This window comes from Brienomyrus brachyistius, chromosome 5 (assembly GCF_023856365.1).
Source record: "Brienomyrus brachyistius isolate T26 chromosome 5, BBRACH_0.4, whole genome shotgun sequence".
NCBI lineage: Eukaryota > Metazoa > Chordata > Actinopteri > Osteoglossiformes > Mormyridae > Brienomyrus > Brienomyrus brachyistius.
The window spans coordinates 10323805-10395134 of NC_064537.1; the positions used below are offsets into that span (position 1 = coordinate 10323805).

The 71330-nt window shown below is 44.6% G+C and overlaps 3 protein-coding genes across 10 annotated transcripts; all 3 read right to left on the reverse strand.

Moving 5' to 3' along the window:
* Positions 1-21388: 21388 nt before the first annotated feature.
* On the reverse strand, positions 21389-27965 carry acp5a (acid phosphatase 5a, tartrate resistant). 3 transcript variants are annotated; one of them, XR_007397983.1, is made up of 7 exons: positions 26197-27379; positions 25784-25877; positions 25021-25220; positions 24494-24618; positions 23532-23877; positions 21705-22384; positions 21389-21535 (listed from the first exon to the last, which is right to left on the reverse strand). XR_007397983.1 is itself a non-coding variant. In XM_049013611.1 (6 exons), exons 2-6 carry the CDS (start codon positions 25875-25877, stop codon positions 22127-22129), a joined length of 1023 nt encoding a protein of 340 aa, XP_048869568.1. In that variant the 5' UTR covers positions 27447-27965; the 3' UTR covers positions 21389-22126. The 3 variants fall into 3 exon arrangements, 2 of the variants coding, with proteins under 2 accessions (XP_048869568.1, XP_048869567.1); XM_049013611.1 differs by lacking the exon at positions 26197-27379 and adding an exon at positions 27447-27965 and having other exon boundaries at positions 21389-22384; XM_049013610.1 differs by having other exon boundaries at positions 21389-22384.
* A 1327-nt stretch (positions 27966-29292) lies between these two features.
* Positions 29293-48187, reverse strand: ilf3a (interleukin enhancer binding factor 3a). Of its 5 annotated transcripts, XM_049013604.1 has the most exons (20): positions 48054-48120; positions 47724-47776; positions 42627-42747; positions 41931-42151; positions 41615-41795; positions 41155-41302; positions 39725-39816; positions 38655-38750; positions 38135-38246; positions 37952-38049; positions 36446-36557; positions 36242-36355; positions 35903-36108; positions 35205-35366; positions 34796-34933; positions 33408-33545; positions 33104-33233; positions 32901-32948; positions 31068-31478; positions 29293-30200 (listed from the first exon to the last, which is right to left on the reverse strand). In XM_049013604.1, the coding sequence occupies exons 3-20, from the start codon at positions 42627-42629 to the stop codon at positions 30070-30072; spliced, it is 2541 nt and encodes an 846-aa protein (XP_048869561.1). In that variant the 5' UTR covers positions 42630-42747; positions 47724-47776; positions 48054-48120; the 3' UTR covers positions 29293-30069. The 5 variants fall into 5 exon arrangements, with proteins under 5 accessions (XP_048869561.1, XP_048869562.1, XP_048869560.1 ...); XM_049013605.1 differs by lacking the exon at positions 47724-47776 and having other exon boundaries at positions 29294-30200; positions 33104-33230; positions 48054-48187; XM_049013603.1 differs by lacking the exon at positions 47724-47776 and having other exon boundaries at positions 29294-30200; positions 48054-48187.
* A 3422-nt stretch (positions 48188-51609) lies between these two features.
* ptger1a (prostaglandin E receptor 1a (subtype EP1)) lies at positions 51610-59338 on the reverse strand. 2 transcript variants are annotated; one of them, XM_049013609.1, is made up of 4 exons: positions 59157-59338; positions 55076-55980; positions 52411-52653; positions 51610-52289 (listed from the first exon to the last, which is right to left on the reverse strand). In XM_049013609.1, the coding sequence occupies exons 2-4, from the start codon at positions 55934-55936 to the stop codon at positions 52173-52175; spliced, it is 1221 nt and encodes a 406-aa protein (XP_048869566.1). In that variant the 5' UTR covers positions 55937-55980; positions 59157-59338; the 3' UTR covers positions 51610-52172. The 2 variants fall into 2 exon arrangements, with proteins under 2 accessions (XP_048869566.1, XP_048869565.1); XM_049013608.1 differs by lacking the exon at positions 59157-59338 and adding an exon at positions 57716-59142.
* Between the last annotated feature and the right edge of the window lie 11992 nt (positions 59339-71330).

The following is a 71330-nucleotide window of genomic DNA, read 5'->3' on the forward strand; positions in this document are numbered from 1 at the left end:
ATGTTTTTTGTTGAAACTCTGTTGTAAATGAACACCCTAATTTACTTACAATGAGTTTTTAGATCATCCTACCACACAATGAAAGAGTTATTAGGACCCTAATAGAACTGATTTTTTTACTACATACTACATAAACTTACCGTGAACTCACATTTATATCTGTCAACAATTACATAATAGCCAGTTGCTATGATAGACTATCTGTAAGAGTAAGTGAGATATGTCACATAATGAGAGGATATCTGAGAACTCCAGCAGAGTTCAGTTCCTGCAAACCACAAACACGGTACACGAAACAGTGAGGCGTATACTCTGTACGTGGTTCATTGTTATGTTTTCTAAATAAAGGTATAAAGGACTGAAACCATTTATAACCTTGTACTACCTTGTAGCGGCACTGTGAAGCCAAATACCATAAATGCCGCATTCGTGTTTCACATCAGCGAGAGTCAGGAGTGTTAGATGTACAACTGCAGTGAGTCAGATCTTACTGGTGACTGGAGAGGGATCATGTTTGGAGCACGTGTAGCAGCTGATGTGCCCACAGTACACAGCCAGTAGAGCTGTTAGACGACGTGTGAAGAAAACTGATCCGGTCATAGAGTCAAGTTGCTGTCAGTGATTGTAAATTATGAATGCAGTGTAATGGTGGGCTAGTGGAGTAGATTGTGTATTTGTGTGCTTGTCTACTAGATGATCTTAATAGCTCATTTTATCCAGGTTCCACCGTGTGTCTAAGGCTGTAGCACTAGTCATGCAAAAATAAAGCTGAAGTAGGCCTAATCAGTCAGTATTTATTTGCTTTTTGAGTATAACCAGGAAATTTGGCATGGATGCATAGTTTAAAAAGCAATGTCACACGGCCAGTTTAACCGGAAATGGTTAGTTCTGAATCTCGCAGTTTAGTAACCAAGAACCACCAAATAAAAACTATAAGAAAAACAAGGATGAGGTCACGTGACGCTCGTCGCTAATGGCTGCCTAACTCTGCTCGTCCGCGCGTCCCATCCACCTATTTGCCCTTTAGTCAGTCCCCTTGCCACTTACCCGTTCGCAATTCTATACGAATTCGGCGCTCATTCTTTTATTTTTCCTGATGGCTGCTAATCAGCGCAGACCTCGCCCAGTTCTTTCCAGTCCGGAGAAGAAAGTGCCCCGCTCTGATGGCGGCGCTTCTGAAGAGGCCCTTTCCCCTCTCCTGGCACCTTTTCTTGAGGAAATGAAGAACTTCGTTTCCGAACAGGTGAACTCCTTAAATGGCACGCTCCAGCAACACCATTCGGAGCTCCGCGCTGACCTGAACTCGCTGAGGGCGGACTTTAAATCTATTCAAAAAGAAGTCGCCTCTGTGAAGTCTGTGACCGATCGACACTCCAGGGAGCTGGCTGATTTTAATAAGGGCCTACTTTCCCTGGATGTTAAAATCACTGAGATTGAGGACCGCAGCCGTCGCCTTAATCTTAAAGTAGTTGGGATTAAACTAGGGCGCGAAGGGGGCGATATGCGGTCTTTTCTTAACAGCCTCTGGCCAGCTATTTTCCCCCATCTCCCTAATTTCCAGCCAGCCATTGACCATGCCCACAGGCTGCATGGCCGGTCCGATACCTCTTCTCGTCCGCCTCCCATCCTCATGCACTTCATGGTCTTCCGTGACCGGCAGGCTGTGGTACGTGAAGCCCGCAAAGTCCAGGACCTCAGTTTTGAAGGTGGGAGAATTTTCTTCTTTCAAGACTTTAGCGCCAAGACGGCTGCAGCCAGGAAGGCGATGAACGCGCCGATCCGGAGAGCGAAGGAGTTGGGTCTTTCTCCTTTCCTGATTTTCCCTGCACGCCTGAAGCTGTCTTTTGGAAGCCAGCAGGTCATGTCCGCTACTCCGGAGGACGCGAATACCGCCATGGATCATTTTCAGTCTCTTGGGACTCTTCCCGTATAATTATTTCGCTCCCCTTTGGGTTTGCCGTTTTCTTTTTTATATATTATTATTCATTTATTTTTACATTTACTATAATTTTTCTGCGATCGCTGTGGGTCCTGTATATTGTTTTGTTATGGGATGTTTTTGTTTTTGTTTTACTCTGCACTTTTCGCCTGCTTCTATTAGTTTATTAATTGGATGTCTGCTTTAGTGCTATTGCCTGACTACTCCCATTTGCCGTTTTTCCTGTTCGGTACACGGGGCAGCAGCAGTGGCACGGGGTCTGTTTTATCTGTGTCTCTGTTACTCAGAATGGGCTGGGGGACGTGTGCGCGGAGTTAGTCTGTTTTGCGGCTTAGCTTCGGGCGCCACGTGCGCGCAGTTTCTGACTTCGGTCGGAGGGGGCGGGAGGGGGTTGTTCTGGACCTGGCCGCAGTCCCGATTTAGTTTTTTAATGTCTTCTATGTTACTGCTGCGTTGCCTGTCCGGAGCATGGGTCTGGGGGATTTTTGTGTCTGCTTGGGGGGGTGGGAAGGGGTTTTTCCCTGAGACTTACTTCTTGAAGTCACGGTTCATCGACCGGCACATTCAGCTTCTGGTTCATGTCTGGCATATTGAGATTTTGTTAACTTGTTTTTTTTTCCTTGTTTACATCTTACTGTCTGTTTTGTTTTGATCATGGCCAATATAAATATAGCTTCCTGGAATGTTAGGGCTCTGAATACTCCCAAAAAACGGTCCAGTGTGACAGATTTTTTGAAGAGGCAGCACGTCGACCTTGCCTTTTTAATTGAGACCCACCTTCTCCAGCGAGATGCACTGCGGGCGGCCTCCAGGTTCTACAGGGTTATCTCCACTTCATCAGCTTCCTCACGTAGATGTGGAGTAGCCATATTAGTCAAGCGGTCCCTTCAGATTCATATTCTTAACTCTGGGGGGGATGCTGACGGCAGGTACTGTTACGCCCTCTCTGACCTGGGGGGTAGGAAGGTCTGCTTTGTTGCCGCATACGCTCCCACTCCCCCACGCGCCTCATTCTTTCGGGATCTCTCTGACCACCTTCTTAAATTTCAGGAATTTGACCTTGTTATTGGAACTGATGCTAACGCTGTCCACAACCCTGTCCTTGATAAATCTCCCTCTCTCGTGGGTAGCCGGGTGCCTCCCTCCACACGTTCCCTGTGTAAATTCGTGGAGGACTTGAATTTGGTCGATTCATTCCGCCTAATTAACCCCTCCGCCAGAGAATTTTCCTTCTTCTCATCTCGCTTCAAATCCCAGTCTCGCATAGACTATATCTTTGTCTCTCGCTCTCTTGCCTCTGCTGTTTCTAATGCTTCTCTGATTTCTTCCTCTTTGTCTGACCACAAGTGTGCTCTCCTCCACTTAGCTGTACCTACTCTTTCTCCTCGGGCCCCAAGATGGAGGCTCAACACTTCTTTGCTTCAAAACTCTAAATATATAGCCTATCTGACTCCTAGACTTGAAGAATTTATTTCAATTAATACAGGCTCAACTGATGACCCAGTCTACTGCTGGATGGCAATAAAGGGCTTTCTCCGCGATGCCACGGTTGCTTTTGCCAGTGGCCTGGCTCGCGAACGTCACCGGAAGATCTGTGATCTCGAAAGGCGGCTAGCTCACTTAGAGAGTGCTCGTCCTGTAGTGGTTGATCCGGATCATGAGACCCTCATTTTAAACACCAGGGCGGAGCTAAATGTCCTTCTGTCACACCGCGCTGAGTTTATGGTTCATCGCACTAGGTCACGATATTATGTCTCAGGTGCTAGGCCCAGTAAGTTGTTGGCTCTCAGGCTCCGGCAATGTGACTCTTTCTCCTCAATTTCTTCTGTTAGAACCAAGGACGGAGCTCTCACCACTGACCCACAGGAAATTAACAGTAGCTTTTTTCAATTTTACTCAGATCTATTCTCCTCTCCCACTGTCTTTCCACCCTCTGACCCTGATTCGTTTCTTGACTCTGTACCACTTCCTTGTCTCTCAGGCCCAGAAGCCTCTATGCTCGAGGCTCCCCTTTCAATGTCAGAACTTAAAGAGGCTCTGGACTCCATGAGCCCTGGGAAGTCTCCAGGGCCCGATGGCCTCCCTCCGGAACTCCTTTCTGCCTTCTGGAAGCAGCTCTCTACTCCGCTCTTCCACATGCTGAATTCTGCCATTTCTGCCTCCCATCTCCATCCTTCTCTTAATCAGTCCTTGATGACTTTGTTGCTCAAACAAGGTAAGGACCCTACAGATTGCTCCAGCTATCGCCCGTTGTCCCTTATGAATTCAGACATCAAACTGCTTGCCAAGGTGCTTGCCCGTCGACTGCAGGCGGTGATTTCCAAATTGATTCACCCAGACCAAACTGGTTTTATTAAATCCCGTCACGCGGCCGACAACATCCGTCGCCTCCTCCATGTACTTCACACTGCTCCTTCCTTTCCCTTCCCTGCCGCCCTTCTCTCTTTAGACGCAGAGAAGGCTTTCGATAGGATGAATTGGTCTTTTTTGTGGAGGGTCCTGCATAGAATGGGTTTTGGCTCTTATTTTACCAACCTAGTCCAGACCCTTTACTCCTCCCCCTCTTCTGTCCTTTTGACTAATGCCAACATTTCTCCTCCTTTTCGGCTTCTTCAGGGGGCCAGGCAGGGCTGTCCCCTCTCCCCCCTACTCTTTAACCTGTCGTTGGAGCCTCTGGCTGCCGCTCTCCGTCACTCAGATGTTATTTCCCCCATCCTAGTGAAAGGTGTCCCTCAGACAGTTTCTTTATATGCTGATGATCTGCTTCTTTACCTCGGCAATGCTCCTGTGGATCTCCCTCATGTCCTTAGCCTGTTTCAGTCATACGAATCCCTGTCTGGCTATAGGATTAACTGGGCAAAATCCTCTCTCCTTCCGTTGAATCCTGCCTGCCGCTCCTCTTCACTTCCTCCTTCTATTCCTCAGGCAGGGTCTTTCAGATACCTGGGGTTGGACATTTACCCATCAGTTGCAGAGCTCACAGCTGCTGGCTTCCGCCGCACTCTCGAGGGCATTAAAGCCTCGATCTCCTCGTGGTCTTCTCTTCCCCTCTCATTTCGGGCTAGGCTGGCTGTTATTAAGATGAACGTGCTCCCTAGAATTAATTTTATGAGTTCCATGCTTCCCCTCTCCCCTCCACCTGGGTACTGGGCTTCGGTTAAGTCTACTATTTCTACTTTTCTTTGGGATGGCAAGAGACCCTCCGTCAGACACTCTACCCTAATCCGTGACCGGTTGGATGGAGGCGTCTCTCTACCGGACTTCGAAATTTACCACCTTGCTTTTACTCTAAGGCCAGTTTGGAGCTGGATCAGTCCTCCCCAGCATCCCCCTGCCTGGCTTCCTATCGAAGCAGAATATGTTCTCCCCCATCGTCTAGCCTCGCTCCCTTTCCTCCCTGTTAAATTCAAATCCATCTCTGCCTCAGTCGGTCCGATTATCTGTCAGGCCCTTCGCACATGGAGAAGGGTTGAGAAATTGTTGGGCCCCTTCCCAAAATGGCACCCCAGTGTTCCGTTGCTCCATAATCCTGTCCTGAACATTGGAGGCCGCCCCATCTCTTCCTCGCCCTGGTCTCAGTCAGGTATCTCCACCCTGGGTGATATTTTTGATAGCTCGGGTCTCAAATTGTTCCAGTCTCTTAAGGTCACATTTAATCTTCCCTCTTCTTCATATTTTTTCTACCTCCAGCTGAGGTCCATGCTTAGGGCCTGTAATATCTCCTTTTCCTCACCTCTTCCGTTTCACCCGCTGTGCAGATTTGCTCTGTCCCTTTCTCCTGTTTCTAGGCCCGTGTCCAGTCTCTATTCCCTCCTCCGCAAATCCTCTCATAAACCTCTCCCCATAATTTCTGTCTGGCAGGGGGAGCTCTCTCCCACCCCCGTCTTATCTTGGAGTGTTATTTTTCATAATATTAAAAATTGTTCTAAAAATCCCAATCACCAGCAAACACAATTTAAGTTTGTTCACAGATTATACCCCACTCCCAGGAAACGCCATCTCATGGGCTTAGAGCCTGACCCCTTGTGTCATCTTTGTCCCCTCCAGGTCCCTGGTACCTTTCTCCATATGTTCTGGGACTGTCCTCCAGTGGCTGCTCTTTGGGATTATGTGGCCAGATCTCTCTCTTCAGTTCTTTCCTCTCCCATCCCCCTGTCTCCCATGGTCCTTCTTCTCCTGGACTTCTCTTCTCTCTCTCTCTCTCGCTTCCAGCAGAGGCTTCTGATGTCTGCCTCCTTAGCGGCCAAGTTGTTATTAGCCTCTCGTTGGAAGTCTCCTGATCGTGCCATTCCTTCTGTCTGGAAGTCCACCTTTCTTGATCTGCTTCTGCTGGAACTCTCTGCAGCCCGGATTAACAACTCGTCTGGTTCTACAATCCAGAGCTGGGTCCATGACGTGCAGCTGGTCAAAGATTGGTTGCAGGTCATGTCCTGAGGCCATATTCCTTGTTTTTTGTTTTGATTTTACTTTCCTAATTCTAACATTTTTCAGTGGTATAAGTGTGTTATTTCTTTTATCCTCAATTTTTATCTGTGCTCTCCGTGGCTGAGTGTGCCGGTGACCTTTATTGGTTTTTTGTTTCTCTATATTTGAACTGCTGTCTCAGGGTGTATTGGGGGTGGGGTGGGGGTGGAGTATGTTCTGTTTTGTTCCATTTTGTTCTTTGTTATAAAAATCTCAAATAAAAATTTGGTCACAAAAAAAAAAAAAAAAAAGAAAAACAAGGAAATGCAAAGAACACCAGCTGTATTTACAAATAGTCGTAATCCAAAGATGGGCTGACCAGCATGCTCTCTGGGATTAAATGGTCAAACAGTGACATATAAAACCGTAAACTCCAAACCTAAAGACTGTTATTTTGCTTTATAAACAGCTTAATGCCTGAAACCTACACCGTGGTGTAGATTTAATTTACAACCTTAATAAGATAATAGATCCTGTATGTGTGCTCTGGGATGGACTGGTGTCCTGTCCAGGATGGACCCCAGCCTACTGCCCTGGGCTGCCTAGGATAAGCCTGAATGTCCCCCTGTGACAATGTCCAGGAAAACTGGGCAAAAGATGGATGAAAGTGACATTTTGGTTGAAATACATCTTCAACCGGTACTCATCCATTATTCATGTTGTTATGACTGCAGAATGTTGTAAAACACCTACACCGACTTTCCTTTCTCTAAATTCTCCTTAACACCAGGCATGGAGTAAATTTACCGATATAACTTGAGTAAGATAAAATTTCTTTTATAATGGTAGAGCCCCCTGTAGTCGACAGCAAAGAAACAGAGTATCCCCATTACATTTCTGCAACTCCCCTTAAAAGGCAATCTTCTACCCCATTGGTTAAGACAGGGGCTCTTGTCTGTGTGCAGAATGTGTGGTGACCCCAAAGGTCACGACCTTCTGTACCTCTGCATCCCTTTAGGCTCTTGGCCAGTCAACCTGTCTCCGCTAGTTGCATCCCATCCTTGTAAACTCCTATCCCCAGGTTAAACAATACTATGCAATTAAGCAAATCACACCATTCCCCATTTCGTCATATATTTGGTCCATTAATCTATTTCTTTACAACACATTCATTATACCGTATGATCCTTGAAATCGATAAATGCAGCAAACACATAAAAACACAAGCCTCTTCGTCTCCATTCGATATTTCTGACTTTGCTGTTATCTTCCTCTGTAGCACTGAGCTGCCTGCGTAGTTTGAGCCATTCGTTCAGCAAAGGAGCTTCAAGTTATCTTCACGGTTTCAGCTCCTGGTTTCTGGGTTATAGCACAAGACACACACACAAACGTTCCTCTTGCCTCAGGCCCAAGACACTGACAACAATCGCACTATGCACTTCTCCCAGGTCCTACTGGAACATTTCTTCCACAAGATATATATATATATACTACAAAAGTAATCCCAGAATTTTGTAATAATTTGTTGGTTAGTTTTTTCTTTTTGGGGGTGGCAGGGTGGATAACATTCTTATCTCACACCACCAATTCTGTTTTGAACCTGGAAGCAGCCTGCCGTGCAGTGTAGCCTTCTGCCAGCGGAACCAGGATTAAACCAGGATTTAAAAAATACAGTCTCTTATTTTTTTCCAGAGATGTATATATACACACGCACACACACATGTTTGTAATTATATCATTGTGGGGACTCTCCATTCATTTATATGGGCAAAACCCTCATCCCAACATAACAACCTTAACCCCTACCCAGCCCAAAACTTAATTATAAGTAAAGAAAGTTCAAGACGGGGGCGGCATGGTGGTGCAGTGGTTGGCACTGCTGCCTCACACCTCTGGGACCCGGGTTCGAGTCTCCGCCTGGGTCACATGTGTGTGGAGTTTGCATGTTCTCCCCATGTTGTCGTGGGGTTTCCTCCGGGTACTCCGGTTTCCCCCCACAGTCCAAAAACATGCTGAGGCTAATTGGCGTCGCTGAATTGCCCATAGGTGTGCATGTGTGACTGGTGTGTGAGTGCGCCCTGCGATGGGCTGGGTTGTTCCCTGCCTCGTGCCCATTGCTTCCGGGATAGGCTCCGGACCCCCCGCGACCCAATAGGATAAGCGGTTTGGGAAATGGATGGAAAGTTCAAGACTTTTGGCATTTTTAGTTCTCTGATTGCATTCACAGATCTTTGTGGGGACCTGAAAAATGGTCCCCACAACGTCAAAATAGCAGGTTTTTATTACATTGTGGGAAACATTTGGTCCCCAAAATGTAATATAAACGTAATCCACACACACACACACTCAACCAGACCAAAGTGTTTCTTATGATCAAAGTCTGGATGCGTAAAACCTGGAGAAATGGTACATTGGGAGTACAGCGGGAGGGGGGCTGGATCAGATTAATCGGATTTGCTGGCAGGTATGTATCCCGGCTGGGGTTATGGATATACATGCACACATATCTGCACCATATGCTTGGAATCACTTGTGTCTCCGGCTGGCTATACAAAAAACCACCAGCAGAGGTCACTTCGGACTCACAAAAATAGTGGTGACCACCCACTACGATTTTTACGGTACCGTATACCACTTATATACACATCTGAATTTACACCAGACGGCGCTGGACTGGGATTAAAAATTGTCCCTGGACTTTTTTTCCGACAGGCCCGCCACACATGCATACCCACGATAGATTCTGTCAGCCGATAAACCTACTGGCCTTTTTGGGAAATTCTCAGTATAGCAGATGGCTAGTCCAGGCATCCGGCCAGAGTGTTCGCCTATAGCGGATGAGTGGCTGGTTATTATTATCATTATTATTATTTCTGTTGTGGTTTTGTTGTTGTTGTTTTTTTAAGAACGATCATTTATTTTAAGAACAACCGTAAATGTTTCCGTTTGCTACACAGTGTTCTTTTGTTAGTGAAAGTTAATTTCCCCACTGTTTTTATTATGCGCTCGTGTCACCCTTATATTCTAAACCGGGCGGTTAGTGGACTGTGTGATATATTTGATGTATATATTTGATGTATTGTGTTTTGTGGTTTAAATGTGAACGAGATCTCAAAAGTTTGAAGCTTGAAATAATGACCAATGGAGAAATATTTATAATCAAGATTTATAATGCTGATTTTAATGGGACTCATAATTCTTAAATATATATTATTTTTGTAGGTGGCATGTGTAATACTGTCCATGCTGAAATGCGGCTATTATTTCAGCTGTAGCTAATTTTTGTAATATGTAAATAAACCTGCTTGCGCCGTGATCTTTTGCCTTCCAGGTGGCACGTTGGCCCTGTCGGTAGGACTCTTGCTTCGTACCTCCATGCCTGTTGATTTAAAGCTCACTCTTGGCCCATGTGTGAAGTTTCCTGGGTTCCCAGGTCCCCATGAAGATCTGTGAATGCAATCAAAAACCTAAAAATGCCAAAAGTCTGTGTTTGGTTACTTATGGCGAAGGTGAGGGCTGGGTAGGGGTTAAAGTCGTTATGCTGGGATGAGGGTTCTGCCCATAGAAATGAAAGGAGAGTCCCCACAAAGATGTAATTACAAACCTGTGTGGGTGTGTGTGAGTGTGTGTGTGTGTTTGTCCATCTGTGCCCTGCAATGGACTGGAGTCCTGCCCAGTCTGTCCCCAGCTTTGTGCCCTGTGCCTCTGGTGTACTGATGCTTTGGTGGCCCCCTCCATGACCTGTGTGCCACACGGCTGTTTTGCAGCAGAATATACTAACCGCCATTTCAGAAGAAAAAAATGGCTTTATTGGTCATTTTCATTGAGCTGGGTTGCAGAATTGTGCATCAAACCCGCTTCGGATGGCAGCACATGAAATCATGTGCGACATAGTGATGCATATGAACATTAAACTTAAAATCTTAATTTTATTTCCCAACAGCCAAAGCATCCATCCATCCATCCATCCATCCATCCATCCATCCATCCATTGTCCTCCGCTCATCCGAGGTCGGGTCGCGGGAGCAGCAGTCCCAGCAGGGAAACCCAGACTTCCCTCTCCCCTGCCACTTCATCCAGCTCCACCGGGGGAATCCCGAGGCGTTCCCAGGCCAGCCGAGAGACAGTGCCTCCAGCGTGCCCTGCGTCTTCCCCAGGGCCTCCCCCCAGCCAAAGCATGTAACATAAAAAAGGAGAATTACACACCTACCCTTTGAGAAGTACGTTGAAATCTAGAAACTCTGATCATCGCCTTTCTGCTGACCTCACCTTAGCAGTAACTCTTTCAATACCCTGTTCTCACTGCCCTTTCAGTAACACAGAATATGTCTATAGATTTACATAATTGTGTAAAAAATGTTATTAGATTCTTGAAGAATGAATAGAATCTGGATACTTCGCTCATACACAGGGGGAAATTCTCATTTCATTGATCCCATCATATTTTCCATGAGAGGCACATATACAGATGAGAGCATGCCTGGGGGTCACAGGGCAGGGCCAGCCAGTGTGCAGCATCTCTGGGACTGGGAGTCAAGGTCCTTTCTCAGTATGTTGGCCCTGGGATTTGAACCAACAACCTTCCGATCAAAGCCCTAACCTGCTGAGCCACACATTACCTCAGGAGGTCTGTCTCTGTTTTGGTGAGTATATGTGATTATGGTTTTGTATTACGGTACATGTGTTGGTTACAAAAAAATAAGGTGACGTTTACCCTGGGTTTGTTTGCACCTCTCACCTGTTTCCAGTCTAAACGTTACATGTGTTGTTTAAACACTGCATGAATAACATGCAGATAACATGATGCCTCAGCCGGTTAGCAGTGTAGCCTCGCACTTGCTTGCTGGGGTAGCCTCCTGGCTAGTCCTGATTCCGCCTTGGATAAATGGTAATGGAAGACGGATACAGGAATGGAGGGTATGTGGGGGGGGGGGGGGGAGCAGTATGATATCAATATTAACCTTGGTGGGGACACAGTTTAAATGTGAAATGGGAAAGATGTAATTTCGTCCTGTGCCATCACACAACCGCAGGAATGCTGACCTGGGAAGAAACCCATGCAGATTCCCGAGATCTCATGATCCTGACCTCATTACACGAAAACAGAAGGAGCAAAGCAGAAATGCGTAAATTCATCCTTATCTGATTTGCTTTTATGAAATTGAGTATTAAATGGAGAACTTAGGTCTAGAGTACTCAGCATATTATTAAGGGAGAAATTATATTGCAAAGGAAGGGATTTGTCAGAGGTTACATGGGGTTCGGCGTGTGGAAGCCTGGACAAGCAGGACCAGCTGGGGAAACTGAGGAGGAGAGGAATACAGGCAGACTGGTTGGCTTATATAATATCCTATGCGTTTAAGCTGAAGGAGGGGGCTTATCAAGAGGACCGCTGTTAATGCCAGATAAAGGCCTTGGGTGGGGACTTGTAACTTTAGTATATTGTGTTAATTTAAAATGGAACTTCGTTTTCCATTTGTACAAACTTGTTTTTCCGAGGTTTTTGTCTCTAGTGCCCATCCCCCCCACCACCATAGAGGACAATTTTATTTTCAATTTCCATTACAATTTCATTAGGTGGTGTTGTGTATTTCTGTTCTAGTTCAAAAATCCTTCTCGAAACCACTGCATAATCTTGCATACGCTCGGCAAGGCTTAAAAATTTTGAGGGAGTATTTAGGTTTTAAATTCATTTTCTCTTAATGGGTTTGAAATCACGCCTGATTAGAGTACATACAGCATCTGGGGCATTCTGGCATTGCAAACAGGGTGTTTTATCCTAATGCATTTCCAGACTCCAAAAGACAGACTGAGCATTTCTCACACATCCTAAAATGCAAGCATTTTATTTCATAACACCGCGAATGAGTGGGGGGGGCTCTGAAATATTTTTCAGTATTTATTTATAAATTTATAACCATTTATACCAGTTATAAATTTATTTATAAATATTTTATATATCGGACACATTGTTAACGTGTAACTTTTGAGGAGATCCGATACTGAGCATATTGCAGGCGGATTTTCTGTATTCTGTGTATTCTGCATGTTACAGTAGTTATCCTCTCTTTAGGCTGGTTATAAGTTCTGTATGTACCGGGCTTAACCAGTAGATGGCAGTACTGTCACATGACGGATGGTTAGAGATTGGATAGAGAAGTTGTATTTGTATTATTTTATCTGAATGCGTTTCCATGTTCTCACTGTTTGAGTCTATCCATCCATTTTCCAAACCGCTTATCCTACTGGGTCGCGGGGGGTCCGGAGCCTATCCCGGAAGCAATGGGCACAAGGCAGGGAACAACCCAGCCCATCGCAGGGCACACTCACACACCATTCACTCACACATGCATTCCTACGGGCAATTTAGTAACTCCAATCAGCCTCAGCATGTTTTTGGACTGTGGGGGGAAACCGGAGTACCTGGAGGAAACCCCACGACGACATGGGGAGAACATGCAAACTCCACACACATGTGACCCAGGCGGAGACTCGAACCCGGGTCCCAGAGGTGCTAACCACTGCACCACCATGCCACCCCCACTGCTTGAGTCATACAATTATATTTCCCTCCTTAGACCACATACACAGCCCCGTCTACAGCTAAAGCATTGCAGCTGTAACAGCCAGTGGTCAGTCTGTGTCAAATTGCTGTGCATTACTGTACCGCTTAATTAACTGCAGTAAAGTCCGTAATTTTATCTGCATCCCAGAGGAAACTCCATGACAATCCAGGGAAAAAATACAAACCCGACACACATGGAGCCATGATGGAGACTTAAACGCTGGTCCCAGACGTGTGAGGCACCACTGCTAACCACTGTGCCACCATGCCACCCAGTGCTAGCATTTCCCTGTTTTTGGATCAAATTGCTAGAACTTGCAGACTGAAACTCAGGTATGAAACACTCAATTAACATACACCATAAAACCCATTTGCTTATAACGAGACACAAATCAGAACATTAACCGTTTTTTACCATTTATTGAGAAAAGATTTTAACATTGATACAACCAATGAAATATTTTAATATTGCACACATTCTCAAGCCAATCAATTCATTTCGATTTATTTTTACATAGCACCTTTCACAAGTCGTCTCAAGGCCTTTTACATGGATGTGTTGGGATACATTAAACATCATTAGAGAGAGTAATAAACAATGGGGGAAAGGAAGGCAAGAAATTAAAGAAAGAAAGCTAGATGACAATGAAGGAGAGGAACCAAAAACTCCCAGGGCCAACTGGAGTCCATCAATGAGTCCGTTACCCACGTTGGCCTGTGTAGGGTGGCACTGAAGGCTGCACCATCCATACAAGTGGGAAGGCAGAGAGCATGGAACATGCATTGACACATAAATGGACAAGATTAGTAGATAAAAAATAACATGTACAGCAGCACCAGCAGCCATAGTTGGCAGCAACACATTTATAAAAATTTGGACAGAGGTGACAGGCCTTTCTGGACAGGATTTCTCACCCCTGGTTTACAGAACGTTGTTGAAAGAAGTGGTGATGCAACACAGTGGTAAACATAACCCCTTTCGCAACTTTTTTAAAATCTATTGCTGGCATCAGCCCCAGGGACAATTTGATCATTTTTCTTCCAATCTGAAGCAATATGGAACTTCCCTCACCATGTAATAAATATCGAACATACCTGGGGAGGGGGGGGGGGGGGGGGTTCTAATCGCGAATATGAGACAATTTTCGTCCTGTATGGATTCAAAACGGGACACAGCATTTCACTTTTCAGTAGGCTGCAGGACGGATGGCAACTCTATCCCAACCTTAAAAGTAAACCTTAATTAAGCCACCTCTCCATCTCTGTCCATACCAGCAGATGCACATGTCTAGATGGCCTACACAATAACATGTGCCCGCATTTTAATATATTGTGGGAACGAATTAATAAACCTGGTTACAATTTAACTAAAACGAGGGAACAAATTTGTAAAACATGCCCCCGATATGTTTCATTTTTATCTCTTCAGCTGGGAGCCGCAGTTACGTGTATGCGTATGTTATACCGTTTAATAAAGAAGTATAATGCTGAATTTTGCAACAGGTAGTTCATACTACTAGTCGCGTGTGGAGGGAGATACCATTTCTGAACAAATTCTGAAAACTTCGAAGACTCGCAACTAGGCTGCAAATAGAAAAAAGACGGTACAACAAGATAGAGGAGTTGGTTATATGCCTGGGAGGGAGGGCTGACCCGGGATCGCCAAGCCTGTCACTCTCCGGTAACCTACAGCAGCCGCTCGGCTGCTGCCTGCGCTTCGTGTACTTCAGAACCACGAAGAGCAACACGGGCACAGAGGAGCTTCCAAACAGCCCCAGGGCAATGAAGGAAATCGGCTGCGGTTGACCATTCAGTCAGCCTCCTGACGAACATGACGGACGCCTTTGATTCTGGTTAAATATATTGATCTTGCATCGATTGTGCATTGGTCTTTTTAAGGGAATGGGATTGATTTCTCGGCCAAAACATCACAAAAGGAAACGATCATCATTTTTTGCGACATTAATTATTCCGTTTACACTGAAGGTACGTTTGTCTTTCTTTTGATTTGTTTTCCTTATGAACTATATCCGGCTCACGAGGGTTATTGCGCGCGCTCAAGAAATTATTAAAAAAGTGTCATAACTAAGCAACAACTTTTCTGTTCTGCGCTTCGTTGTTTGTTTTCTCTCATTTAAAGCGTCAGAGCCAAAAAACACTTTGTGTATGTTTTTTTGTCAAAGAATGAATACGTAGGATGTAGGCATAGGCCTGTGCATGCTTTACTTAAAATCCAATGTGCGTCAAGGCGAGTGAACAGTTTTAATAATCTCAAGAAATGTAATATTTGAGAGCAACATTGCATGCAGCCATGAAAACAGAGGGGTTGCCGTAAAGTTGGGATTTCACGGATATTATAACAACTCCAACGCCTGACTGAAGGTCTCCCGTCTCTAACGGCCGCCTGTATGAGGAGAATGGAGTCCGTTAATGAGACTAGTTTTAATTTCACTGACGGAGCGGGACATGCTTACCAATATTCCTTTCCCGACGTGGACACGCTCTACAAGGACTACAAACCTCCACCCAGGGATCTAATTCAGCTGCCCAAAGCTGTACTTTACTTACTGATGGCCGCCTTGGTCGTGGTGGTGGTCGCCTACGCCATCGTTGGCCACCTGATCAAAGACCTCGCGCATGACGTCGCAGGTATTTCTACACAAACACCGAGTATCGATATTGACGTCAGACGTCACCAAGAGCTGTATTAGAACCATATTCTCAATACTACTTATATTAACTCCTGCTATTTTCGACAAATCGGATGTATTGTTTTCACCACAAATGGCCCCCGTTTTGCAAATCCATCCATCCATCCATTTTCTGTGCGCTAAGAAAACAAATCGTGCCTTTTTGTTCTAAATTATAATCAATCAAAACCCTAATAATATATGATTATTTCGTAAAACCCAGCAGTAGCACAATATTCTTTTGTAATTAACTGAAAAATTGTTTATAACTGATAACAGGTGTGACATACTGTAGTAAAAACTACTGCTAACAAACTGCAAATCGGCCTAAATATTAAGTAAAGGAAATAATGAATGAATACAATAAAAGTTGCATAGTATGAGTAAGGCCATAGTAAAAACTACAATACAATAGTGCTTTAGATAAAGGATACTGTGGCGCTGGCGTTAATTGCGTATTCTGGGCAAAGTGCTGCGAAATCAGTTGCTTTCGTAAGATCTGTTTCTTCACAGACTGTGTTCTAGGCCCCCAGGAGGAGGAATCGAAGGAGCAGAGTGATACGAGCCTGGTGAGCCCTAAGCACAAGCTCATGGCTATCCCGCCTTCGCACCCCAACGCTTTCCACGTGTGGGATCAGGATGACGTCGTGATCCCGCTGTCTCCGGAGGAGAGCCCCCCGACGAGCCCCTCGCTGCTGGCCGCCATCCCCTACATCCCCTCGTTTTTCCCCACGCATGTGACCAGCAGCCCGGCGCTCAGCCACTCGCTCCCCGTCGACAGCTAAGGATCCAGGAAGCCAGAGGAGCTACCAAAGGACAGCTAATGCAGCCCAGTTTTTAGTATTAATATGTAATTATCTGTAATTTATGATAGCGGAGGCATATCACAAGGAATCCTGCATATTTTACTGTTTTAGCATATTATCTCGTGTCAGTAGATACTTTACGACGTCTCAGCAAGGCTATAAACTTTGCCGAGTTTCCTGAATTTCAAGTAGGGTTTGAATTTTCAGAACATAAATCATTTTCTTAAGTCGCCACGGTTAGGCTGTCATTCACATCAGTATAGCTACCAGTGGTAAAAATGGCTCTAAAACGTATTATTTAGCACAAGGAGTCCTGTCTGAAACGTTGTGACTACCTGCTATGCAAGTTCCACTTACTGTGTACGATGGGAACGACGGCCGTCACTTCTCCGTTTTTCCTTGATATGTGCCAAATAGTACGCTGAAATGTACCCTGAAATGTAGCGCGATGATTACTAAGCATGTGTACTTTGCATGCGAAACTCGCTGAACGTAATGGTCAGAGTTTGGAGGATTTTTATGCTCTGCAATAAAGTGGAATCGTTAACAGATGTGTCAAATGTTCACTATAAATCAGTGTATGATTTATTTGATCATGTTTAACTATTTAAAAACTTCGTGGACAATCAGCTACTTCATATAGGTGGCTTTGATGAGAGTGGAGGCTGTACAGTGCAAGCTATTGTCTTGCCTTATATGTCGTCATTACTGTGCGGTCTTTGTATGAATACAAACACAAAAACAGACCATGTGTATGTGACAGTTTCACTCCCAGGTCACTGTCTAAATTCTTGAATATACACACACATACACAAACTGCCTTCATATGCATGCATGGTTTCCATATATATTCTTGTTATGAAACTAGGATTTCAGCATGAAACAGATTGGACTGAATAGGATATTATTTGACATGCTCTGGATTTTGAGCAGCATATCTGATTCGGTTGTTTTTTTATGCTGCATCAGTCAATAAGCTAAAACGCTTAGAGGAACTTATTTGTGAAATAAAGTATTTGCTTTGAGCAGAAAGATAGTGATGAAGGATTACACCGGCAAGCAAATTCATGCAGACTGTTTGTATATCCGAGAGACTTTCACTGAGCATCGTAAATGTTCTATGCCTCGCATTTACCTAAATTTGAGACAAAATATACAGTAATGTATAAGATCGAGTCCCAGTAAGTGTAGTCATGATGAATACCAAGCATTCTACGCTGCAACATCTCGGCATGAATACTGACTTGACCTGAGTGCCAGTTGTGCAACGGTGACAAAAAGGAAGGAGAAAAGATTATCACTGTTAGGGAGTTTTTGAGTGAGCCTGATAGATTCCCCAATAAACACATGTTATCATTTCTGCTTTAAAAAGCTATTTAAAGAAGATTTTAATGGAGGTTACAGCTTGGGGATGAATAGAGATGTTGGGGGTGATTTATTTGTTCTAACCCTCTTAACTTTGAAAGCTGGCTGTTCACAATCCTGCCCCCCCCCCCCCCCCCCACACACACACACACACACACACACCCCACCTGTTCTCTGGACTTAAGAGCAATTAACAAATGGTAATCCCTCTACCAGCATGGGCTACACTACACACCACAGTTTGCGTCCTTCATATATCTATTAGCCAAACAGGAAGCGCTCCAATTACTGCTGTGGTAAGAATGCCTTTGGATACATTGATACACCTACAGCACCCAGCTGGCTTTCAGATGGAGTGATTTTATTTTTCTACTCAAGTATATATTTAGTAAGCATACATAAACAGAAATAATATTGCACATTAATGCATTTGCAATTTCTTAACATGAAACATTGAACGTATGTTTCTGCAAAGTATTGGTAGCAATCCACCGGTGGAAGGGCATCACCATCTGGGATGGAACTAAACGGGACAGGAAACATGCATACGTGACCAGCGGATTACAGCTACTTTGCGATTGGCTGCTTTGGTTTTAACTCCCTGTACCAATGGGATTATCCTACAAGTGTCTCTCAGTGATAACTTGGCCGTGGTCACTGAGGCTGCCACGGGGCACTAGAACGACTGGGGAGCAGGACACAGCGAAAAGCAATGTGTTAAAAGTGACATGGGGGGGGGGGGGGGGGCATGGACATGGGGGGGGGCGGGGGGGGGGCATGGACAAAGGAGACTCCATTCCTTTATAGCCTTTAATGCCTGGGATGGCTGAAAGCCTGAGGAGAAGTAGACCAGCCCACAGTGCAGAGAATGGCAGGTGGGTGGTAGGTTAGGTGAGATCCAATCAGCTCCACATGGTTTGGACTGACAGTGGCTTTGCAGGCCTCAGACACAGGAGCACATGCAGGGGTGAGTGACATGTGACTGTCTGCCAAGAACAAAGTCAACACAAACTCCCACTACTGCACCAGAGCAGATCATATACAGCTTTTGGTCTCTTCTCAACATTTTTACCTCATTTTGTTTAAAATTGTCTACTTTCTGTATAGTGCAATACAAATGATTTATTTTATAGGTTGGAAAAATTGTAATAGTTTAATTGTAATAGTCTTTCCTGTCCTCTCATTTAATTAAAGATAAGTAGCAAATGAAACACATGTCACACCCCTGACCAAGAAAGAGTGATCATACTGGCATTATTTTGCTAGCAGATCCCATCGGTGGGTCTTGATGGTGACAATCCCTAACAGAGCAGGATTCCTGTGCCTCGCCCCCCACCACCACCACTTCTCCACCCCATATTTGGTTGCGGAGATTTTCATGTCCATCCTGCCAATCCAGACCAGCCAATCAACTCGTTATAGCACACAGAAGCACACGCTTCTCCGTCTCATTGGTCAGTTCAGTCCTCGTATCGTGATGGTGCTGCTGCATCACATTCACCACGGTTACCCTTTTCCATCAGATCCCAGCTTCCTCCATCATGCCACATTGCTGATGTCACCGACCTGCAGCAGCCCCCAGACAGACACAACTGCAGTTTCCAGTTTCCATGGCAACATTAAAGCTTAATTGGAATGAACCATCTTGTAGAGCATATTCTTCAAAACAGGAGTCAGCCCTTTGGGAGAGGAGGCTCGCGAAACCTTTAAACGTAGGTCTTTAAGTGCCTGTTGTCAGAGGTGCTGTGTGAAATAATGATTTAAAATGATCTGCCAAAGCCCATCCTCTGCAATTCCATCCTTAACTTGCTTGGATGTGCATTAAATGGATGTTAAAATGCGGTCAAAGTCCGCTGTCTGTTGGCAACCTTCCACTTGAGAAGCAGGCACACTCTGCCTTGCCATGACGTCACTGCTGCATCAGGTCATGAACAAATCAGAATGATGCTTCCTGACATTTTCATTACCTAGATTCCTGTCAATTACTGATGGGAGAAATTATCCATTGAAGCTCATTGTGACTGACATCACACAACAATCTCACCCACTGTGGACTTCGCTGCTATTATTGTCTAATATGGTGTCTGTGTCACATGGATCTTCATCCACCAACTAATTCATGTCAGTCATACTGGGGATTAGAAATAACTGAAAGACGAACTGGATTCATTCAGTAACGGAGCTTTCAGCTCTGAAACGACAATGTGCGTAAAAACTAATTCACCTGTTTTTTCATTAATGCAGTGCCTCCTGACGAGTTGTCATGGTTCCTTGGTGTAATTAGGAATTGTTGGTAAATCACCAAAACTGAATTAGATACTAAAAACATATGTGAAGTACAGCAGAAATCTATTGTAACCAGTTTTAATTATCTAACACAGGGGTCTCCAACTCTGGTCCTGGGGAGCTACTATCCAGTTGGTTTTTTATCGTACCTGCCTTCTGATGAACCTCAGATAAATACCAGGAAGATATGAGGCTCATCAGAAGACAGGTGGGATAAAAAATCAACTGGATAGTATCTCCCCAGGACTTGGGACCTTTGCCATAATAAAGAGATTATAAAGTCAACTAGTGCCCTCTGCTGGTTTCAAAGCTACAGTACTGCAGAAAATAGAAATATAGTTAGGGAATGGAATGTTTGCGTCGCGTTTTTTGATTTATGCTATATTTTATTTATGTAAATCAGCACACACTTTTATCCAAAGTGATGAATAATTGAGCCCTATCCATGAGCCAGTTCCTGCACTAAATGGCATTAAGCGCCGCTGCTAAGGGGTTCCCAGGTGAAATCGCTCTGCTCACACTGGATTAGCACCAGCGATGCCTGATTACAGGAGCAGTATCCTAACCCACTGAGCCACATGCCCCCCCCCCCCCCCAGGTATCAAAACCTCACATCATTCCAGTTATCGGCACCCATAACACTAACCCTCCGCGCCATTTTAGGCTGCAAGCAGTTAATTGATTTTAATCTACTTCTCTCAATATTATATAAAACTCCTAGGTACACATTCGTCAGCCTGATGCCAAGCGTAACTGTAGATAAATACAGTGCCGTGTCCTTGTGGCCAACGAGGAAAAAGCTTCTCTTAGCGAGGGTGAAGTGATTCGGAAGCTGCAGTGCGGCACCTGAACATCCGTTACAGATCAGAGCTTCGGTTCCAGTGTCACACTTCTTGGTAGCAAAATAATTTAGTCGCCGTTTTGTAAAAAACTGAGTCTGAGTTCCAGCTTCCCCTCGCATGTTGGTCACAGAGCTTCCTCTTACCTCGGTCTTGTAATCACCACAAATGTTCAGAAAGATCCCATTGTACTATAAGGCAACAATGAGCAAGACAAAAGACCGATGTGGGGTATTGTTACATTATTGTTACATTACAAAGGATAAATGTCACAGGGAGGCTAGACCAGCTTAAATCTTTGTGTTAAGGAATGATTTTTTATTGTAATATAAACTGTCCCCCACACAACCTCGCAAGATTAAGGGTCTTAATATAAGTCAGTGAGCATACAGTTCAGCTCAAAGCAAGCTTCATACAAGACAATAAGACCATCTACACCGTGGGATATTCTGCTTAAGGTGCGATACCAAAGATGAGTATCAGACAATTCAAAATACAGTTTAAAACAATGCCTGAGGCATTTTATTCAGACAAAGGTTCACATTGTTTGTGGTTCATTACAAAACACTTGTCATTACAGAGGTAATGCCATATCCAGATTGAACGGATAGGGCTTAAGGCAGGGGTGTCAAACTGCAGTCCTGGGGGGCCGGAGTCCTGTGTAGCTTTAGTTCTTTCCCTGTTCCACCATAAATGATTCAGCTCAAGAGCTGTGTGGGAATTAGCACTAGGAGTTGAATCAGGTGTGTGAAATGAGGGTGAACCAAAACCCGTGCAGGGCTGCGGCCCCCCAGGACTGCAGTTTGACACCTGAGGCTTAAGGCATCAGTTTGCGTCACCTTGGAAAAATTACTTTCATTAGAGCGAAGATTAGCTAAAGGAAAGTCCTGTTGGATCCCCAACTGCGCTTGGTTTCATGCTCTAACTAAGCTTTCATCAGCAGTTTGGTCCTGTCTTTTTTAAATCACTTGGATGAAAAGAAACAAATTTTAAAAACGTCAAATTTAAAAATGTAGAAAGAAATCCATTTAAAACGTGTTCATTTATGAAATGCCGCATGTTCAGGGAACCTCCCCCTTGTGTTGAATTTAATTAATTGGGTTTATTGTAAAACAAAGCAGTAAATTGGCCACTAACCAGACTCCTACGGAAATACAAGCATCTCCTATATTAGCTACATATGAGGCGGGGAAATGTGTGCAAAGCAGGACTTTAAAGTGGGATCTTCTGAGTTAGGGGGTGGTGAAGGAGGCGTCGAGGTCCCGCCGAGGAAGAGTGGTGCGGAACAAGGAGGTCCCCCTGGCCTGGATGAAGGTGACGTCCATCTGCTTTTTGGTGACCTCCACGTGCACAAAGCCTCCAAGGGTGGACTCCTGGCCAGTGAAGAACTTCAGGGAGCCGGAGGGCACGTGGTTCCGGTGACGGGTGTCGGCCTCCATGAAGTTCCCCGCCCCGCTGACGACGTAGCCCACATCAGACTCCTTCAGGTACTGCGAAGAGAAGAGGAGGAGGTGGTGGAGGAGGAGGAGGAAGAGGAGATGCTCAGAGGCAGGACCAAGAAGGACTCACAGAAGAGGAGGAATATTCACATTCGAGCCAGAAAGTTACACAAGGACTTCGAAATTGGGAAAAAAATTCCAACCCTTCTGAACTCCACAAAAAGAGTCAAACGATTTCTGATAATTTAACGTTTGGCGTTTGTCCTCCTCGGAGCAGCGGCGCTTTAGGTTTCGCAATCAGACATCTTCCCGTTATCGTCTTGTCAGCACTGTCAGTGACCAAGTTGGTTATTTGGCAAAAATGTGTTGCAATCGTGATCAAGGAAGAAGCGGTTAGGAGGCCTGTTAAGGAAGAACGAATGTGAAATACGGTCTTATCAGCGTCAGCATTAAACCCTGGTCAGATAGTGGGAAACACTGAAGAAAGCCTGTTTTATCTGCAACACCCATGATGTTACGCATAAAACTGTCTCACGTCTGCAATATCATTTTAATTTGCCAAACCCCTTTCCCCACAAGTGCCACTGGTGAATATAGAGAGAAATTAAGAAGTTAAGAGCTATTAAAACAACCCACCATAACACACACATATATACTGGAAGGTCTCAAAATACAGGCAGTTGCACTATGCAGCTTCAACTCAAAAAGTTTAAATGCAGTACAAGGCAAAATACGGCACAGAGCAGACGTGCGTCAAAAACGAAAATGCTGACAGCATGATCACACTGTAAGGCAGACGAAACTGCAGTAAATTTCCAGCAAGTAACACAAGTGAAGCCATCTTTAGGGGGACGATTATAATCCACACATTGACCTGGAAACTAAAGATGTCCAGATCGATAAATTCTTTCGATACCAAAAGTTTCATTTTGGAGAACAACACCTGACATAAAAAATACTTAACCTAACCTAAATGTTTATGTTATTATAGGGAACAGGAAAGAAATTATCTTCAGACGGGGCCACTTATAATGGGGGGGGGGAAGGAGAAGAATTTGGCGACACCAACCTCGGCATCGGATAAAGTCAGACTGAAAAGAAAAACGAACAGTGTGGGCCATCCCGCCTGAATGTGCACATGTGCCAAGCAGCAGTGAAGCTGAATCGAGGATCTTTTTCCAAAAACAGCGCAACAAACCTGCAGGTTGTGGTCGTGACCGCAGAAGTAAGCCGTGGCCTTGTACTTGGTCAGCAGGGGGCGCAGTTTCTTCAGCAGGCACTCGGTGGGGCCGTGTTCGGAGATGGACCACACTGGGTAGTGTCCCGCCACCAGCAGGAAGTCAGCCTTGGATGCCGCCATCCTCTTCTGAAGCCACTGGAGCTGTCGGTTGGCGTCCACAGCGCTCACGGGGCCCCGGGGTTTCTGGTCCTCAAAGTCGTCCGAGTTCCCACACAGGAGCACGGTGTCCACCATCAGGATGGTGAGCGTCCGGTCGGAGCGCGGCACACGGAAGTTCAGCTCGTAGTAGTAGTACGGGAAGCGCCTGGATGGAGAGACGGAAGGAAGGCAACAGGAAACGGACAGGATGAAACACAGTGCCGAGCTGCACAAGCTCCATCCATCCATCCATCCATCCATCCATGAAGACAATTTATCCAGCACAGGGTCTAGTCAAGTAGGTCTTCAGTGTCATGTAACCATACATGGCTGAGTAGAGTACTCAGCTAAATGAAAAAGTGCTTCTCTTGTACCAAGGTGCTACGTACAAAGTCGAACACATAACCTAGAAACGGAGAGTGCAAAGTGTGCAGAAACCGTGCAACCAGTGCAGGACAGTGCAAAAGGACCGACAAGTGCAAACGTCACAGCAAAGCCAATACTGATAAGGTGCAGATTGGTTGTGAATGAAGTAGCATCTAATTACAATAAGATAGTAAATAATAAATGACAATGAGTGTGTGTGTGTGTGTGTGAGATCAGATCAGTCCCAGAGAGTTCAGTAGTCAGACATGAGAGAAGAAACCGTTCGAGTCTGACGGGAGGCACGCTCAGGGAGGAAGGATGTGGTACACAGCAGAGGACACTATACGCTTTATTTAAGGCGTGAATCTCATTTCCCATTTTCTTGTACAGATCAAAAGCCGTGCGTCGGGGCTCACCATCGGTCGGAAATGCGGCTGTATTGGATCTGAGCCTTTACGTTGCCGGCGTGGTCATGGTTGCCAGCGACAACATACCAGGGGATGTTCAGAGAGCGATCCGTGAAGACGTGCTCGAAAGTGTCCTGCCGGGAAAGTGGATAATCGCTTTTCAAAAAACAAGGTTTGACGAGTCACTTTGTAGATTAACATAAAATGGATCCCGCCGCCTTTGACGAGCATACGCTGGACCTCCTGGGATAAAAAGTTAATGAGACACACTGAGAAAAGTTGGTGCAGTGATTTCCAGTGACTGGCTTTAATTAAAGTGTTTTATCTTTAAACAAAGCTGCATGCTATAAACATTTAAGGATGTTATCAGGGAAATCAAAAAAACAATTTTCAAAAGCCAATTTAAAAGTCAAGTACGGCATGTAAAGAAAAAAAAGCCACAATGCAAACATTTAGAAATGAAAAGCAAACTGACCTAATAATTACAAATTCCATTCCTTTCGTACCACTTTATTATATAAAAAGGCCACACCCACCTGGAACCTGGGGTCGTGTACATCATCCACACCCTTGTAATAGAAGTTGTCCCCAAGCGCCAGAACAAAATCAGCACCCATCTGCTCAGCAACCCTCCCCATCTCGCGAGCCGTAGCCTTCTCGATGGGGGTGATGAAAGGTGGATAGGGCAGCCCCCCCCAGTCTCCCACCGCCAGGAAACGGATCGAGGTCCTGTTCTCTAAGAGACAAACACAATCATAATTAGAAGCAGCATCTCACCATACAATCATAGAGGGAATAACTGACACACGGTCATGCATCGTTAACAGGGACACCTTCTGAGAAATGCGTCGTTAGGCGATAGCATCATTGTGAAAACAAAGTTTAGCTAGATAAACCTAGACAGTATAGCCTACTACACACCTAGACAGTTTGGTAATATTAATAACTATAAAACATACAGTATAAAATACATAAACCAGTACTGTAGTTACCATTATAAATTATGTACTGTACATAATTGTATGTGCTATACTTCCATGCTATGACGTTACGGCGGCTACGATGTTGCTGGGAGACAGGAATTTTTCAGCTCCATTACAACATAATCTTATGAGGCCACAGTCATAAATGGTCCGCCGTTGACCAAAATGGCATCATATTTATGCATAAATATACGGTCTGCTACTAAGGAACGGAACAGCACACTGCTGTCACCTTGATCTGCGCAAGAGGGAAGGCTTCTGGCTGAAGGGGGTCAAACCAGGACCTGAATGACACTTCAGATGCGGACAGACTTACGGTTGTTATCTTCGAGGTCCATGAAGGAATTTGGGTAGCAGAAGGACATGGGAAGGAACACCAGTGCGGGGAGATAAAGCAGAGCTGCAACCATCTGTTACATACAGAAGGGAAACAGATCAACAGGCTGCCTGTCTGCAGGTATAGAAGCTGCAACAGTATGTAAATTACATATTATTACTCGGGACAATAGTTAAAATGATCAAGTGATTCAAAACCAACATAGATGAATTGAGTAAGTAGGCTAATTAGATTAGTTATCTGGGGCTTTGAGAACTGCAGTACCTGACCCACAACCAACCAAAACATTAAAAAAAGGTTACAAATAAAAACCGACGATGTTAAAGATAAAAACATGTTAACGTACTCGGCAACCTTATCACGTTCATGAGCTTTAGTGATAATTGACTTACTGTGAGTAGTTAATGATTTGCCTCTGCAGCGTTACCCTCAGTCAAATCGTTCAGCCCCCTTTGTTTTAACTTCGTGTTGACTATGTTAAACAGCTCCTCCAAGAAAGCTTTTATCAGCTCAGGGGGGAGGGGGGAGGAGGTTACAGCAAACAGTGTCCAGCCAGGAGAGCGGTACATGCCTGTGCTGACTGACTCATGCCAAAACAATGACACAGCACGCGCGTGACCCGCGGCCCTCCGCACTCCGGGCTCCTGTATCCGTTTTCGGGCTTCAACGCGAGGAAAAATCGGCTCAGTTTCCACCAGCCATTCGTCGCCCACCCCACCACCGCTCCCCCCAGACGATCGATGCTTAGGCAAACAATTACAAAGCCCAACACAAGCTTAGAATGCACAGCTGAAAATATATAATCGGTTCGACATCTGAAATCGGATCCAGCAAAACCAAAACTGGCGAATGACACAGGTGGCCAGAGACATTAAACTGAGGGAGCAACTCCCTAACTTTTCGTATTATTATATTATTTTTATTGTCATTGTTATTACTACTACTACAACAACAACAACAACAACATCTTGAGGTTTTTGTAATCATTTTGCATGACTGATCCCATCACTATTCGCAGAACACAGAATGCCCCCTTTAATACGTTTATTTTACGTATTCCAACACAGTACGGTAATACGAGTTGAGCGGCATGAGAAAATGTGATGCAGAAAAACAGAAGCGGAAGATGGAGCAGACGTTTGACGCATGATTCCCTCATAAGTTAATTTTTCCGGGAAAGATTATCTTCCACTTTGATGCAAAAAAAGTGTGGAAGAAGTTTTTGTACTAAGAAGTTGGATGGATGGCTACAGTATGTTATGTGATGGGGAGGGGGGTCATGGGCTCCGATCATGCTCTCAGGCAGGAGCGAAGTAAAAATCCGCAAACTGATCGGGGAAGATAGGGGACCACAATTTCTGTACAGATCATAACAGCAGAGCATTGTCACTGAGTAGGGATAATCCTTATTTTTAGAATTTTCAAAATATCTCACACGCTTCCCCCCAGTCCGAGTAACCAAAACAACATTTCAACCTACATCAATATATGAAACAGGCTACAGTATAACTTGATTTCTATTCATTCTTTTCGCCAAAACAAATTTACCTAGAACCGGAATAGTCCGGCTCATTCCTTCAGTTGACATGCCCGATTGTGTTTATTACACGGCGACACACAAATTTAAGGAACGTTGACTTACCTTATCGAGGATGCCGCGGAGAGATTTCCAGGTAAAAACTCAGGACTGTCCTTTAGCTATATCTTATTTATAGGGATTGTTCACAGTCATACTGACTGTTTATATATAAAAACAAAAACGTTACGAACTGTAGAGGAGAAACGGTTGCTATCTAAAAAAGTCTTTTTTATGTTGCCGGTAAAAATACATTTTAATCTCGTCCATTTCTAAAGTTTGCGTTTAGTTTTAATACTCAAAAGCCTACCCCTCTCATCAACTTAACGGTGTCTCAATGAAACAGGTCCAGTAAACGCGTTACGGTCGGCAAACTAAACCTTTAACAAAGTCAGCGCAGCCGGCGCTGATATATTCAGAAAACCGCAATCAATATATGAAATATAATTGGAAGATCGACCCGCACGCAACAGGCGTGAGACGGCGCACGGGCTGAGTGTTTGCGTCAGGAAACATGATCGTTTTCGATAGGCTGAAATTCGGTCCGATGCGACCAATCGATTCGCTCATTGGATAATCGATTATGGGGTGTAATGGGTGTTAGACTTCACGGCATTAAAGCGCCGTGCCACGCTTTTCAACCCCGGTTATACAACAAAATTTTCTTTTCTTTTTGTTACGCAAATCAAAATTCTTAAATGAGCTACCTATCAAAATTGACCTATTTCGCAAATATTTTGAGTGACACAATTAAACCTTGATGTATACGTATATTTACTGCATATGCGGCTGGTGGAAGTGACCCGTCTTAAAGGTAGACGCGTATGATTGGCCTCAGGAACATTCCTCTTAAGGGTCCAGCAGAAGTCAGCAAGCATACTGGGACTTCATTTGGCTTGATATCGTTTTTCCATATCAAATACACAGCAGGACCCGGTCTCAACATGTCCGAACATGTTTCAGTCTGTAATGTCTGGCAAGAGAGACTTACGGTACTGTGCGCCCTTACATAAAGTATTTAAATGTTCAGAAATATTGTATTAAAATGTTTGCCTAAATAATTCTTAGAAATGCCCACACGTTCTTTTAATGAAGAATTATACACTGACAATTAGCCTAAAAGGCATACCGAAAATCTGCAAAATTCATATTGCATTTCTTAAATCAGCATTAAAAAGTAAAACACCTTAATGGTTTCGAGAAAAAAAAAATCGTTGTTGGCCAGTGATGTGCGAAATTCCAGTGTTTTGAACATTTTACAGTAACAAAATTGCCCGCTCCGCAAAAGAAAAAAAAAACTTGTGCGACGTGACAATTCTGACATTCTTTGTGATCAGCATCATAAAATCTGATACGTCTAAAGTTCTAAAGGAAAAAAAAAACCTTATAAACCAAATTTTATCGATCGTAGCGCACGCGGAAAATGCATGAGCAGCTGGAGGGTCGCTCATGGTCTGAAGCAATAAAACCTTTTATCTCCCCCAATGTGAATGTTTTCTAGCAAGGTGAGCTTTTTCTCCAAATCTCACACACACGCTCGGTTGTTAGAATGGTTCGTACGAGACAAATGCTAAGGTCTGCCTGAAAAATTGCATCATATATCAAGCATAATGTTACCACTGTTCCCAACTTTCCCAGTCTCAGGGTTGGAATTTAAAGAAACTAGAAGCTTAATGTTGTCATTCTTTGCCTGGTCTGTCTAAAACAAGGAAAGGCAAAGAAAACTGTTTGGGTAAATCTTTGTAGGCTACAGTCGTGGTCACTGTCACGGTCCTCATCTGCACGAAGTATAACAGTACACTTTAAAAATGGAGAAATGCAGCTTTGTAGAAATCTTCAGTGAAGCACATTCTCACACAAGAGAGACGTTCATTATTCAAGACTAATTTGTCATTATATACAAGAAAACTTTCATTCTTCCAAAATAAAAATCCTTTATTGGTAATACAAGCGATACACGCTGTTTTGAAAAACAAAACACCTCCTTGAAAAACCAAAAGGGGAAAAAAAAAAAAAAAAACACTCCTTCCTTACCAAAATACGCCACAGAATTACAGCGTTTCCATTCCCAATCAACACCATTCAAAAAAATACCGATTAGAACACAGGAAGATGTTAAAACAAAAAGATATACACAGTACTTTGGTGAGTGGGGGGAGGGCCTCAACAGTCCTGATGTCTAATTATCGAAGAAAAGACCAGACGTGATACGGAGGCATCAGAAGTCGAACGGAAAGCTGCTCACAGGCCCCATGGTGTTCTAATCCTTATTTAAAAAGCAAAACAAAAAATAATCCATGGGTAAGTGAGATTGGTGACGAACTCATCCGCTTCATCCTGCCAGAGCCTGACGGGACCCCCAGCCCGGGAGTTTGGCAGTGGACACTGTAGCACGTGGACACTTCCATGTTGGAGCAGGTCAAAATGATGACGCACAGCTGGATTTGGCCCAGACTAGGACTTTACACTGGCTGGCTTTTGATTAGCTAAGGCATTAGCATCCGAACACCACAGGGTTTGCTTTCTTGGAGCTGGCTGAGACGGACGAGCGCGAGAATAACGGAAATGAGTACAAACCGAACAGCGTAAGCCACACCAAAATGTCTATCAACGGGAAGGAAATGGCTAGAAGCACGAGTGAGCTGGTTTCTGCTTTGGAAAGACGGCTCGTGAAGGCCGGAGGTGCAGACTATCTGTACTGGTAGGTGACGCTGGGCTCCCCCCTGCCGAAGCCCACTTGGCTGTGGAAGGACCCCGGCCCTCCGCCGTAGCCTTGGGCGGCGCCGCCTTGTGAGCCGAAGTTGGACTGGCTGCCGTAACCTGTGAGCAGGAAAGACAAGGACGAGGCTATGAGTGAGGCTGAATGGATGGAAGGCATCTCTTTATACTTTAATCCATCACTTATCCTGGACAGGGTCACGAGGTGGTGGGGAGGGGGTATCCCATGCAGCAAGGGGCACAAAGCAGGGGCCATGCTGAATCGTACACCAGTCCAGTGCGGGGCACGCACACACACACACACACACACACACACGCAAGGGCAATTCAGAAATACCAGGTTACCTAACTGTTTCCTGGACTATGGAAGGAAGCGTAGAATCTGTCTAGAAATATCCTACGCTAAAACTGGAAAGACTCACACACACACACACACACACACACACACACACACACACACACACACACACACACACACACACACACACAGTGCTGGGACTTTACCGCAGCCAGGACGTCTGAGACTACAGGACTATCAATCCAGCAGGGCTCCAGGCCCCCCTTTCCCTTACAATACCGAGACAATCCTTCAAATGTAGACCTGAAAAATGAAACCCCACAGAAAACTCCCCGCCCAGCAACCCTGATCAACAATAACCATAACCTCTTAACTGCTTCCCTTTTCCATAATGCTTTACTGACCCGTCAAGCATGTCACCAGACGGAATGGCAGTAACAGGAAAAATAAAAAAAAGAGACACTTTTCCCAAAACTCTACACTTATTCAGAATCCCAGTGCCATCTGCTAACCTAAGATATATCCAGATTCTTCATCAGGCCCAGTTATACGGTCTAATAGGGCAGATTTAAAAGTAACAAACCTGCATGTTGTGGTTCAGTGTGCTACGTTTAAGGCATTATAGATCTACAGCTGATAACAGGATTAGCAGGGCCTGCCTGGTCCCTCACCTTCATAGCCGTATTCCTGGCTGCCCCCTCCCCCAGTCACCTGACTGGGGTAAGCGGTGCTGTAGCCGGAGAAGCCACCTGCTCCATGATGCTGGCCGAAGTTCTTCTTGCTCTGTCCAAAGTTCTGGCTATATGGATTGTAAACACCTTGCACTGAGGGAGGGGTGCCCTGGTAGCCCCCCGAGACCCCACCAGCAGCTCCCGAAGCCCCAGCGTAGGGCTGTTTACCCCCCCGTGGGAGGGCCTTGTTGCCAATGGGCTTGGCAGCGGAAGGAGGAGGGCCGGAGTAGATGCTGTCGCCGGGGTAGAAAGCGCCAAACCCTCCCCCATCTCCGCTCGCCGAGTGGCCGGGCGAGCCCATTGCTCCAGAGCCCCCTTCTGCATCGCTCGCCCCATCGTTGTCGTAGTAATCTAGGATGGGACAACGTTTGCATCTCAATCACAGAGTACATCCTTGGGGCAAAACTGTCTTTTACTGAGCCCCGTATGAAGGTTCTGTCACCAGTCATTTGGTGACACCGGTCTACCTACACTTTACTAGCAATTGTCTTAAGCCCTCTGTGGAACCGGCATCTCTTACGCACAACACGGCAACAGATCTGGTAAATGTCCCCACTTCTGTGGGTCAAACGTTTATTAAAATGAGAGATATCTCTGACCAAAAAAATAACGGTATATTTCAGCAGCATCACTATGGAAAAATAAATTAAGATGTAAAAGGGGAATAATTTCTATTTTCTTCGAGGTATGTGCATAAGCACGTCAGCCTTCGTATCTTATTTACGGGCGCAAGCCGGAACGCACAGCCACAAAAAAAGGTCTCCCGACACGGACGCCATGATTTACGCAAACCATTCGCCTGCAAAGTCTCGATTACAACTTTTGGGGAAACATGGAAAACAAAAGACTAACAAAAAGAAAATGAAACCTCACAGCTTGTCTTTTCATCACTTCACAGCTCGATCCAGTGAGGAAACAAAAAAAAGATGTCAAGCGTTTTTTTGTTTTGTGCCAAATACGGTAGTGTGGTAGCGATCCGTTACAGGAGAGATGCAGGCGACAGAAGCTCTTGATGGAACATGGGGGGGGCGGGGGTTTGTGACGAGGCAGGAAGTTCATTTTAGGTTTACATAGATGCTCTATAGAATTTTTTTTTTTTTTTTTTTAGAGTAGACTAGATGATCTAGGATGCAAAGTCATGGTAGCCATAGCAGTCTGAGACAAAGTCACCTAGAGTGAGAGACAAAGAGCAGAGAACAAATATTAGATAACTTGCCACAAGAGGCGCCATTTCTCAGTTTGGCAACTTTAAATGGCCTTGATTTTCACTTTTGTTTTTTAATCTTTTTAGATTTCTCTGCTCCTGTCGCCCTCTAGGTCTTTTCCTCAGAACAGGATATTAAGAGGGGATTTTTGGGATTTCAGGATGGGGCTGGGGGAGATAAAACAGAGTCCTGCGGCTGAAAGCAGAGAAATTTAAAAGTGTTACACAAGTCTGGGGGGTGGGGGTGGGGGGCACGTCCAGAGTCTGACAGACGCTACTCTGCTCTTTGCTTAGAAAGCAGAGAGTCTCCAAGACATGGAAATTCCACTAACTGGCAGTTAGAAGGCATCAGGGGGTCCAAGCCCCCACTGCGCCAACAAGCTCGGCAGTTAGCTCGGCATGGTGACCTCATCACTGTCACCTTTCAAGGGACTCTGGGCACATCCGGCAGCCGAGTTACACAGGAGGCCCGAAAGCATTCCACTGACACGTACCCCTGCACACACCGAGGGAGACCCCGAGGCAATGATGCAAATTTTAAATAGGGAAAAGAAGCAGAAAACACTCACTGTATCCAGTGTTGGCACCGTTTCCGTAGCCATAAGACCCAAATCCACCTGTAGAGGGAATTGGAGAAGTGACATTTCTATAGGGCTTAACCATCACGCGTACTTAAGATGTTCAGCATTATAGTGAGCATATATAGGTGTTTATTAGTATTCTGGACTGTAATTCATAAGCTGTTCTTTGCAATTACTATGCTGCTTGTTACCTGGGTAGCCTCCTGCATTGTTGAACCCTCTTCCTCTTCCCCTGCCACGCCCACCTCTCCCACGGCCTCTCAGATTGGCCACCGGATCCGTGGGAGCTCCGCCCACCATGCCAAATCCTAGGTTTGGCTGCTGGCACAGAGGAATTGGATGAAAATGTATAACAAGCATAGTTAATTCTTAAAAAAAAAAAACACCATCTATAGAGTCCTCGCCCCCCCTTTGAGGTGCCCAGAAACCCCAGCACCACCACAGAAGCTATGCAGGTATTAGCGTCGCCATGAGGTTAAAGACCTGGCAAGTTACCATTGGAAGCAATTTCTTCTTTTTCATGGCATCAGAGCCATCGGGGAAAAGTCGCTCCAGCGCAGCCAGGGCAGCGTAGGCCTTGGCCACCTTCTTGTTGGAGCCCGAACCCTGGAACTTCTGTCCGCTGATCTCCACCTGACAGAGAGGAGACCCGAGTGACGGAGACCCGAGTGACGGAGACCCGAGTGACAGAGACCCGAGTGACAGAGACCCGAGTGACAGAGACCCGAGTGACAGAGACCCGAGTGACAGAGACCCGAGTGACAGAGACCCGAGTGACAGAGACCCGAGTGACAGAGACCCGAGTGACAGAGACCCGAGTGACAGAGACCCATCGCCGAAGAGCGGTAGATGTCACAGTCACCGAGGGAGCCGCTCGTTCACCTCTGCCATTAAGGGTTACTGTGTTTTGGAAATGTTACACGTCTGTATAGTGCAGGGCTCGTGCAAAACACCCTGTAATGCAGGGCTGAATGATTTATCTATTCAGATCGAAACTGCGATTTGAAACGACGCGATTGGCAAAATCAACCGAGGCAGCGATTTAGCGCATGCATCGTACAGCACGTCGGACCCAGGGGTTAAAGGCTGTCGTGGGAAAAGCTTTACAAATTCATGCCATTTTCCTTGCGTGCCAGTCGTGCTGACCAATCAGAAGTGGAAAGGCGACTGCATATACGCCCGCAAACAAAGATGTGAAACCCGAAGGAAAAATTTTGAAGACAAAAAAAATAATAATCGATTCCATTCCAGCTGTAAGTGAATTACCTGCCTGTTTCAAGGTCAGAGACTGTTTACAGAAAGGTCCTGTTAGGGGTCCGAACAGCTTTAGATGGAGGACCACTATTGTTTATTTTCTTGTTTTTCTGGAATTGCATTATTATTACGACTTTATTTAACTTAACACAGTCACAGCTCGTGATAATTGTTTTGTTTGATTGTTCTCCAAGGATAAAATACACAACTGAGTGCCATTTGCAATCGCGCCACATAAGATGTGCATGTAAAAGCACACGTACATGATGTGCACGTAAAAATCACTTTACCACGCTCCGGTCACTAGGACCTGGCATTTTTTTGGCAAATAAATGACCATGAAACAATTTTAAGCTGCCTTGTATTTATAGTAAAATTATTGAGGATAAAGAGTATGTGGTATAACCTAGGAACACCGAATCAATCATACCTTACCTGTTCATCCCTCACTGCCGTCATACTGTTTGTATGTTTTTAAACTATTGCGCCCCCTTCTGCTCCTGCGTAAAATAACATGGACCCCTGGCTACAAGGAAACCTACAGGTGAGCCAAGCCTGTCTAGCAGAAGGTCCTGAGGGATGCCACCTGGGGAGGCCCGTAAGCGAGTCGGGGGTGTGCAGCCACCCACCTCCATGACAAAACGCTTGTCGTGGCTGCCGCCGCTCTCCGAGACGAGCTCGTACTTGAGGCCGCGCTGCTTCTCGTTCAGCTCCATCACCGGGTTCTTGCCGTGTTTGGTCAGGATGGGGCCTTGCTGCCGCAAGCTCTGCCAAGCAGAATGACACACATACCTCAGCGTTTAGGGCCTGACAGAGGAAATGGGGGAAGGAGGAGGTGCGATTCTGCTGCGGCACACGGACCCGCGCCTGATCGATGGCCTGCATTAAGCTCACCGATAACCTGAAACGAGGTCAGTACTTCTGGGCAAATTCTGTGAAGTCACGTGTTACCCCTTGCTCCAGGAAAATCCATCCCATCTGCCTCTCGATAAGTACAACCCACCCCCCTCTGGGACGTGACAAGGCCCTGGGACTCACCTCGCCGCCGTCCCCTGCCTCGGCACTAGGGGGCGGCACGTCGGCCCCACCGGGTTCCGAAGCCTGGGGGTTGCCCTCTGAGCCCGTGGGCCCTTCCTCAGTCTTCACTGGCTCTGCGGTCTTCACCTCCACCCCAGTGGGCAGCCCCATGTCCTGCAGGACCTGCTCCACAGGCAAAGGTCAGGAAGCAGGCTGATTTTTATTTACAGCTGCACAACAGACGCTATTATTCAAAGTAACCTTATAGCCTGCGGCGTTTCTCCTCAACATATTGGGCTCCAGTACGTCTGAGACCAGCATTTAACCACGACTTCTCCATAAATAAATCCAGCAGTAATATAATCCAATCTCCACAAGTAAAACATTTTATAAATATTAAATACATCGAGAGAGAAAGCAAGAGCATAGACATTTCTATAATTGACATTTCTATAATTATGAGATCTATTAATTTAGCAGATGCTTATCCAAAGCGATCTACTACTGAGAAATCAGCGTCAGCCAGTCCCTGCAGAAACTGGGAGTTAAGGGCCCTACTCAAGGGCCCAACGGTGACATCTCTCTGGGATTTAAGACTTCTGATCACGGGCAAGTGTCCCAATCTGCTGAGCCACAGACGGTCCTATTACAGACTCCACCACAGAACCTCACCAAACTCATTATTTTGAGTGAAGACAAAACCATGGAAGCCATCGCACCTTGACTGCCACGTGCAGCTTGGCCGTGCGCTTTGAGGGCCCGGACGCCTCGTAGCTCTTGCCGTCGACCTCCACGGCCATGGTGAAGACAGGCACGTGCACAGGGCCCGTTTGCGACACCAGCTTGTACTGCAGGCCTGGCTTCAGCTGGTTCAGTCGCATCAGGGCGTTCATTGCCTGCGGTGGCTCCAGCTTATCTTCAGAGTCTGTCAGAAGACAGAAAAGCCTGCAATGTAGACCATGTTCCTCTAGGGGGAGCAGCCACCACTCCGAATTTCTAAAGGAAGTCTTGGAAATCACACAACATGTGAAAATAAACTTTTGATGGTACAAGCTCACATTTCTTCTGAAGTTTCTTCTTCTTCTTGTTGGGATTCTTCTCATCCATGACCTCCTCTTCTTCAATAGGCCTCTTTATTGTGGTGACATAGGACATGCTGGGGGGTATCTGCACTGCAAAATCCAATGGTGCCAACTTTAGAGTCTCTTCAGGGTCCAAATTAGATGGTGCGGAATGGGAAGCATGAGCTCACAGCCCCATACCTGTGTAGTCTACAGGGGCGTCAGTCTTGGGTTTCTTAAGCATCTTCGAGGGAAGAGGGTCCATCCCCAGGACTTTGTGAAGCTGCCCAAAGGCTACCAACCGTAAGGCATACTGGGGGGGGGGGGCAGACAGAAAGGCCAGTTTGCTTTTTGTGCATCTTTCTTATAGGCTGGTGTGTGTGTGTGTGTCTGTGTATATATACCCAGATGCCCACCCCTCCAAACACACACAAAACTGTATCCCAGTTACGTCTCGTCATATTTTCTGCTTCAGCTCATTTTAGATGTTGCTTTGCCATCACATTTTCTTGACGCTACCTCCAAGTTACGTAACGCTGTGTCCCATTTGAACTCGGAGGTCGGAATTTCCGAGTCCCTAGTCGGAAATTTCAACTGGCACGCCCCCCCTGAAGTCGGAGTCCTAACTCAGTCAAAGAAACCACTGCAACCCCAACCTCAAAATTCAAGATGGCTGCCCCCTTCGTCAACAGAAGTGAAAGCCAGGGTTAAGTACCATTTATAAGCACTTACGTTTAGTTCGTTTCATTAAAGTCGGTTGTACAGACAGTAATGGTCAACCACTACCTATGGACATGTTGCTACGATGTTTGTATGCACAAAATGCCCCATAATGTGTTGTCATCAAATGGTATTGCTAACAATGGTTAACACTGGGGGCGGCATGGTGGTGCAGTGGTTAGCACTGTCGCCTCACACCTCTGGGACCCGGGTTCGAGTCTCCGCCTGGGTCACATGTGTGCGGAGTTTGCATGTTCTCCCTGTGTCGTCGTGGGGTTTCCTCCGGGTACTCCGGTTTCCCCCCACAGTCCAAAAACATGCTGAGGCTAATTGGAGTTGCTGAATTGCCCGTAGGTGTGCATGTGTGAGTGAATGGTGTGTGAGTGTGCCCTGCGATGGGCTGGCCCCCCATCCTGGGTTGTTCCCTGCCTCGTGCCCATTGATTCCGGGATAGGCTCCGGACCCCCCGCGACCCAATAGGATAAGCGGTTTGGAAAATGGATGGATGGATGGATGGTTAACACTGAACCTGGCTAGTACTGAGGCCGGTTTCAGAAAACAGGATTTCTTGCATCATCAACTGAGCAACTTCCCCACCCTAAAGTTTCATTATGTTATTAATCACAACAGTTCAATGTATTCAGTAAGTGGTGCCTGTGTATTATATACAGTTTAAAATCATAGTGGAAACCGCTTAAGAAAAAAGAAAAAAAAAAAAATGAACACTTGATTATTATAAGCAAATTATTTAGATAGTATAATGTGCAGGAATGATTCTATCCCAAGATGTTCGATCACTATAACTGATCACTATAAGCGATTTGCACTGTATTCCAGTTTGTTAGCATTAAATAAATGAATAAAGATTATTTTAAAATTTTCTGAAGGGTACAATTTTGAAATAGATCTGGCCCCAGCTCAAACCCGCCACGCAGCTGATGTTTTCCACCCCCCCTCGCAATGGGGGGGGGGGGGGGTGGGACAGACCTGTGCACTCTGGGTGATGTTCTCCCGCTGCTGCTGGTCCAAGTGGCCAATGGCGTCGCTGGTCTCCTTCTCACATGGGTCTAAAACACCAGGCCCGTCTAAGGGGACAGGCAGCTGCAGTGAGCTCTGGGCACCTGGTAGCTTCCGCTGTAACATCGAGGCCACGACGCACCCCAGGGGTACCTTGCAGGAGGATTCCAGAGGCCAGGCACTCCAGCACCCTGCGCAGAGCCTCCCCCGCCCCCATGGGCCTGATCCCCGTCCCGATGGCCTTCTCACACAACAGCTCCAAGGGCTGCAAAACAACAAGCCTCCTCTCAGCTTTCACTTCCTGCTCCAAAAGGAAGTCGGTCCAGAATGTTAAACGTCACGGTCGAGGGATGAATAAAATCATCCAGCCACCATACCAAAGCTTACTGGGGGGGGTTGCAGAGACGTGAAAAATGACCTCATAAAGTGAGGCGAGTCATTATTATTAAAGCATTAATACTGACCACTATGCACCAGGCTTCAGAGGCGAGCTGACATAGATTCCACTTAAATAAATTATTAGAAAATTGTCATTATTACTACCAGTCGGATCCTGTGAAATGGGTGACAGAGGCACCTAACTTTAATGAACCCATACATTTAACACGTATATTAAATTTTGTGAAGAAATAAAACCAAGACAGTGGGCTTGGCGACTGCCTGGGTCACTCACCCATCCCTGCAGGGGGGCCCAGACGGCTACGCGGCTGCACAGGTCCCTGAGGATGCGGATGACGATGACGCAGGACTTCAGCCCATTGGCTCTAGCCTGCAGACACACCGGGAGAGGGATGGTGTCGCATTAGGCGGGGGGGGCCGGCGGGGGAGCGCCGCTCAATGCAAGTCCTGCCTGGTGTCAGCAGGGCCTCTCTCTATGCTTAGACCCGGGCGCGAGCTCCTGTGGCGACCAACGTCGTGAGCTTCGAGGTTTAGATGAACTGCCTGCGCAGTGCTAACCGGACTGAGCTAATGGCCGCCATCTCGCTCAAACCGACCATGCAGGGATCTAGACTCAATAATTAAAAAGGGCAAAGGAAAGATTTGTGAATGCTACGCACAGTAGAACGAGCTACCTCCCCAAACGCAACAAACGCAGCCAAAGGGGGGGGGGGACACACAAACCATTGCAATTTCATTAGGCTATGATCTTGGGTTAACCGGAAAGCGCAAACAGGCTACACGTCACATCATGTGACCGTGCGAGTTTCGAAGTTCCCTCTGACTGTAACGAGCCACTTAGCAGGGACCTCGCGTACCAATAAAAGACATCGGTGACGTCCCAGAAATGCACTGGGATATTACAGCGGCACATGGCGTTAGAGAAAACGCGGCAAGGCGAAGCTGGGGAGCACTGGAGTGGTCGATACACCAAAGCTACACGAACGAAAGCAGCTTTTATAATAAACCCAAAAGAGACAGCCGGCTAACTCCACTGAAGACGCTGCACTAGCTCAAGTGCGACTAGCAATAGTCTCTTTGGGTTGAGGGGGGGGTTCCCGTTAGAACTGATTGCAAAAAACAGCAGCTGAACAATACAGGTTATAAACAGCAAAACGAACCTATAACCTGGAAGAAGCAGGACTGGGGGGTGGGGGAGGCAAGGGGGCGGAGCTTCACAGTCCAGTAAACAATATAATATAATAAGTCAATATACACTTACTATGGCGGCGGCACATGTCAAAATGCACAGGAATGGCAGGAAGAGAGAGAGAACACTACTTGAAGACAAGTAAAGATGCAAACCTGGAACCACTTGGCGTGGCGAAGGGACGCCAAGGCTGCCAGGCATTTCTGCCTGTCCAGAGCATCCGGCGGATCGTTGCCTGATAGCGTTTCTATTGACGGGTGGAATAAGAAGACAAGGCACTGTTTGACCAAGGGGGGGTTCTGTCACACGGCCAGGGGGAGCAGGCAGGTGTCCCAAAACCACGAAGCGGAGGCGGGGGGGAGGGGAGGGAGGGGGGAGGTCCCCCCCCGCCACACCCAAGAAACACTCCTGTCCGGTTCACAGCCATGCCAAAACAGTGGCACTCATTTAACTGAGGCAGAGGTCTTTCTGCGGCAAGAGCCGTTGGCCTGGCGTGACCTCGTCTGCGAGGCTCCGACCTGGGGCTGTGGAGAGCTGCGAGCTGTATAACCCGGCGAGTGTCCTCCACCAACCCCAGAGGGCAGCTTCAGGAAAAATCCACTCCTCTCCCTTCTTTCATGGCTGTATATATATATTTTTTTTAATGAAAAACAAGCATGTGACCTGGGGGTAGATTCCCTCCCCATCGCCCCCTTTCTTTGGGTGTACTGCCTTGCCCCTTCCGAGACAGAGAGCGTCCAGTTGGTCAAAGGTCCAGCGTCCCTAAAAATCGACAAACTAGAAGGCTTGGTAGAGAGAATCAGATTTTGAACCACAGCAGCAATAATCAGATGCACAAAGCATGTAAAGAAGTCTACACTGCAGCAAAACGGGCATCTGCAACGCAAAGGCAGGATCCACCCAGGGCCTGGGGTGTGGATGGGGTGGGGCATCTCTGGCCGCTAACCCAGTATGAGGCTATACCAGCTGCTTGTTGCTGATCACCATTTTTCCTGCATCAGGCAGAAACGCGAGGGACAATGGCACTTACTCTGCACCTGTTGTATATATTCAGCAGCGCTAACGAAACATTGTTTCCTGGTAGTGAGGGAGGGTTTGGTTTGACTGTGACTGGCTGAATTCACATTCACCCATGCAGAGTCAAAACACCCCGACATTATCCATAACCCAGGCCAGCCCCCAGTACCAAATTTCAAGGCCGCGGCTGGTGACCAGAGCACAACTCACAACTCATTTTTGCTGCAATATAAACCATCATGACAATTTCAGTATTAAAAATACATGCAAGTCCTCTGAAAGCCTTCAGATATTCATCTATCCTGAAACTATGATGTAGGGACAGCTCTGTCTGTGTGTTCGTGCTTTTTTTTTTTTTACCCCTCAAGTTAACTTCTTTACTGTGTATTGGGCCATCAAAAACTGCTACATGAAAAACACTGCATTTACTGCAGTCTCGCGCAGCTCTGAGAACAGTGCAGTGTACCTCCCAGCTCCATTGAAGACCCAATAAACAATATCGGCCTCAGGCTCGTGTTTCCGGGGTGAACCTGGGCGCAGGCCGGGCCCTACAGGGGGAAGGCCCTACCTCCAGCGGCCTGCCTCTCGGCCTCCTCACGCACCACCGGGGAGGTCAGCAGGATGGTAAGCGTCAGCGCTGGCTCCTTGGCACTCTTAACGAGGATCACGGCATCACTGATGGATGGGACGATGTCATACTTGTCATCTACAACAGTCTGTGTGGCAGAACGTGGGGGAGGGAGGATTAGAGTGCGATTAGAAATATAAGAAAGTTCAGGTTCAGAAAGTAAAAATCCAGACCGAGATTTAATTCCAACCAACCAGGTGTCTATAAAGAGTTACAGTCGCAGAGTGATCAGCTGGTTGGTTGAAGCAAAATCTTGGTCTGGATTTTTACTTTCTGGACCTGAAATTTCCCCTTTTGGTTATAGCTTTTGTTAGGCCTAATTTTCTCTTATGTTATTCAGTGGGGGCCTATGACTTTTTCTGAACCCCCCGGAATCGACAAGCACCCCAGCGGAGCCCACCTTCAGCTGTGCACTCAGGTTCTCCGCTACTTTCTTCAGCAAGGGGACGGTGGGCTTATCCCTGCAGAGCAGCACCAGCTCCAGGTCCAGGTCCCCCTTCAGAAGGAGCCCCTTGGCGACCAGGCCCACCCTCATCACCCCACGCAGGGTCCGTGTTAACTGTTCGGGTGGCTTTGCCTCACTGGGAAAACAGAAAACATGGACCGGAGAGCAGAAGTGAGATTTCCCGCCAACTAACAAAGACATGCGGCAGAAGTCCATGAAAACTGAGTAGTTCATGCTATGCCACAAATCCACCACGCTCTCCACTCCTTACCTGTCCTTCTCCGGGCCCTCCGGAGCAGCATCCTCCACGCCGACCCTCTCCTGCTCGTCCAGCCAATCAGAGACAGCCTTGAGGGCGCGCTCAGTGTGAGACACCATGTTCTGCACGGCCTCCAGCTCCTCCTGCGAGGGGTACACTGCGGAGTGCTTCGCCATGACATGGCGGTCGTCATTCAGGAAGATTCGCATGGGTCTCTGGCAGAAAGGAGGGGACTGCCGGAGAGAGGAGCAGGGGCCGGTCAAGCGAGCAACAGTGCAGATGTTCACAGGCAAACCCCCAGAACACATGCAAGCATCATTCAGATTTAAAAGTTATGCAAGACCCATGCGCGACTTCAGTTAACGTGCCATGGGCCTCTCACATACAATACACACATTTAGCTGCTTTTAGCATAAGCAACATGTGTTTAACATTCCATTCATATGGAACCCTAAATTGTTTTTATTATTGTCCCAGTAGTTCAGGAATGCAGGGACCAGGAATTTCGGCATCATCCCTCCCACCAGGGACCTGGCCACCAGTTGCCAGAGTCACAGAGTACTACAAAATAATTTCTGCAACGGACCTCGAAAAGATCACATGGGGGGAAATGGGGGACACGAACCGAACATGTAAGCAAGCACCGTGGGGCAATTGTTGTTCAGGCACATCCTCTCTGAGGGGAGCGGAAGGCCGGCAGGAGCTCACCATAACAGGTACAGAATCTCCCTCCTCGGGCTCCTGTGCGTCAACGGCGGTACGTTGCCAGTACAGCCGCAGACGCTCCTCGTGGAACACGCACTCGTACCAGTAGCGCAGCTCCTCGTATCTGGAGGACAGATGAAAGGAGGTCGCAACGTTCAGAAACAGAAAAGCGGACCAATGTGGTGCCCCAGCTCCAAGCCGGGACAGGAGTGCAAAAAAAGCTACGAGAGGCACCAGAGAACATACCCGGAATCAAAGCCAACGTACCCCACCTCTGAGTGAGGCAGCGTGGCCAGACATTCCAGTAAATACCCAGTTATAAAAAGCAGATGCGGCTCAAGCATGCAGCATAGGACAACCCCGGGTGCGGAGTTTCTAGAGCCCGAGCTGGGCGAGAAATACGAGACTTCAAAGACGACAGAAATCCATTTTGCACCATGACTGACACCACACTTCACGCCGCCGCGGACAAACTCACAAAGATCCAACAGTCTAATATCGCCGCTTGAACCACTCGACAAACCCAATAGCAATAAAAAGAAGAATGTGTCACCGCAGGGCAACCGAATGATTCCCCGCGCTTATACACTCTCTACACATGCCAAGGCCGTGACAAAACTCTCAACCAATCATTTTATCATACTTTAACCGCTCAGAAAGGGAGAAAGTTGGCATGATCACCAAATATCCGGAGTCTAATTCCCCGACACGAAAGCGGTTTGATTAGTCACAAGCGACCTTGTGGACTGATACAAAAACGGTTCCTGGGCCTTGTCCTCAGGCTTTGATAACACTTAGCCAAAACCATAGCCAAACTCAAAGTTTCAGAAACATACGCTAAGATAAGTAAAATCAAGTAGCAAATGGGATGCAACATTCATCATACGGGCGAAGTATCACTGAAATAAGAACTAATTTTAATGAATAATGGCTAAATGGCCAATTGACGATTAATAAATCCATAAACCATAATCAATTAGTCTTCAGATTACTGATATGAAACACAAACTTCCTGTGTGACAGGCAGAGGGAGCTGCACGAGGCCTCCGGCAAATCTGATCCTCTGCGGGCACCAGGATCTGCACATTGCACAAATTCTTATTCGCAGTTGGAGTTGGGCATGACTAGACATTAGAGAGGAAGACCTGCTAGCCAGTAGTTCTCAAAGAGACCAGCTCCAGTCATACACCACAAATAGCAAAAGACCCAAAGCACCGAGGGCTTTCCAGCCAGACTCCAAACCCTACGACACCTCATGTTCAAATGCATGGACTGAGATTCCTATGGAGAGTCCGAGATAATTCATGAAGATGGACTTCCAGTTAAGAAAAAAAGATGTAGAAGCAACACACAAGCAACAAAAGGGAAAGAAAATCAGTACGTAAAAAAAGAAAACTGGGGGGGGGGAAAACTGTAAATATTTCAGATAGAAAAATAAGCTTGAAAATCCCTGTCATTGTTTACGTACCAAGAGGTTGCACAAACCTCTGACATAGGAAATGACTGAGGTGACTTTGCACCAGTGTTAGAAAAAGTTAAACAATCAAGGTTAAATTTTCATTTGAAATCCAGTTTAGTTACTTTTCAGAGTGGTTGTACTTCTAAAACATTTCATAAGTTTTCATACATTTTAGTTTCTGTCTAAGTTTTAGTAATTATATTTTTAGGGATAGACTAAAATTAATGGAAAATATTTGACATTTGTTTTCATGTTATTTCAATTAGTTTCTGAAGCTACATTTAAAACTACATCTTAAACAAAACCTTTATTTTCATATTTGATTTCCGTTTCACTCTCTTATACCTTTAGTCTTTGTTTATGACGATAACCCTGCTTAGCACCCGGCCATGTGCTCAGCAACCAGAGCAGAGGGGTTTGCTCGCAGTTACTTATCAAGGTCCTCTGGGCGAAGGCGCCGGCCGTGTTGTATCAGGCTGTCCCAGTAAAGGAGCTCCTCGTACGCCAGGCGCCCGTCCCAAACCAGCTCCGGCACCGGCTCAGCCCGCTTAGCAAAATCACCCCTTTCCTGACTGTGACCTCTGCCCATCACCGGACATCAAACGGTCAGCCATTCAACCCAGAGATCTCCATATTGTGATTAAACTATTAGCGACTCAAATTCTGTGCCCAAAGCAATTACGTCAGGCACAAAGCCGTGATCCAAAACCTTAACTCATAATTGTGGTCTGTCTATGGATGAATCTATAAACCACTATCTGAGGCCTAAAGAGCAGCTAGCCAGTTGCTAATTTCATGCTACATGGCATTCTCACTATACAGCTGTACCCTGTTTTATCCACAGGACAAAACAAGAAAAATACAAGAGAGGAGGACCTTAAATGCTCAACAGTGTGGTACCGGGAACCAGAACACATTGTCCCTGTTCAGTTCACTTCAGTTTAATTAAGAAGCCTGAATTACCCTCAGGTCTCCCCATGTCAAGCGACGCCTAGAACATCTCATGTCCTCCACACAAAACGAGGCTTATACCGTTTGACTGAGGCAGGATGAATCCTGTCTGTAAAGTACTGTGCAGTCAAGGACATAAAAGGGCAGCTGTCAGAGATCGAGGCTGTCGATCGTCACCCCCCTTCCACTGGAGAGGTTTAATCCGCTCAGTGCACCCATGTCACTAATTAAACCTCTCCATGCGACAGCAGACAGGCGATAAGGTCACCATGACACAGCGTCTCGCACATTTCTGATGATGCCTGCCAAAGCAATTCTACATAAAAACATATGAACACGAGGAATTACACCCAAAGGGCCAGCAGGCGCATTCATGTCGTTCCCACATCTAACAATTAAATGTTGCTAAAGCGAAAAACGCTGCTATCACTGCGTAGGTAGGGAGCCCAGGACAAACCATGTTTACTCCCTGGTTAAGGAAACCGTTCATTTCAATCTTGATTTAAACCAGCGCCTAGTTTCTATTTAACAATGCCACAAAGAATGCTGCTATCAGGGACGATCTTGTCAGGTACAGCGACCGCTATCACAGTTGGGTATGGGCGGTTTTATTTCTAAATAATACCACCAAAAAAATTACAGGTGATGTTTTATAATTGTCAGAGTCACAGCACAAACGGAATGACAAGCCGTTTCAGCCGAAAACAATGCGGTTTACTTTTCATTTCAAATAAAACGCAGGGTCGCCAACTTTGGTCAGCTGTCTGGAGTGACCAAACTTTGCACTTCCAATTCGAGACAAATCTGCACACGCATGTAACAGATTTATTACCTTGTAAACACTCTACATGGTTTGTAAACTACCCCAATGGCTTTGATTAAGCTAATATTAGGTTTATAAAGGAATAATATAGATTTGCTGTAAGATTTCTTGCGTGTGCGTTAGTCAGAAAGCGTGTCAGCAACGTTTGTTAGTTTTTTCACCTGAATTGATTTTTATAAAAAATAACTTGATAAAGTTTTAAATAGCGTAAACTTTAACGAACATGAAGTTACCAGTAAGCTATGTCTATTTATCCAACATCTTATAAAATGCATACTGCGTTTGAAATATTTTAGGCGTTATGATTTCAGGACAGAGCAGCCCCTCTTTTAGGAACATTACGGCTTTTTGCCTGAGGGTGTTAGACCTGCTGCAGTTAACACTAACTGCACATTAACGCAAAAAAGGCTGCAATACGCCGAAGTACGTCTTGCCTGGTCGATAAAGGAGTTTGATGGTCACTGGTATGGGGCGTTTCTAGTGTTAACTGGGCAGTTGTGCCTTTTACCACGCACCTTGCATGAAGGCTGCGGCGCATATATACTGAATATCTGTTTTACTTTTTATTCCGATAATGTACATTATATATGTAACCAGGTTATTTTGTTTAATGTGTATGATTACACAAAATTCGATCATGAATTTGTTAATTTACTATCGCGATGCCCATTCAGAGTGTGTAATAGAAAAAAAAAATCACAACGCAAATAAACAGGTTACATATCATATATGACAAGTATTTAGATTACAACTGAAGCGTTGAAGAAAACGAAATGTTTTACCATCACAAATAGGCTGTTGTATAATTAGACCGGAGACTACTCGCGGAGTTACCGGTAGAGTACTAATTCATACGGTGGCGCACAATCACACCGGTTACTATGGCACCGGTGTACCACCCACCCTTACTTTGTACCTAAAACAAGTTTATATGACAACTCACAACTACAGATAATTCTTATCCCTGGAGTGTGCTTTTACCAAGATACATTTACTCACACAGCACATAATGGAAAAATTCATACCATCAGCCTCTTTAGACACGTCTCACATATACTTGCGCGCACGTACATCCACATACAAGCATTTTGCATTTACTTATCAAAAAAATGTAATCTGATAGTTACAGATTGTGAGAGTTCAGAGCACCAACTCCAGACAAAAAATGCAACCACGACCCAGAGACATGCGTGAGGGTCTAAAAGAGAAGACAACCATTTAAAATGCAATAACTTTAGCACCACATAGGATACTACAAGTTTAAGGTCACTAGCACATGCAAGACAGGCCAAACTTGTCACGATTACTGCCTGGGTAACACAGTCTGAACTATTTGTATGATATACTAAAACCAGTGGTTTGAAAATATACTAAGCAGGTACAAATAGAAATGATCAACAGGCCAAGTACCCAGTTATAAATCGTAATATTTTACCAGCTACGTCCAACTCCTAAAATCACGTGGCCAAAGCTATATCCGGCGGCCACAGGCCGGCTAACATCGCCGGTAACCGCAGGACCCCGACCATGGACTCGTCACTCCGGCATCAGTTAGCCCGTCCAAACACAAAACGGCACAGGTACTCCCGGCGCCTCCTGAACCGGTTTCAATAGAAGCACAAGCCATGCAATCCTAAAAAATCATCTCGAGCAACTAAGCAGCGGCGGTACGTGGGTGGCTGTCAATCCAGCTACCCGCGGGTCCAGAAAGCACGACTCTAGTGTCGAGTCCGGGGACGCCATTTTGCTGTGGTCCTGCGCCCGACTAGCCCTCCATGCATTAAATACTACTTACAAACTCACCACAATGAAATTACACAAGATTTTCATTCCACACACAGGCGTAAAACATCAAAAATGCACCAACCATCTGCACGAGCGACGTGGAGCGTTAGTGAGAGGCCGTTGAAAATGTCACAACTGCGAAAAAGACTAAATAAGATTAACAAGCGACAGAGATGCAGCGATTAAGTTTGTAAACATTTTGTCTCCGGCTGCAAAACAACTAGACAGTTGAGCAACGTAGCCAAAGTATAAGCGAATCCACCTACGTCGCTAACCTTAGCTAGAAAGCTAATTATGACCGCCGGCGACAAAGAATGTATGGCCCATTTTAACTACAAAACTTGCATTTGCGAGAAGTTTTACGTTCTGTGACATGTGCGCGAAACCGTATAAGACAACATATGCGTGCTACCTGTTATTTCCAGCTTTATTCTTTAAGCGGAATCCAGTTCGCCGTTACCGAGTCGCTAAGGAGAAACAACCCTATGGGACGCACGCAGGAAAGGACGCCAGTACCACGTGGTCCGACAACTAGCCAATTATGCGTGCATTACACCGGAAATGACGTTGTTAATAAGGCATGCCTTATTAAGAGAGTTCATTATAAAAGAGATTTTAGAAAGTCCTTTCTTGTCAAGGGTGCGCTTCAGCTTTGTACCATGTGCAGCATTCCTTAGTAGAGTCTTTGGTATCCCCTCATAGCAGTTTGGGATAGAAAAACATAGATAAGTGATCAGGATCTTAATTAAAACGCATTGAGGAGGCTGTATGTGGCTCAGCAGATTAGGATGCTGAATTTGCGATTGGAAGGTCAATCATTCAAATCCCACAACATAGAGCAAGCCCTATAACCCAGATAATGGCCAGCCCTGCTTTCTCAACTGTTTCTTGCTTAGGATAAAAGCCTCTTCTCAATAAAGTTAATGCATTTCTGCCCGTGCAGAATGATTACTCTGTCATAGAATACTTTATTGATCCCCATGGGGAAATTATCTTTTTGCCTATTCCATCTTGCTCTCCATGAGACACAAAGACAGATGATAGCAAGCTTGGGGGTCACAGGACAGGGTCAGCCAGGATATGCAGCGCTCCTGGAGCAGTTGGGGGTTTGTACAAAGCCCAAATTATGGCATCAGTCTACCGTCCCTGGGATTCAAGCTAGTGACCTTCCGATCTCAGATACTAACCTGCTGAGCCACACATCACCAGCGAGTATAATATATATTCCCTTTATTACATAATTCATTTTGTAGTTTATTTTTTATGCATTCTTTTAGTTCATAAGTATTGGTAAGTATTGTGAAAGGTCAGTGTGACGCAACACCCACAGACCAGCAGACGTCATTCAGCACCATGCAGGCCAGCACCAGCAATGTGCTCTTTATGGTCAGTGCAGAAACTGAACTGGATGGGGCTGGATCGATGCTATATGCTCCAAAAATGCAGTGTAATAGTCTACTGCAGCGCAGCTTAAAAGTATAAGGTAAGCAAGGTCTTCATTCTTTCTCAGCCCTCATTAATGGAATTCTTGGAGGAAAACTGACAAATGGGAAGGCTGGAAGAGGAACAACTTCTCCCCGAATTGGCAGCTACAGCCCTTCAGTGCCACAGGGCTCGTATATGTTGCCATCGATCCTCCTGGGGTCGTTGCAGCACCCACATCTTCCGTTCTTCCTCATCTGCAGCAGTTAGTTTATATGATAATGCAGCTCTAGATTATTTAAAAAAAAGTCTGCATTTTTAAGTCCTGGTTTAATCCCGGTTCTGCTGGCAGAAGGCTACACTGCGCGGCAGGTTGCTTCCAGGCTCGACGTTTCTAAGACAGCAATACACAAGATCGAGGTGAAAAGCCAGAGACACTGGCAATGACCAAAAGACCTGCCAGGTAGAAGGCAGAAGTAACTTTCTAATGCCTGAGATGACCGTTATCTAGCAGTGCCTTATTATTCGTGACCTTCAAAAGAGATGGGAAACATTAAGCGCAGGTGTGAAGTGCACTTTGAGGACAATGTATATCAGACTCCTAGAAGCAGGACTGAAGTCTCATAAAGCAAGAAAGAAGCCCTTCATTAATGAGAAGCAGGGAAGAGCCAGGCTGCCGTTTACAGTGTATATATATATACACACACACGCACACATTTTCAGCACTACCATAAATTCAGAAATGACTGAAACAAGAAATTGTGCTGTGGTCTCTTAATCTTTTTCAGAGCTGAATGTAAATGAAATATGATGCTGGTACCTGTCACACATGTTATGGGCAGAAAAAAAGAACAAAAGAGACCTGACGGTGTCAGTAGAATCTCAAAAATAAAGTCAAGATGATTACTGTACATGAGAGTTGAGAGTGAGAGCATTTATTTGGTAACAAGTTGACAGATACAGTTTGCGGATTGTAAGGTCTTGGCCTAATTTGGAAAAAAATGAGCGGAATTAAAGTTGAATTCCACCTCGACCTGCTATTACCTTTAATTTGGTTCTTTTTCTTACAACTAGCATAGTGTGTTCCTCATTGCAGGAATGTTAGTTCATGTTTATCCTAACAGCATAAGCCTGGCCTTTCAAGAACATACCAAACAGGGGTGGTCCTGCCATTTCTGTTCTGAGAGCTAAACAAGTAAATTGGTTATAGACATATGAAACTGTTCCTGCTCACAGCCAGAATAATATGGAATTAGCAAGACCTTGGTGCCGGCTAAATCATAAAGAATTCCAACAGCATATTTGAAGAAGATGGGTTGATTGAGGAGGAAAGCAGAGAAGCATTTCCAGAGAGTTCCACAAGTTCCCTCTGGTATGTTGGAATGCCCCCAAAATTGTGCAAATTGGCCTGAATGCTCCTTCAACCACCTGTTGACAATATGCAGCATGTGTGGGTAATGAATTCTGCTTTGAAATTTAATTTCGGGGAATGCGGGGGCTGTATGCCATGATACTACAATCTTTTTCTGCTTATAGATACTTGTCTCTGTGGGCTTATCCAAGTCCATCCATATTTGTGCACTAAGCCACAACCTGTGAGACCGCTCAGCGTTCCCATGTCACACGTTCACTGCCTTGCTCTTCCTGTCAGTAGTCTGGAGAAAGGTCATCAATACTTTGTGGTCAACCACTTCCAGCTAAGGGATCTGGCACAAGTTCCCTTCCTTTCTGTTTATGAAGGCTATCCCACAAAAACAAAGTTTTGAGAAAATGAGCTCCAACGTTGAATTAAAAAAAAAAAAAATCAGTGTGCCTATACCCTACAATTGATATATATCATAGGTAGCACAGAGGTATGACTCAGATAATAACAACTTATCCAATTGAAAATATTTAATAAAAAAGGGGGTAGGGGTCAAAAATGTGGGATTGCCCACTTTACCTCTCAAGGGCACATATGAACGTGCAAAATGTGCATTTTTTATGTTAACAGTTTGAAAAGTTCATAAGCGCAGTGGTTTTTCATATTTAAAAAAATTTGGAATATGATTTTGTGAACCTAGTATTTTGAATGATGGTGTGTTCCTCTATGAATGACTAAAGGGATGCATAAGGTTCAAAACGAAATACATTGTAGCACTGGCTGTTAACCTGCGTTAGTCCAGGCATAAAATAAACAGCTGAATATGGTGTAAAGGTCTCCAGTAAAGCAATGATTGTGATTAGCCGACGGCTGACATATAATCACTAGTGTTTCCCTGAGGGACAAACCGCTTTGCGTGCAGCCGTCAGGAATGAGCTGCTGAACTTCGTTTTTTAAAACTTTGAAGAATGACTGAAATTAACTAGAACCAAGACCAAACAAATCAAGCCATTTTTTCATCTGAATTATCTTGTCAGCCGCCTTCCCTCGTAGATTGAGTCTCTGTCCCATCTTTCACCAGGAATGTGTTGCCGCTGGCCTGATCTTCTTACTAATTTACATTATTCTCTAAGCTACTGATACATTTTAAGGTGTTATATTCATATCTGGACGGGAAATGTGATTCGCGCAAGAAAAAAAATATGAGTTTTTTATTTGCTTTAAAGTTTTACATTAGATTTACATCACATAACTTATGTCCCAAACAACTGGGAGATTCACACTGGCCTGAAACATATATTTACAATATATATTCGTTATTTTATACACATAACCTTACCACACATCAAAAACATTTGTAAAAGTATTACTTTTACTAGTAGCTAAGCAATTTTGTTTACTATTTAGTATCACTGACAAACAGCACAAGTTACAAGTTGATGTAAATAATATCCAGCACTTCACAATACAAATGACTCCAAAATACTTTAAACATTCAAAGTGCATCCTTTCTTAAATAGTTTATTTAATTCATAGTATCTGAGGATTTAATTTTGTGGATCTTGTAGATTTTTTATTTTTTTTTTGCTCATTACTAGATGAGGCCAGAGGGCAGCGTCTTTTAAAACACACTCACCCATCCCACCTCATGCTTCTTCGGTATCTTCTCCAGCTATCTTGGCTGAGAAGGTTTCTCAGACCCAGTACACCTGGTCACATCATCTTTGGGACGTCATGAGAATTACTTCACAAGTTCTGCTCCCCGTTTTCACTCTGGCAGCAGGTGATGAAGCAGTAGATGACATGCGACAACCAGATGGTGAGCCAATCCACTGTTTTGGCCAGTTCCTGTTCAATGAGTTCCTATAGAGAACAGGAACCTTAGTAGGTTCAGGTGAAGGACTGTCAGATTGCAGGAGGAATGTAAACAAAGTTCACCACACAAACTGGTCCAAGGCCACTTATTCCCTCAGATCCTGCTTACGGTGTTCTTCTCTGAGCTCTGCAAGGAGTTGACCTCCCAGCGCCGGAGCGTGCTGCTCTTAAAGTCTGCCTGGCGCTTGACGATGAGGTAGATCTTCCTCAGCACAGCCCGACGAAGCAGGATGTAGACCCAGGGGTCCAGTATCTGGTTCCAGGACGCTAGCCGCACCCCTGTTACCATCAGGGTTTTGTAGGTGTTCAGGTTTTCCCCAAGAGATTGGGTCACTGACATCAGGCCAAAGATCTGGGAAACAAAAACACTGGCCTGGTCAGTATATCATCATCATCATCGTCATCATCATCTTCACTACTTGTAGTAGTAATAAAAACTATGAAAGTGGATAAAATGGTAAAACAATAAGGAAGAAAATATTTCAGTAGTCAGTAGACAGATGATATAAGCAGCAATATTTCTGCCAGTAATGTTACGCTTATATTTAGCCTTAGTGCTGTGTGGGCAGTAACTATGCTGACACTCGGTTAATGGTATTTTCTGGGGTGACTGGCTCTCATATAAATGTCCCGTTCGAAAGAATTAGCAGTCTGTCTTTTATTATTCCAGTGCCCGGAAGTTTGTGAGGAGTTAAAAAAAAAACTACCACTCAGGGCACAGAATGATGGGAAATTTAAAGGTTCAGGCCAGCATGTGACGACAGTCGACTCTGCAGCAACTTTACTCAAAGATCACTATTAAAAATCCATTTGAAATTAAAAATTGAAAGGTCAGTCATATCAGACATCCGCACACAGTCAAGAGGCAGGATTCAAACTTGAAGGTGTGAAGCTACAGTCCTATTACACTGTGAACATTAAATAATGATTAATCGTAAACAATAATCCTAGCCGTTTATTCATAGACTGTATTATAATTTAGACACACGCAGGCTAGTTAATGTCCAGCTCTCCCAATAATGTGGTTGAAACTCAGTATATACAGCATGCAGACAGGGTCGAGATGTTCACTTCCTGTTAAGCTGAGCATTAGAGTAGCTAATTTATGTTATGTTCATTTTTTAACTTGGTGCCTTAGGTAGTAGTTCAAGCATCTCAGAAACAGCCAAGCCTCCTGAGATTTTCATGCAGGACCATGTCTAGAGTTTACAGAGAGTTATGTGATGAACAAAAACATGCAGTCCATGGCATTTCTCTGGCCACATTCATAATGAGGTCAGAGGAAGAAAATGTCTTGACAAAAGATTAAGATTAATCTAACAGACCACAAATACGAAAATACCATTCTTTGACCCAGGGACGGATTACGGACCGGGCCAGCGGGGAAGCTGCCCAGGGGCCCTTGGGGTGCAGGGGACCCGTGGGGCCCCTAGCCCAAAACAATTTGCAACGCTTATCAACAATGTATTTTCGTTTGTCTATTTTAGAGGGCCTACATTCTTTGATCCTCTGCCTACAAGGGCCCCTGACCCTATAGGGAGGGCGTTTGGCTACCAAGGGCCCTTGAATTGTGGTGGTGGTGGTGGTGGTGGGGGGGGCCCTCGCGAACGTTTTGCCCAGGGGCCCACACAACCCATAATTCGTCCCTGCTTTGACCAAATAACTCATCTACCATTGAAAAGTTGTTGTTGCCAGGTACTAGCTGGCTGTACCTAATAAAGTGGCACTGAGTCTATGTCAGTACCTGTAAAGTCAAACTGAATTAAATGTGGTTCCTAACAATGGCCTGATTGGACCCATGACCCAGTTTTTGTTGAATAGGATGCAGTAAAACTAATTTAGGGTTTAAAGTCTGATGCCCCCCCCCATCACTACTGAAAAGGCTTATAACTCATTAGCCTTAAACTATGTTATTTTCTATTAGAAATCCTGCCAGCCAGAAAACACATCATATAGTAAAAGCTTCAGTGAATGTTTGTGTTTATTTAGCATAATTAGATTTGCCTGTTCACTGTATGTCCCAAAGCACCATCCTTAATGTTTTTCTGCTATCATTTCTAGATAAAACATTGCAAAATGTTACAATGATGAGTAATCGCATCTGAGTTATTTCTTGCATGTGTGCCGATATCAGTAATTGTGGCGCTACGACATTAACAATTAGCATTTCCTTAAGCTTTATGTGAACCGCAGGGCATCTGAAGTTATTAAATGACACCAGCGCGGGAAGCCGTTAGCTGACAAATCACCTTCAGAATGATCCCACCGTATTGTACGCAGCTAATCATATGCCAGTTAATGTAATGAAACAAATTTTTTTTTTTTAAATACAGCCTTAAAGTAAAATCAGGCCAAATCAGAACGTAAAAGTTATTTCAGTTTCAGTCATTTCATAAAATGAAATGTTTCCTCTTTAATGGATTAAAGTTTTGATTCTAGATTAAGTCAACCTCACTTTGTCCATAAATATATCTTACAAAATATTATGGTCTCACCATTGCCTTCTATCTTTGATGTAACACTATGTTTAAAAATAGTTAAATACAGAAGCTTCTGTACACTTAGAATAGCATGAAGTAAATGAACATCTGGTGCCTTTCTGGATAAGACCACGGAGAAGGGGAGTCATTTTTTTTTCTAGAAAAATCAGTGGACTGGACCAGTCTCAGTTAAAATGTTTGGAATATAAAACCAAGGAAAGCAGATGTAATTTAAAGAAATACAAATGTTTCCATTCCTGTTAAATGCAGCTGCCGGTTAGAGCATTCACTCACCAGCAGGGGGCTCCAGCAGATGCAGGATGTGACCATGATGCCCACCAGCTGCACCACCATCTCGATGTCGTGGGACTTGGCGGAGCGCCGGTTGCAGGGCTTCCTGCGGAGGCGCGCCCTCACCAGCGTGAAGCCGCTGAGGGTGTTGCAGACCAGCGCCATGGCCAGGGAGGCCAAGCCCAAGCAGGAGAAGAGCAGAGCAAAGGCCACATCGGTGCCCTTGGTGTCCTCCAGGACCTTCATGAAGCACCAGGTGCCCGGGAATTGGTAGGTGTAGGTGCCCAGCTGGAAGCAGGGCAACAGGGCCACGCAGAGCGCAGACAGCCATATGGCAGTCAGGGAGAACTTAGTCCGTGCGGTGGTGACCAGGGAGGCGTGCAACAGGGGTCGCGTCACGCCCAGGCACCGCTCGGCTGCCATGGCACAGCCGAGAAAGAGCGGGCACAGGCCGAAGAACACCATGCTGCCACCCAGGAACTGGCACAGTGCGTCTGTGGATTTGGGCGCAGTGGAGTCACCCCCCGACAGGTAGAGGCGCAGCACCAGAGCCCCGGGAATGATGTGTCCGGCGAAGTCGGTGAGCACCAGGCAGCTGGCAAACAACAGGAAGGTGGCCTTGGAGCGGCGCCTCAACTGGGCGTAGGCCTTGGCTAGGATGATCAGAGCGATGATGTTGGAGAGGACCCCCAGCGTCATGGAGAGCCCGGCCACCACGGGGCTGCCAGGAGGGGGGCCGGCCTTCTCCACAGTCACGTTGTCCTGCTGCATCGACGGTGCTGCGGGGCCCAGGGCCTGGCTGCCGTTGGAAAAAGGGCCTAGGGGCACCGGCCCCGATATGTTGGAATGCTGTATGGATAACATCACTGAGCCTTGAGGGGTGGAGCCATTTCTGTGCAGAGTGGAGGCTGGGAAGAAGCACGGATGGGCAATCAATACAAAGCTGTGAAGTACCATTAAACCCCCCCCCCCCCCAAACAATTTAATTGCTTTAAAAAAATACCTCAGTGACTAGTGGTTCAGAGAAATGCAATCAACAGCAATGGGGGAAACGCTGTCACACAGGTGATGTTACAGAAGAATTTAATTACACTGCGCTCCACACCTACCGTTGGGAAACACAGCTACTGCACTGGACATATTCGACCCTTTGTTTATTATTTACGTTTTATTTACTGAACCAAAGCGAAACAGATTTTTGAAAATGTAGGGTCACACCGTCCATTTATCTATTGGGGGCTAAGGCTTAAGTACAGGAACAATGTATAGGCCTATATTGATTTTGATATAGTCACCTACATAGCGCTTAAGAAATGTAGAGCAATAAGCCTGCGTGCTACAAACAAAACGTACAATTCTTACAATTTTTCCCTGAAAAAAAATAAAATCAATTTTAACGTCAATTGTACTAAACCTCAGGCAAGCCGCAATTGCCCCGCCTGACAGTAATGGATCCGCGGCGGGCATTACACATGGTCTGCCCGGTGACACCGAACCCCGGGGCGTCGTTTAGACTCACAACACGTACGCCGGCTGTGAAGGATAATACAGAACCGGCATCCCCCATCTAATGATCACCCCGAAGTTTCATAACCACCAGAAATCCGCCTTTCCACTTATTGCTGTTAGTGGAGAAATAGCATTACATATTTAAGCTCTCTGTAGTAGATTTGAGGTAAATGCAATAGCTAAAGTACTTTATCGTAATTTGCAGTGGAACTTTTTGATGGGGTGCCCATCTGGGGCCAGTTATATATATTTGAGAATTTCAGCACCATCCTCAATCAAAGTATTCTTCGGTTTCGCTTGGAAAGTAATGAAATAATTTCGTTTTTGTTATTCTGATGCGGGGTGGCAAAAGGAGTTAATTTATTAGTTTGGCCGTTTATTCTATAGACTAATATGACGATGTATCTACCATTTATGTTATTACACCATGTTTTGCATGTTATGATGGCTATAGTATAATATATATATTTTTTTATCACATATTATAATATAATATAAAAAGCTAATTTTAGTATTGGACCAACATCCCACGTGTAAGATACTGCTTTCAATGCGCAGGAAGAAGCTTCGTGTATTTTCACTTCTTTATAACGTTTTTATAAAACAGACCCCCAACGAACAGCGCCAATAGAAATATTCTTAAAATTGTGACCAACAGGATTGCCTATGTCAGTACCTCCAGAAGTACATCTTAGCAATTACGTTGAATACTGAAGGCAAATATTCCGTAGCTCGTCATATAACGTAAAATATAAACGATAGATTTTTTTTTCTTAGGCATAATTGTTATTTTCCACAAAACATATGCCTCTCAAAATCAGGAGAGACTTCAATACTGGGGGATCACAACTTAATCATTTAGATACAAAAATGGTATTTTATGGGGGCCAGGTGAATGAATCCAAATTAAATGGGGGGGGGGGGGGGGGGGGGGTGCACGTCCCCTGCGGTCTATACGCCCCAAATCAAAATAGGCATACATTATTCCATTACTAATCTTGATTTTGTAATTAGCAACTTTCAGTGCCCACGTTTATTACATATTAAGTAACACAATCATGTTGGCGTACTAATTCTGTCTCAGAACTGGTCATTACATATAATTCGATTAACACAAATATTCACAATACTTACCATTTGGTTTTGTAGTCTCTTATAGCAGGGTACACTGTCTATTATCGGACACTAAAGTCTTTTAAAGAAATGCTCATATTCAAGACGTCGTGTTCGAGTACTTCCAAAATCTCAAGGGATAATCCAAAGGCGACAGTAGGAGCTGGAACTCCAAGCCAACGGCTACATCCACCTCCATTAATCGGTTCAAAAATGTAATCGCTTTAAGTGCTGCACTCTCTGTAGAAAGCGTCAGGTTAAATTCTCCTCCATGTTTTCAGTAATAAGCACACCAATATACTCCGAATCTATAACCATCTATCTAATCTCGATTTACATACTTTACGAGAGCGAAGACTGCAGACTGCATCCCAGCCTGTGTACACAGTACTGAGTAGGTCAGTTACACTTCTCCTTTATACACTTCATAGTTAATACGGCCTGTAGGCGGCTCTGCTAGTCAAGAGCAGCTCATATGCATTCGGTTGAACACGAAGTGAGCCAGCAAATGGCATAAATAGTAACTTCAGGTGGGTCTTTTTCAGCGTGCACGGGAGGCCGCCAAGAATGTCGCCGTGTAGCAACCCTCAATATTAATAAGGGGAGGGCTGGTCTCCGAGATGCCAATCTACCGAAGGGAAGCTAAGGTGTGGCGATAAAATCAAAATATTTACGCTCGTTGGATGGATTGAAGGCAGCAGAACAGCTACACAGCCCGTGAATTAATTTTAAAAGTTGACTAACGCGAGCATGACTGTGGCAGTCCTTAGCTGTATAATATCACTAATAATAAGCAGGTTAAGAGCAGAGTATATTTCACTTGCCAAATATGAAAACACTTTCTGGTATAACTCAACCCAAACTGTTATTGAGTGGGTGCCATCAAGTCGATGTTAACTCTTGCCAACCATATAAACGGCGCACCTTCAAAATGTCCTTTCTGGAGCAGACTTTGCCATGACATGCTCAACTTAGTCCACTTACGCTGTCCTCCCCTTCTTCTTTAACTTTTATTTTACCCAGAATTATACCCTTCTCCAATGTAGTTAGTCTTCTCATAATATTTCTAAAATAAGACAGCTGCAATCTGGACGTTTTAAAGCATAGTTCAGGCTTGGTTTCATCAAGTTGTTTGACTTGCCCTTTGGTCTATTCTTAAAAGTCTTCACCGGCACCTTCAAATGTCAGATTCCCTTTCTTTCACATCCACATTTAAATACTCTACCATCCGCTTCCACCAATTCAATTGGTCCTTAAATGGCATCAAATAATATTTCCATAGACGTATCAGACGGTTTCCCATTAATAGGCAATTTGTCAGGAACAAACCTGAATTTTACCAGGGACAAAGAAATAGGCTACAACCGTCAAAGTTCAATAACATTGCCCGAATAACGCTGTGTAAGTTAGTTGTCTTTGACATGAAAAGTTCCAGATGCTTATGTTTAAGTGCTGGACTCACCGCAGCCTCTTTAACCGGAAATCCAACAACTAAGGCTGTGAAAAACAAAGCTTTGTCAAACTATGTTGGGAGCCACTGTAAAAGAAGAAAATCTAAGTAAAAATACCAGTTTTGGTACTTCGAACCGACACTGATTCCCAGCCAGCTTGTGTTTAGCATGCACGTCCCAGTCGGACTATCAGATGTTATGAAAAACCCAAGCCGCTTTGCATTCCAGCGGTGCCCACATCTCACATTCCTACCACATTTACTATTGATGTGTATCTCATTGCTTGTGCAGACGTCTCTGTGTCGGGCATTTTTAAAGTAAATGAGCACCTTTAAACGATACATGCTCCTCCTCATATGTTAAATGATCTAATTAAACTTGAGTATAATTACAAAAAAAAAAAAAAAACTGCTGAATTGCGAAGATGTACTCCAGGTTATACAGGAATTAACACAGGACGAAGATCCTTTTTATTTGTGGCGTTAATTATACGTCTTAACTACTCTCCTACCAGGAAAAAAAGTGAGGTTTTCTTTATCGTTAGACGAATGACAGAATCACGTAATTTAAATATCTGCATGTCATTTTTTTGTTAATGAATTTAATGCTATTTACTAGACTAAAAAAACACAGACGTCACGTAGTGACGGGGAATTACCATGTTCTTATTTCCTCTTAATTAGGTATTTGCATAAAGCAGTTAGACAGCCAACGAATGTATGAATCATCCTTAATGAGCAATCCTGGTTTCAGGAGACAATCAAAATCATAATTTGCCAGCTAAGGAAGCCTGATGAGTCAAGACAGGGTTTCCTGTTTCTGGTTCCGCCATCTTTCTGTAAGTTGTACTACAAAATAATGATTAAGGTGATACACTCATAATTGCAAGATGACTAATATTATAAATATATTAAAATTAAATACTAAAAAATATATTTTAATTAGTTCAGAGCAGCACCACTGGTAGAACCATGGTAATGTGGTCGTATATATACCATGGTATACGGTACATACGTTGTAATACTATCTTCAGTTGAAATGCAACGGTAATCCGTTAAACTTTTTGTATTGTAATAACATGTTTTTAAATATGTTATTCCTTGGTGATATAAGCTTATTATGAGTAGTACTATACGTAATGTTTACCATAGTATTGTAATGTTACAGCACTGAAATTAGACATCATAATTACATTAAAAGCACCATGCATGAAATATATCTGTTTTGGCTTAATGGAGAAAACACTTTGACAGTTTAATAGCCACGTGCATCAAACCAATTAACCACGTATCAATATGTGTTTCAATGGTGAAAAAGAAGGAAACTTTTTCATCAAAACACATTCTCAAAAAACAGAAGTAAAACCATTATAAATTATGTCTTTATTTGAAATGGAGAGAATAATATACAGGATCATAATTACTGATGTCATGCCTGGCTCGCCCGCTCCTCGTGTGTGCCACGCCCCCTGATTACCCACGTGTACTTCCCTGATAGTCTCCTGCTGTGTCCGCTTCCTTTGATTAGTCTTTGTGTATTTAAGTCCTGGTCTGACCTGTTCCCCTTGTCCGTCATTGTAGTTAGCTGTGGTTTCGGTGTGGTTCATGGTTCCTAGTCTTGACTCCCAGAATAAACCCCGTAGTTTACCCCGATCTTTGCCTGTGTGCCTGTTCCTTGACCACCTGCACGCACGATCGCCGCAAGCATCAACCCTGATCGTGACAACTGATTTCTGTGAGTTGTTTAGGTGAAATTTTAAGATTCTATTACCAAATCCAACACAGCTGAAATGATCACAGTCCCATGTTTACAATACTGTTAAGTTTTAGTTAGGGAACCTCTTGGCAATACCATGAGTACTATATAGCAAATACTACAATATATAGCATGTACTATATAGTGTATACTACAGTATATAGCATGTACTATATAGTGTATACTACAGTATATAGCACGTACTGTATAGCATAGTACCAATGCAGGTTGGTAATAAATACTATGGGATGTAACAGAATACTATGATATCAGAACAAAGTAGGCCTGCTATAATATAAAATGCTGCTCACATCCTAGGAACTTATCCCGATACCATATGCATATGATCATACCATAAACGTACCACGCACAAAACAGAAAAACACTGAAAATACAATCCAGTACAACCATACTGACATGATAATATCATAGTAATTCAGCTCAATTTTACCCAGTTAATTAGGAACAAACATTGTATATATGGGACGCTCAGTCCAGTAAGGTGGCCGGGGTAGCAGGGAAACAGACAATGATGCTATAGACACGGGATGGCCAGCGACACCTGCAGGACAAGGAGGGAACTGACATAAGACAGTAAGACGGTCCTGACAGAAATGTACCAAAAAAAATAAATTCTGTAGCCTCACATCCATTCAATAACAATAAGGTGTGATACGTCCACCAACTCAAGCAGTTCCTACCATCCAAGAAAGACTCACTATTTAGCAAAAGTGTCATGTAATCAAGAATAGCTCTCACATTATTTGGAGCAGTTCACTTTTGCAGAAAATTGATAGGTGGGTCTTCATCATTGCTTTTTTCCTCTCTGAATATCTAGGTTCTGGAGATCACTAACTGAAACACTGGCCCCAAGACCCTAGACTTGTCTGGCAGATGAACCAATCGTACTAGTAAAACAGATTTTATTAAAAGCTGTAAAACATAATTCAAGACTCCCGTCTGTAATTCATTTGACACAATAAGCCTATTCAGTGTCATTTAAGTGACATTTATATTGTTATATGGCAGCCTACTGTATGTTTGTGTATTTCATATACAAGAAATGAAATTACTGGAATAAAAGTGTATGTTTTAACCACTCAACTATCCCTTGTCTCTGTTTTCAAAGTCCTGTCATGTGGTGAAACCCCAAGTCCCTCAAACCCAGTTTGATTATTTCCACCATGTAGCAAGACTCTTATACTCTATCTCAAACATCCAACACACTTTTGTATATCTAATGGCTGGTTAGCGGTTCGCCTTGCCAGAAGCAGCAATAATCCAAACGGTACTGCATAAATATTTGTGCATTGTGGTTTGAAAGCCTGGCAAAATAAAAAAATATATTTCATATAGTTAAATTAAAAAGAGAAATGTTTATTCTGTATTGTAATTCTCTGTGTAGACTGTGCTTATGTGAAAGATATATCTGATTTTCAAAATATTGATGTGCAGGGATGTGGAAAATATATTCTGGGGAACTGTCAGACCCCTCCCCCCAAACTTCACCTCTTGAAACTCACCTTTTAGCAGAAACAGTCAAGATACAGAGGTAACAGCATGCATATATATTATACAAATAAACGGCATATGGGCTGCCGTACAGGATACAACAAGATATTCGCACTGCTCAACCATCCATCCAGTCTCTGCCATTTCCTGGCGTCCGGGTCACGGAGCCAATAGCCTCAGCAGGGATGCCCAGACCTCCCTCTCCCCAGCCACCACCCTCCAGCTCCTTCGAGGGAATCCCAAGGTGTTCTCAGGCCAGCCCAGAGATACAGTAATCTCTCCAGTCTGCCCTGTGGCCGTCTCCTGGTTGAACAATTCCAGGGAGACACCCAGGAGGCATCGCAGACAGAGAGAGAACAGATACAGTAAAACTGCACTCATGTGCAATGTGATGATTCTAAGGCTACAAAAAGGAAACATTTTTGTTACCATCCAGCTGCTTATCTTGGTCATACTGGGACCTGGAGCCTATTCTAGTCAGCAAAGGGGACTTAGATGCACAATCATACACTCTGGGCTATTTGGGGACACCAGTTGGACTAGTTGCATGTCTTTATACTGGAGGAGGAAAGCTGCAGAACAAGGGGGGAATGTACAGAGAGGGCAAGCCACCATCTTTTATCTCTATTTTATATTTATTATGCTTATTAATATTTTGACCATTTAGAGCATATTTTCTCTACAGACCAAAACTTCCTTCATGCACAAGGAACATGTTTACAGAGTTTGATTAATGGGATATAAAACCACAACAGCTGTGATCCGAACGCCGAGAAAACTAGAAATCATTAAAGCGGAGTATTCCAGGCAAACAAATCCTGCCGTAGCCATTACTTGGAAACCTAAACGAACCGCACCTCGAGCGAAAGGGACAACAAACAAGTTCATCTGAGCCTTTCTCACGTATAATATATTTAAAAAAACAAACAAACGCAAATGAAGAGCAGCAGGGCAGGAGACCAAATGTAGGCGTTTCACACATCGATCAGAGCATCTATCCGAAAGCTTTACGACACACGTAACATTTCATAAGATAAACCACGGTGCTGTGTCTGGAAACAGGAACATGCTACTTGAACGAGTCAAACATTACATAGAGGTTACTGTTAGACTTAGACATTTCTTGGATGTTGACTTTGGACCCTGAAACGAAGACCTTGGTGGCCATGTTCTACGGCTGTGGTGCTCAGGCAAGCACTGCGTGTGACGAGCGTTTGGCCCTGGGAGGCCTTTTCCACGTCTCCCTCTTCTTCATAACAATCTCCTCCGAATGTTGCCAACTGGCCTCTACAGGCGTAGGGTCCTCCAACACCAAGTCTAGCTTTTTATATTCGTTCTCTCCTCCCCCCACCAGGAAATCAACCCAAAACCACTGAGAGAGCTCTTTGACAGTCAACGTGCTGGGCTCTGAGCACGCCCCAGATGAAGCGAGGGGGGGGGCGTTTCTGAAAGAGGGCACCCCACAGTGCTGTTAGAGTCTCTCCTGCCTGCCAGGCTCTTAAACGTGCATGCATTCCAGTACAGGGGATAATTTCTCAATTTCCAGGTCAATGTTTGCCAAACCACAGCCCCTCTCATTACTACTTCCAACTGCCCTACTGTGACTTAGTGGGCAGCACTGGCGTCTGGTGCCTCCAAGGCCTGTGGCTTTGAAAGAAGGCCATCCCAGCGTGCAGGGTGACCACCGTCTCCATGTGTTTGTTTTGATTTCCACCTGCAGCTGAAAAACCTACTGTTCAGGTGAATTATTGACATTAAATTGCCTTCAGAGTATGCTCCCATGCAATGATCTAACGTCCTGTCCAGGATGTAGCCTGACTTACTCATTATCTTTCCCGGGATTGGCTCCTCCCTGTTCTAAAACAAACAGGCCGGCAGGTGGCTTCGCTTCTGAAAAACAGTGTGACCATGTGACCATGTATAAGCGCTGCTTGGTTCGAGCTTTAAGCAGTAAGGCTCCAGAACCTCTGTTCAGCAAATAACCATAAAACTGGATTCAAAACACTGCAAAATGCACAATCCTCAGTCACATTCACACACACAAAATCACACACTTATGTATAATCTAGAGATGACCTTTTCACTGAACCTCACGTCTTTGGACTTGGAAACCGGAGTACTTGGAAAAAACTGACATGAACACAGGAAGAACATACAAATTCCACACACAGAGCCAGGTTTGGAATAATACAATCCAGTTCCTATTCTCATAAATAAAAATCTATCTGTAAAGCAAAAGCCGCAATAAATTAAGGACACGCAGTCGTGGCCAAAAATATTAGCACCTCTGCAGTTCTTTCAGCTAATGCACCAATTCTTTCACAAAAATGTTGACATTACAAAAAATATGCTGTTAACATACGTATTTCCTTTATTTACATTGGAACTATAGGAAGCTAGCAAAACTAACATTATTTCATAAAGAATACCAAAAGCAGACAACTTAACTATATTATCGGAACCCTAGACTTAGTGTCTGAATAGTACAGCCTTTCAGAAGAATAGTTGCAAGCCAGTACTTCCTGTATCCATGACTGAGCTTCCCGCCTCTCCACTGGAAGTCCAGGCCTCTCTTCCTTTGCAGACTGCTGCAGATCTTCCAGATTTTCTCGGATCTCTCCACAGGTGTTCTATGGAATTTAGATTACATACTGCATATTAAGAAGAGTTCTGGCTCCACTTCAGTCATCCCTTGAATCTCCATAAATAGAAGCCGAGATGAACATGTAGATGACCATTCTGGTTGGACACTAGTAAACACACGATAAATAAATCTGGGAAGAGAGGCGTCGTAATGAAGCCGCCCAGTCTGCACAGACCCTCTAGCTGGCAGCTGCAGTGCAGATCTTAGCCACCGTGAGCAACAGGCAGTTGTTCCTGATTTACCACATGGATGGAATATTTCTCGCTTTCTTAGACATGCAAATCATCCACTGCCCATATATTTTCTTCCAGCTGTGGAATTCAAACACTCATATTTATTGTGGCTGGACGTCTCATATCTTTTTGAAATAGTGAGGGATACTGCTGTCACGGGACGCTGGAAGCCGGTAAGGCGAACAGGCAGGCGAGCAGACAGGAAGCAGGCAGACAGGCGAATTACGGGGCAAACTGGGGTTTTAATAAGGGAATCGGGGGAACGGATAGCAGGTAACATCTGACGTGACTAACATCAATGACAGACAAGGCAAACAGGTAAGACCAGGACTTAAATAAGACAGGACCAAGCAAAGTAAATGGACAAAGCTGGAGACGATCAGGGAAGCACACGTGGGTAATCAGGGGGCGTGGCACACACGAGGAGCGGACGGAGCGGGCGTCACAACTGCCTTGATTGCCGATACCATGGCCACTGCTAAAAGAGTGCCTGTATTTTATATGATTTAAAAAAATGCTTTAGCATTTGTGCAATTGTATATATTGTATACAAGAGTGGTTGTTAATATATATATTTCTGACATTTTTCATTTGGGGGGGCGGCATGGTGGTGCAGTGGTTAGCACTGTCGCCTCACACCTCTGGGACCCGGGTTCGAGTCGCCGTCTGGGTTACATGTGTGCGGAGTTTGCATGTTCTCCCCGTGTCGTCGTGGGGTTTCCTCCGGGTACTCCGGTTTCCCCCCACAGTCCAAAAACATGCTGAGGCTGATTGAACTTTCTAAATTGCCCATAGGTGTGCTTGTGTGAGTGCATGGTGTGTGAGTGTGCCCAGCGATGGGCTGGCCCCCCATCCTGGGTTGTTCCCTGCCTCGTGCCCATTGCTTCCGGGATAGGCTCCGGACCCCCCGCGACCCAATAGGATAAGCGGTTTGGAAAATGGATGGATGGAAAAGCCAAACATCACAATACTGTAGTTTCGCAAACACAAAGCTATACGTAAAAGGATCCATCGCTGTAGCATCACAGGGATACACAAATTTAGTCACTAACGTCTCACTCTCTTCCCTTCAGTTTCAGTGCACTCTAATGTTCGATGGCTGGATGTCTTTATCATTAGTTAGAGCTGCACTTAAACTTGGCTCAGGTACAGTCTCGTTTTGGTGATTTAACTGCATACAAGTAAGCAAAACAAAATATGCCAGGCAGTGCATGTCCTGGGGGATGTTCCACGAAGCAGGATTTCCACCAAAACCAGGGCAAGAGAGCACAGGGCAGGGGAAAATAAATCAGACCGCAAAGGGACAGTATCAGCCATGCAAAGGGAAAGACATTAATGACAGGACTGGGGAGCACAGCGCTGGGAAACACCTTATATCATGAATAACAAAGGAGCTAACGAGAGGCAGCTGGAGTGAATCACATGAGGGCAGGAACGAAAAGTAGGACAGACGATGAACAGACGTGGCTCGTTATGGCCACACTAGGGAGGAAACAGGAGGGGCAGCGGCAAAGTGCAAATGGGACTTAAATCGAAAAGACAAAGGTAAACCTTAAGAGGGGTCATTGTTACAGCACAACTGCCATTTATTCACAAGTCTTAGCAAATGCTGAGAAAAAAAATTATGACTTTTTCAACTGAGATCAGGCTTAAAGAAAATAAACTGGGATGTTCATTGGCTGAGAAATATGTTTTATGACTGAACTTTCAGTCTGAAAATTCTCTGGAGATGGTTGGCAGTGTTTGGGGATTCGTGGATTAATGTTTTGGAATGGCTGAATTTTATAGCTGAGCAGAATGAATCATAGCAAACTACCAAAGCTACTTCTAGTTTTTTTTTTGGGAGATCTAAAGTGCTGTTGTCTCTGGAAGGCAGAAGAATGAGTAGCCTGTGCATTCTCTGAACTCAGGAGAAGACGGGAGGTGGTCTGTGCAATTTTTTTGTTTGATTTGGATTTTAAAGTCCACACCAGATGGAAAAAAAATAAGCTTTTATCTAAGATCTGAAACTTTCTTTCCTCGTACCAACATTTTCCAACAGATGTTCATGGTAACATTGAGAACATTTGAGATTTCAGAAGAGCTTTTTTTGAATGACTTTTTGTAAGGAGTTGGGGATTTACAGAGGGCTGTGGAGAGAATGTTTCTAGTTTGAATTTCTGGTACCATATTCCTTGCAGTACTGGCACACCTCATGCTTTTCAAAATGTTATGAAGTTTCCATTATAGGCCTCCCTCACTGAAGTAGTTTTCAAATTGTAACATAGGGTGCATGGCAGAAAATACAATAACTTTAAAAGGATTTCCATCCATCCAGGTTTTCCAATACAATACAGGATGGATGGATGCGAAAAGGTATCTGAGAAAAAAATACAAAAAAGCTCTTCACACTTAATAAATTTTCCTCCAAAAAAAATTGAATTCTATATTTCTATAAGGTTCAGCACAGATTTATTGGTACCAAAACTTGAAACTTCTGAGTCTTACATGGGGGTGCCTTTCTGGAATGGTGTCAGTGCTGATGTCTTGTGGTTGTCAGTTGACATCTCACCTGAAGGTGGTTTGTGTCTTTCAGTGATCCACAGAGCTACATCGGCCAGCCCTTGAGCTCCTCCCCCTACAGGGAGACACCTCACAGACTACGATTTAACAAGGAACAAAGACTCTGCCCTTCAGGAATGGACTTTAAGTACGTCGGGGTCATGATCTCAAGTGACAGTGGGAGGGAACTTGAGATTAACAGATAGATCAAATAGGGGGCTGCAGCTAGCCAGGCACTGAGTGTGTCCTAACCTTCGGATGAAGCTTGTCCTTTACTGGTTATTCTATGTACACGTCCTCCCATATTGGCATGAACTGTGGGTAATGACAGGGTGAGAAACTGAAATGAAATGATCCTTCATTTCCCATTTGCATAAATACAAGTATATTGGAACGCTTAGGCTTGCTCTCCACGAGTTACACATGCAGGTGAGCAACAAGCTTGGGGGGTCATATGGCAGGATCAGCAGTCCTGGAGCTTGGGGTTAAGGTCTTCGCTTAAGGGCCCATGAATATCTGACTATGCTTCTTAGACCGGGGCTCGAAATACCGACCTCCTGGTCACAGGCTTAACTCACCTGAGAAAACCAGCTCCTTCAAATCAACATGAATTGGCTATGGTGCGTCACAAAGTTCATAAGGGTGCCATCCGATTGGTTCCCAAGGGAGTTTTTTTGGGCACTTCCGTCTGGGCACTTCCGTCTGGATTTTCCAGGAATCATCCAGATATTGGTGTAAGCCTGGTTCAGGAAAGATGGGCAGAGTAGGATTGGAAGGAGGCAAAATTGCCCTGGATTCCTCATCCATGGCTCCTGCTAAGAGACGACAGTCCACCACATGCATATAAAAATATAAATTCTTTGGAAATCCTTCCTCTCCAAAATCTATCCCCCCCCCCCCCCCCGAGGGGAGACCACTGTGGCCTGGGGTCTGGAATGGAGGTATGAGGTAGCTGGACACCGAGACGGCATAGTTTCATTTCTGAATTATTAACATCAGACGATATGTTTGCGGTGTGAAATCTTTCTGAAAAGTGCCGCAAAAACAGTGTAAATGAGGAGGGGGAAGTTGAGGATAAATGTTGAGTCACTACACTTCAGGGCTGGTACGTCTATCAATTTTGCACAACTGTAATAGATTAATTGTAATATGCACAGGATACGGACTGTACACAACAACATTTCAATACATTCAAAAGCTTTTAATTGTAATATCAAGAAATAAGACTCTCACATTAAACTGTAACGAAAGTACGGTCATTACTGTAGGAAGTTGGATTTCTCAAAGTTGACAAAAAACATCAAGCTACTCATTACCAAGTAAAGTGAAGTATAAATAAATAAAACAGTAACAATCTACATCCACAGTCTCAACAGGCAAGAGGTGCTTTTGGAAAAGTCCAAGTGACGCTCCACTGGTGTCAATACAAACAGCAGAGAAGCAAGAGCATCAACCTGCTGTTCTCAAGCTAACCCATTCTTCACGCCTAAATTAAATTGCAACAAAGAACTGAATTTGCATTATAAGGCTTATTGCTAGAACTTTCGTTTACTTTTTATCGTAGATGTTAACATTGCTGATCCCCAACCAAACTTCATGGGCTGAATGTCCTCTTCTCGTTTGTAAATATCTTATGTTCTTATGTTCTTATGCTAATTATCATTCTATAGAATGGTTTGAACTTTGCTATATGGACCGTACTCCTCCAGCTAAATATGTACCAAATAAAAATTGGATTCTGGCAGAATAAGCGCATAAGGCCTTGGCAAATTGATGTTTACCCTGAGCTGGACTGGCCATCTGGCACTCTGGGCATTTTCCTGGTGGGCTGATGGGTTTAGGAGTGGGCAAAATTTAAATCTCAGCCCAGCTCTGCATACACCTTTAATTTCTTCCAGTTGTTTGAGCAACGTCCTGTGAAAAACTGGCTGACTGCTTCTCACGGGGTTTTCTGGGTGGTCAGCGCATCAGATGGTTCACTAAGAGAGCAGTAAACCACAATTTCCCCCCCCGGTGTAGAGCCTACAGGGTCACAGCAGACCGAAAGACAGTTAGGCTCTCCTCTGAGCTCAGAAATTGCCATCACAGCAGTGCAGGAACCTCATACTTTTATCTTCTGACCTCCAAGCCCTTGTGGAGTTAGTGTTCCTTTCATGAGTGTTGTTATTACAGGGTTGCCAGTGTCAGTCGTCACGACTTTGGCAAACCCAGAGATGCTTAAAAGCCACCTTAATAGATTCCTCATTTGGGTGCCTTGATGGACTCAGCAATTCCACAGACATCTGAGACCTCAGGCTAAGCCTCCACACTACTTTCGATTTGAGCACCAGTGCCAATTAAAAATGATTAAGCTATCATGAATCGTCTTGATTTCCTTATGATGCATACCTTCTGAACATCTGACATCATCATGTTATTTTCTGTAAGTTGTTACAAATTGTGTTATAATAAAAAAAAATCATATACGCCCATCTTGCAACCACTTATCCCGATCAGTGATAATTCACATATATTAAATATTTATATAATTCTTTAAATTATGCATATATAGATAAATATCCATCTTCCATAACAGCTTACTCAGCAGCAAGCTGCCTTGAGCTGCGAGCTTTACCCAGCAAAGACAGAATATGATACATTTGGTATATAGCTGCATGCATATATTGTATAAATATATATATATATATATAAAAAAACTGACCTCATTGACTGGTATAACTAACATACCAGTGATACATCCAAAAGAAATCAAGATATAAATCCATCCATTTACCTGCAGCACTGACCAAGATAAATGGTTTGAAGATGGATGAATTATCCATTTAGACTAAAGTTTAACCAAACATCGGTCAACTCCACAGCCATGTCGCCGAGATCATCTGGATCCCATTTAGTTTGCGGTCTTCAGATAATGCACTAGATCGCTCATTTAGAAAAGCATCAACACAATTATTCTGACATTTTTGGCACCTGCAGATACACCCCTGGACCCTTTAAAGGCTTTCACACGTGATGTGTGTTTTATGCGACGCGTTCTCATGCTTGGCTCTTTTGGAGAAATGTCATCACAGGTGCTGGGAAGGAGTGTGGAGTGAGCAGGAGAGGATATGACCTTTGTCCTCTGTATTTCTGGAACCTGGGGCTCTATACCATGTCTGCAGGCTAATGGGAGGAGATTGGGCCAAGCAACTAGAGGGGGCGTGGCCAGCCAATCAGATGTCATGGGCCCACCTCTTCTACAATCTGATTGGTTATCTCTCTGAGCCAATAATCCCATGAGTGTATCTGCAACACCACACATTCATGACATAATTAAACACATGTGACACAATGTAGAATATCAAACATAATGTATATATGACAAATGCAATGCAATGTGCATATGTTATTTAAAAAGATACAAATTTATATGAAATTTAAGTATGATATATTTGGTGTATGTGTGTACTGTGTATGTGTACATATATAAAACACTGACCTTGCTGACTCATATAACTAAA

Excerpts from the sequence above, each read along its gene's own strand:
- ptger1a (XM_049013609.1), bottom strand. The coding sequence starts at position 55,936 with ATGTTATCCATACAGCATTCCAACATATCGGGGCCGGTGCCCCTAGGC. Across the intron at positions 52,654-55,075 it reads TCTGCTGGAGCCCCCTGCTG|ATCTTTGGCCTGATGTCAGT; the intron begins GTGAGTGAATGC and ends TTTGTTTCCCAG. Across the intron at positions 52,290-52,410 it reads AGAGCTCAGAGAAGAACACC|GAACTCATTGAACAGGAACT; the intron begins GTAAGCAGGATC and ends TGTTCTCTATAG.
- acp5a (XM_049013611.1), bottom strand. The coding sequence starts at position 25,877 with ATGGTTGCAGCTCTGCTTTATCTCCCCGCACTGGTGTTCCTTCCCATG. Across the intron at positions 25,221-25,783 it reads GGACCTCGAAGATAACAACC|AGAACAGGACCTCGATCCGT; the intron begins GTAAGTCTGTCC and ends TTTGTCTCTTAG. Across the intron at positions 22,385-23,531 it reads GTCACGACCACAACCTGCAG|TACCTGAAGGAGTCTGATGT; the intron begins GTTTGTTGCGCT and ends TTCTCTTCGCAG.
- ilf3a (XM_049013604.1), bottom strand. Across the intron at positions 41,796-41,930 it reads GAGGGCCCGGAGAAGGACAG|TGAGGCAAAGCCACCCGAAC; the intron begins GTAAGGAGTGGA and ends CTGTTTTCCCAG. Across the intron at positions 41,303-41,614 it reads ACCTGAGTGCACAGCTGAAG|ACTGTTGTAGATGACAAGTA; the intron begins GTGGGCTCCGCT and ends TCTGCCACACAG.